The sequence below is a fragment of the Notamacropus eugenii genome, chromosome 1 (assembly GCF_028372415.1).
Source record: "Notamacropus eugenii isolate mMacEug1 chromosome 1, mMacEug1.pri_v2, whole genome shotgun sequence".
Lineage (NCBI taxonomy): Eukaryota > Metazoa > Chordata > Mammalia > Diprotodontia > Macropodidae > Notamacropus > Notamacropus eugenii.
In genome coordinates this window covers 338,890,715-338,951,662 of record NC_092872.1, presented here as the reverse complement: position 1 = coordinate 338,951,662, position 60,948 = coordinate 338,890,715, and the positions used below count along the sequence as shown (strand labels likewise).

The 60,948-nt window shown below is 40.1% G+C and overlaps 1 protein-coding gene and 1 pseudogene across 2 annotated transcripts; one reads left to right on the top strand and one right to left on the bottom strand.

Annotated features, from left to right (window-relative positions):
• Nucleotides 1-6,966: 6,966 nt before the first annotated feature.
• On the bottom strand, nucleotides 6,967-19,945 carry TIFAB (TIFA inhibitor). Of its 2 annotated transcripts, none has more exons than XM_072629889.1 (2): nucleotides 19,775-19,945; nucleotides 6,967-8,106 (listed from the first exon to the last, which is right to left on the bottom strand). In XM_072629889.1, exon 2 carries the CDS (start codon nucleotides 8,070-8,072, stop codon nucleotides 7,575-7,577), a length of 498 nt encoding a protein of 165 aa, XP_072485990.1. In that variant the 5' UTR covers nucleotides 8,073-8,106; nucleotides 19,775-19,945; the 3' UTR covers nucleotides 6,967-7,574. The 2 variants fall into 2 exon arrangements, with proteins under 2 accessions (XP_072485990.1, XP_072485991.1); XM_072629890.1 differs by lacking the exon at nucleotides 19,775-19,945 and adding an exon at nucleotides 16,968-18,582.
• A 1,861-nt stretch (nucleotides 19,946-21,806) lies between these two features.
• LOC140517522 (elongation factor 1-gamma-like) lies at nucleotides 21,807-27,078 on the top strand (annotated as a pseudogene).
• The last annotated feature ends 33,870 nt before the right edge of the window (nucleotides 27,079-60,948 follow it).

The following is a 60,948-nucleotide window of genomic DNA, read 5'->3' as shown; positions in this document are numbered from 1 at the left end:
GGCCTAATACATTTTCCCATACATCTTTCACCAACCATTTCTCATTCAACGTTCCCTCCAAGAGAACTGTGAACTACCTTTAACTAGTATCTCAAATGATGACTTTCTAATCCCTGACCCTTTTGTCCAGAAGGTCTCTTTCCTTCTACAACTTTCTATCCCTACTTTTTCCTATTGTTATTAACTAAGTCTATTTCCTCCTACTAAATGAAATACATTTGCTGTCTCTTCTTGAGATTTGTGCACTGCAATAGGTTGTTTCCATGTTTCTTTTGGTATGTTATTTTCATCCTCCATGCTTCAACATGAGAGAATGGAACTTCCTGCTTAGCCATGCTGCAATGTTCAGGTTTTGGGGTTGTTGTGTTTTTTTTTCAAGTGGTCTGCCAGAAATAGAAGGATTTGAATGGATTGACTCAGAGGTATTTGGGGAGGATTCCAGATTTTCCAAAAATTGCTTCAGAATACTGTGTGCCTTTGGGGTGCTAAATTACAAAGTTCCTTAAGAAGGAAAGAAAAGTTGGTGCATCTGTGAGAACTGGGCTATGTCCATTCATCCTGATCTACATCTTGCCACTGGACCCAGATGGCTCCAGAGGAAAGAGTGAATACGATGATTTTGCACAGCCCTGCCTCATTTAAATTCAATTCACTTACAAATCACTGCGTTATCTTCCTGACGTCTTGGTCTTCTTCTAAGGACAAACACCAAACTGTGAGTCATTCTGTAAATATGAGGCTTTACAGATCCGATGAGGTGGGACCCAGTTATCTGAACTTCCAGTGGGTTGATTCCAATAGGATTCATGTGTTCACTTTAGGTGACTAAGAGAACTTTGAATGGCATATTATTGGGGACTTTCACTCATCTAGAGGAAAAGTGAAGTGTGCAGTTGTGAAGAACACTGAACTAAGGAGCCAGTAAATTGACTTCATTTACAAAGTCTATCTTGTTAATTGAAGAGCAAAAGTTCTATTTTTCCTATAGTGTAGAGATTTTTGGGGGGCCCAAACTGTGAGCTCAAATGACATTAAAACATACCAAGTATCTGCCCTATGTAAGCCCGCTTTTGAGCATGCCTAGATAAATCTGGCTTTAGACACTTACTAGTAGTTGTGTGACCTTGGGCAAATCACTTAACCCTATTTGTCTCACTTTCCTCATCTATAAAATGAGCTGGAGAAGGAAATGGCGAACCACTCTATTATCTTTGCCAAGAAAGCCCCAGGCTTTCTTGGGGTCAGGAAGAGTCAAACACAACTGAAACAGCTGAACAACAACTACAAAAGTTTGCTTAAGAGAGCAATATATCCCTACCATGTGGGTGAAGGTAGCCTCTGGAATTGGCCCTCTGTATCTTTAAAAAGAGTGCCTGTTTCCCCAGTGAATTGAACTAGTGACAGGGGACGGATCTCCTTCCTCGGCTCACCTCTTTTACCCTGGCTCTGAGAAATAAGCCTGGGGTTGCTTCTATTCTGTTTGTCCTTAGTTTCAGGTGCCGGAGGTGATCCTCACCAGACCTGGAGTAGGAGCTATGGAAACCTAGGAGCCAGGATTACAGGATGGGGTGTGCCTGCATTTCAGCCTAGGTTGAGGGTGGGGGGTTTGGACGTGGACCCAGAACTGTGCTCAATGGGAACTGGGCTCAGCTAGGAACCTAATCCCCCTTCCCTTCCCAGAGACTGAAGGGGGATTACTCTTCCCACATGTTGAGGGGAGTGGGTTTGTATATTTGTGATATGCCTTCTGAAGATATATCCGGAAGATGCATTCTTCTGTAAAAAACTGCACTGTCTGTTACATTTATACAATCCCATAAGGTTGTTTGTGTGGGCATTATGATCCTCGTTTTACAGAGGAAGAAACTGGGGTGCAAACATGGAGTGACTTGCCCCAGGTGCTGAGTTGGAAACTTTTGATTCCAAGGCTTGGTTCTTTCCATGAATTGCCCCCATTTTTATACTTTCTTCTGCCTATATAAACAAAGCAGTTTTGAAGCTAAGTGTGAAGAGACAACTGGGATTGTTGGGGAGAATTCATCCATCTCTAGAGCCCTAAAAGAGAGAAGAGATGAAGGAGGAAAGACTGCTCTTCTTTTTTCTGTCTTGCCCTTCATCCCTTTTTCTGATTGTTTATTTTATCCCAAAGTGTACAGAATGCCTTGCTAACAGTTCCATCTGGCTAGGGTATATTTATATGTGGATTCTGGGATATAGAATCCACGAAAAATGTTAATGGCACAAGCCTATCTCTTCAAACCAAGGTAATCGTCAATCTTTTATTTCTATGTAGGAGAGGAAACCACATAGGCTATAAATAATCAAGGTCTTTAGGACATGGAAAGTACCATGCATAGACACAAAGGGTGGTGAATGACAGCTACCTCTCTTTTTTTTTTTTAATTTTATTTTTTATTTATGGAATAAAACAAACATTTCCAAAATAAAAAAGATGATTGCCCATGAAATTGCAAATCTTCTATGCACAATTCGCTATTCCTTTCAAATACACAACAAAATTATCTTAAAACTTTCATTGGACAGTTTCTTTACCTGGATGAGAGAGTAGGGGTCCTGGAAGGGTAAAGTGTGGTTTGTTTGCTTTTGAGAGGTTGTTTTGCACATGAAAGCAGATTCCTGGGCTGGCAAATAAAAAAAATAAAAATTGGATCCAGCAATCAACTTTTTAAAAATACCATCTTATTTTCAGGTTGTATCAACAAGCTGTGGCTTTCCGTGTGTAACTAGTGGCTCTTTAATATATTACGGAGGATGTTGAGTGGTTTCTATTACTGAATTTAGAATTTGCATATAAAGTGGGACGCGGAGTGGGGTAGTGGCTAGAGAACTATGCTGGAAGCCAGGAGGACCAGTGTTTGAGACCTTTCTTTAATACACAGTGGATGTGCAAGAAGCAACCTCTCAGGGCTCAAGCTTACCCTATAGCAAAGACTAGTAGTTGCAGAGAAAGTGCCGACCTGCATTGCTAGACAGTTTTCTCATCTGGAAATTCTATGTACGGGTCTAGTCCCCATTCCTGTGCCTATAAAAGAGGTAAGTCCCAACTAGAGAGCATCATATATTCAAACTTATAAAGGCTTTTTCTTATCTCCCTGAGATGGTATTATCACCCACAGGTGCCGTTGATGTACAAACTTTTTACAGTAAGCAAAGGATTCCTTTAGCCTAGGACTCCAGCTAAAGTTTGCTGTCTTTAAATGTCAGGCTCATAAACTGACCCTTTCATTAAGGTTTTTATGTTTCACATTCCATGTTTAGTAGTTCTTCCATTCCTCCAAGTCTTTTTCATTGTAGGATGGAGATAACTCCTATGTTCTTAAAGACCATGTCAGTGGATGGCAAGTTCTCCAAAGTTCTACCAAGCTGGAAACTCTTCAGGATGGGTCCTACATTGAATTGGATGCTTGTTATTCGAGATCCAACCTAGCTAAGCTTAGAAAGGCTCAACGAAAAGAAGGCTGGCCACAATATGATAAATTGTGGCCATAGCAACTGATAAAATTGTCTACTGAGGTGTGGAAGGGACTGTGATCTGTGTGCTATTACATCATGCTATTACCTATACTTAGGAAAATATGACTGTTTTGACATATTAAAACCCAGATCGTTAGGTAAGTGGAAACCCAGGGAAACAATAACTTTTTGACCATTATCAGTCTGAAATATTTATATATATGTGTCAGATAATACACCACTGTTATACCACAAATAGGGAGGCAGAACAATTGCCTTGAGAGAAAGGAGGAGTATGTTGTGGTTCAGATGACCCCATTTGAGGTTTTCTTGGCAAAAATACTGGAATGATTTGCCATTTCCTTATCCAGTTCATTTTACAGATAAGGAAACTGAGGCAAATAAGGTTTAAATAGCTTGCTCAGCTAATGTCTGCAGTCAGATTTGAACTCAAGTAGATGACTCTTCCTGATTTCAAGTCCAATACTTCATCCACTATGCCAACTAGCTATATCTATTACCAAAACCTCTAGTAAGGATATCAGCTTCTGGTTTCCTCTGAGGCTGCCTGTAAGCAATTGATAAAAGTAAAGAGAGAGCCCAGGACTCCATTTGTGACCACATAGATGAGATGAAGACCAAAGGAGCCAGAGGAGACCCCTATGTAGACCAACAATGTGACTCTGGGAAGTCTGGTCACCTGAGTATCTTTCCATGTGGGTATTTTAATGTAAATTTTATGTGAAATTGGGAAACTTTGTATTGGGCTATGCCAATATTTGCCTGAGATCACTGGTCAAAGAACACCAAGAGGGAATGACTGTCCTCTTCTTTTGAATCTGGGAGTGTCAAAGGTCACAGTCCCCTAGCAGTCAGAGGTCAAAGATCATGGTTAGGAAACCAGTCCCTAGCTGAGGGGGTAAAGAGGTCAGGTGAAAGATGCTTGGCATAGAGAAACATGGAACTCCCATTTTTAGACAATATAGACTATAGTGCCAAATGCCACTCATTCTACCAGGCACATGCACAGATTCATAAGGACTGGCTAGAGCCCTGACTGTTACCTTCTGAGTATCTTGGACCATTTGGAGATGCCTTTGTACCAACTCTGTGCCTTGTTACCCTTTTGGTATGTCTTCTCCATATTACTTGCCATCATGGGCATCCTATCATGAAGCCCCTATGGGTACAACATCAAACAATGTGACCACCTTTAGTCTAGATAGTAATTCTTGCTAATGGCACTGGCCTCCTTGCTTTTCCTCACAGAAGACAGTCCATCTGCTGACTCCAAGAATTTGCACTGGGTATTGCCCATGCCTGGAATTCTACCCCTCCTCAACTTTGGAAGTCTCCTGGCTTCCCTGGGTTCCTTTAATTCCCAACTAAAATCCTGTTTTCTACACAAAGCCTTTCCTTTTCCCCCTTAATGCTAATACCTCCCCTCTACTTATTACCTACGTTTTATCTTGTGTCTAGTTTGCTTGTACATGGCTGTTTGCATGTTGGCTCCCCTGTTGGACTCCTCCTTGAAGGTGGGAAATATCATTTGTCTTTCTCTGTATCCCTAGCACTTAGCATAAAGTGTGGTACATAGTAGGCAATCAAATGGGCAGCTAGGTGGCACAGTATAGGCCTGGCATCAGAAAGACCTGAGTTCAAATCTGGCTCTCAGATACTTACTAGCTGTGTGACCCTGTCCAGGTCACTTAACCCTGTTTGCCTCAGTTTCCTCATTTGTAAAATGAGCTGGAGAAGAAAATAGCCAACCACTCCAGTATCTTTGCCAAGATATTGGCAACAACAAAGGAATAAATTCTTATTGATTGACTGACTGGTGTAGGGACTTTTGGGGAAGGGGTACTCTGGTTATTGACATGACACCATTTAGAGATAAGAATTGTATACTGAAGAAATGGAACCTACCCTTTCAGCATTCCCACCTTTCATGACAAATTTTGATCACATTTTTATCACATCTTAAAATTTACTAGGTACTTCCTTCACAAAATACTCCTGTGAGATAAGTAATACAATTGTTATTCATATTTGACAGATCGAGAAGTTAAATGCATTGTCTATGGTCGCTAGGTTATTAAGCATTAGGGCTCCCAATACCACCCAGGCCTGCTGCCTCTGCACAGCACTTACTGTTATTTTATTCTGTTTCTACCCCAGTGAGACATTTAGCACATTAATTATGAACGGTGAATCAAGAAGGAATGGTGGTGGGAGAGAAATTATTCAGCTTATTTCTAATGACTCATCAGTTATTTTGTCTTTCATGCCTGAATCATGCCTCCTACAGCTGTGCTCCCTTAACTACCACTCAGAAAGCCAAAGACCTGACCTGATACTTCTACGCGTGGAGACAGAACCACTTAGGTGGGAAGAGGCAATGACTGGAAAGCTCCAAATGCCTGGATAATGACACGGAAGATGATGGAATAGGCCACCTCAAGGGAGAGTGTGATTCCCCTCCCTGGAAATCTTCAGGTTAAGGCATTGTGATGCTTCTCAGATATTGTGTACAATCTCCCGTCTCCTAACTCCATATTTTTGCATGGGCCTGGAATGTACTCCTTCCTCATGTCTGCCTTGCTTCCTTTGAATCCCAGGCACTACCTCCATTATGAAGCTTCCAGTGATCCCATTCTTCCTCCCTATTGGTGCCTTCCATACATCCAAATGACTTTGTATTCATTTTGCATACACCTTATGTTGTGTTTTCCGTAGTAGAATGTAAGGTCTTGAAGGGTGGGGCCTGTTTTGTTTTTGCCTTTGAATCTTCAGGTCCTAGTCAATAGTAAATAGCCAATAAACATTTATTAAGCACTTAGTACTATGGGCCAGCACCATGTTAAATACTGGGGATGCAAAAAAAAAAAAAAAAAGGCAAAAACTATTCTTCAGGGAGCTCCCAATGTAAAGTAAACTGCTTTTCACAGAGGTGCTTAATAAATACTTATCAAATAAATGGTGGAGAAAGAGGTGGAGCTAGGTGGCTTCTGAAGTCCTTGTCCATTTTGATTAATTGATTCTCTTACTAATTGAGATCACTCACTGTTTAACGTAACCTTATTCAGGTAATTTAGCTCCTCAGGGCCTTAGTTTCTTCATATGTAAAATGAGGGAATCTAGCTCCAGAATTTTGATCCTTTGATTTCTCTTTGACTTTTCAAAGGAAGAAATATAGATGTGAAAGTTGCGTATTATTGAAGCTAAGAGGGAAAATATTTAGCCCAACACCCTCATTTAATAGACGAAGGAACTGAAGGGTCACATCCAAGGTCTGAGGGAGTTGGCTGCAATAACAAATAGAGGCCAGGTCTCCTGATTCCTAGTCCAGGGCTCTGTCTACCACACCAAGATCCAGCCTCTTCCATTACCCTTAATGCCTTTTTGATTTCATTTCCATCCTTTCTCTAGATGATAACACAGGGGTACATTTGATACAGTTGAAGAACAGAAAATTCTATTAAATATGCCTACTTAATGAAATACATATATTTTTATTAAATACAGACTTTCATAAGCCTTAAGTGTATTTGAGGATTTAAAAACCATAGGTAACTTCATATCACCACAAACATAATTGCTACATATGTTGGTACATTCCTTCAGTAACTTAAATCTACCACACTGGAGACAGAACACAAAATTAACAACATAAAATAACCCACATTTAAGCAAAAGGGTGATATAGGGAGGAAAAAAATCAAATACCATATATGAAGACATGCTTACACATAGTTTCCCTCATCTTGGAGGCCCCATAGGGCCTTTAAAAATATATGAGGTTATACAGTTACCTTCCAAAGATGTAACCATTTAAGACATTTTATTCCTGCGAGAATTAGCTCATTATTGAGCTGGGCCAACAGGCTGGGCCATGTAAGACTTTAGGGAACTTGTATTAATAACTTCAGTTCTTGTAATCAGCAAGGGAGTTCTTTTCACCCACTGGGCTAGTGAAACTTTCTGTCCTGAAACTCCCTTGTGGGCTATATTTCTATTTTTCCTCCTTTGCCCTTCTCTGCTAGGGGAAAGGTTGTCCTGAGATACTAAAGATTCAAGTCAAAACCCCCAAATGCTGGAACTTAATTCAACTCCCTGGTCTCTTGTGAAGGCTCTGGGTCCTCTTCAATGGCTTCAAACTCATCTATCTCTTCTGCCCTTGCCCTGTAAATCAGAGGTGAGCAGCTGAAATGGATACAACAGGCAAACTTTTCTTTAGAAACACCACCCTCAACATGAATAACCATCTGGACTCCAGAAAATATGACTTTGCTATCTGCTGTCAATGGGACTTGCTCCAGGTATTTCAACGTCACTCCGTTCACCCACACTCTGCTGCTTCTGCTCAGGATCTTCAGATAGAATGTCAGACAGACATTTCCCTTCTCCAGATATGGCTCCAGGGATAAATGGTATCGAGAGACGCCAGGAAGCCTGAATTTGAGATGAGCATTCCGGCCTCTCCCGAAGACTAGATGGGTAGTGTCATGCTCCAGGTGATGAGGGATGTCTTCAAAGATTCCTTTGTCTTGGTTAGGGTGATAGAGGGCTATTTGAAGGACAGTCATTGGTCTCTCCATATATGTATAGAGAAGGTGATACCCTGGAATAAGCCTGTGAAAGGACATAGGAATATGGATTTGAATAAGTGAATTGATGTATTCTTGTCCCCTAAAAGTACTTCCACGTGTGTACGCATGTGTGTATGTATTAGGAATAAATACATAGGCCTATGCACTTCAAATGTTCTTGAATACATTCTCCTGGTGATGCAGTTTTGAGGGGTTCAGGACCCCTCAGAGATTGGGATACAGGACTGGGTTGTCTGGAAAGAATTCACAGACTTAAGTATTCTTTAAGTCAAGTTGGCAAATGTTTATTTTTACTCTATTCAGCAGACAAGAGTTCTTAAGGACCCTGCGATCTTAGGATAAACTGTAGTAAAATATGTGCCCGGTATGCTAATTAGGTGATGCAAGACAGGATTAGGCAGTGGTTAAGGAGGAGTCAGTGCTTAAAGGAATATGTACTCTTTGTATCTACTTCAAAGGAGTTTTACCTAGAGTTCACCAGGAAAAGCTCAAGGAGGGTCACAGGGAACTGTGATTTTTAGTTCTGCTATGTCACTAAAGTAACTAGTGGTCAGAGCCAACTGAGGATTACCCAGTCTGCCACCAATCAATGTCTTGTTTGACAAGATGGATGTAGGGAATATACATATATCTTAAGTCCAGGATACGCATAATGAGGAGTCCAGGATACATGTAATCAGGTAGGCATTGGTATAGATAATCCAGTGGTACTGAATATCTTTATGAGCCAGTACAAAACCAGTTCAAACTAATAATTCCTACAGGTGTAGTTTGTTATTGTACCAAGGAGAGAAAAAATTGTTTAGATGGGACCCACTCATGAGTAAATTGCTAGGTATAATGTTCTTGGACTGGGGAGAAGCTGCCACAGATAGCATTTTGAGGCCAGGGAAAAAAATGGTCTTAGAATTGGAGTCTGAGCACAGGCACCCAAGCACCCCATTACCACTTCAGGTGTCATCAAGCAAAATTCAACTGAACTATTTCATTGTCCACAAATAATGTAACCCTGTTTAATTCAATTCAACAAATAATTATTAGATTCCCACTATGTGCCAGGCACTGATTCTGAGAGAACAATAACAAATTTGATTCAGTGCCTGTACTCACTGAGTTTGTATTCTACTAGTGGGAATGCAATGTCTACTGGTAGTAAAGGTAAATATAAGGAGGTAAATCAATGGCAAAGATGGTCAGAAAAGGCCTCCTGAAGGACTTGACAACTGCTTTGAATAAAGCCTGGGATTCTCTAAGATGAAGGTCAGTGTTTGAACAGCAGTTAGCACATAGGATCATAGGATTTAGAGTTAGTAATGAGGTTAGAGGTCAAGAGGTCATCTAGTTCAACTCCTTCATTTTACAAATGTGGAAACTGAGGCCCAGAAAGGGCCAGGAAGTGAAACCAGGTTCTCAAACTTCAAATCTTTCAGTTAGAACAAAAGCTTTCACACTGGCCTTGGGGTGCCATAGAAAGGCAATGGACCCTTCTGCTCCAGTCCCTGTTTTGTTATTAACATACTTGGTGACTTTGGGCAAATCACTGAACTCCTGTGGTCTTAATGATCCTTGCTGCCCAACTTCATAAGGAGGTTGAGATGGAATGATTTGCTCAATGCCAAGAAAGCTGAAAGAGAGGAACCTACATGTTAGGTGCTGGTATATTTTGCTTTTTAGACCTAGTTAGTTTTCAGATTTCTTGTTCTGTGCTACCTATTGGCAACAAGTGGCACAATACATACAGTGCTGGACCCATGGTCAGGAAGACCTGAGTTCAAGTTTGACCTTAGACACTCACTAGCCTTGTGACCCTGGACAAGTCACTTTACCTCTACTTGCCTCATTTTCTCAACTAAAAATAGAGTTAATAATAGCATCTATGTCTCAGGTCATGAAGATCAAATGAGATAATATTTGCAAAGCTCTTAGCAAAGTGCCTGGCACATAGTAGTTATTTACCAAATAAATACTTATTCTCTTTTCTTCTTGGTCTTGGAGAAACCTTCTTGGATCTCTCATTGTCACAGGCTGAAGACTTTCCAGTCCATAGGGTGATGGTGAAGAGAGTGAGGAGTCTTATTGTGTTCTTGGTTTGCAACAACATTGTCATCCGAAGGTTTTAAATTACAGTAACTTTCACTGAGAATGATTCGATTCTCAGAACAACATCTATTTTAGGATATATTTGAGGTCTTCAATAATGACATGATCTTAATATTAGAAGAGACTTTAGAGGTCATCTAACTTCCTCTTGTCCATCTTCACTGAGAGGAAACTTAGTCCCTCCCAGGTAGCCCGTCCCAGTTAGGATAGCTCTGGGAAATTTGTCTTTAGAATGACCTGAAATCTGCCTTTGAAATGTCTACTTGTTGCTCATAGTTCTGTCCTCTGAGGCAAGGTGAAACAAGGCTAATTCCTTTTTAATATTACATCCCTTCACACACTTGAAGACAGAGATTATACCCCACTAAGATTCCTCTTCTCTAGGTTAAACATTCCTAGTTGCTTTGATTGTGTTCTATGATTTCCAATATTCTGATTACCCTCCTTTGGAGATACTCAAGTTTGTTCATGCCCTTCCTAACATGTGGTACCCAAGAAATGAACTGCAGATGTGGTCTGGCCAAGGTAAAGGACAAGAAAAATATCATCTCCTTTGGCTCAACATCACACGAGCTTTCCAGGCTGTCAGATCACTAGGTTGATAGTTTGCTAGTATCCTCAGTCTACTTCCACAAGAGCTATTATCTAGCCATGCCTCCTCTAACTCTGTATCTGTGTTATTGATGAGACATTTATCTCTACATCTTATTAAATCCATGACTTTAACCTGTTGAGATTTTTTGGATATAGACTTTGTCATCCAGTATGTCTCCCTTCCAACTTTGTTTCACCCACAAATTTGATGGTTGTGCTAGCTTCAATCAAGTGATTGATAAAACTATAGATAAGGTTGGAAAGTGCCTTGGAAAGCAATCATTTCTCTAAGTCATAGAACATAAGTAGCTTATGTTCAAATAACAGAATTAGACTGGAATCATGGTCTCTAGGTCTCTCCCAAGTTTAGGGCAATCTTTACTGACCAATTGTCCCTTGGGAAAAGTGGCTGCCATTGCTATTCAGTGCCCTTTGACCCCTCTGAGTCTTCCTTGACCTCTAGATTTCCAAAGTTGTAAAGAAGAAGGTCTCCCTCAAGACATAAGATTCCCCTGATCCTTAGACCTGGCTACTTCTTTTTCTGATTCACAGTTCCTTTTCTTTTTCCTGCCCACTGGCTTACCAAGTACCTCTCTGTGACAAGCCCAGGATGCAGCCTCCATCAGGCATATTCCTTCAGATCATCCTGGAAATGGATGGATGGGTGTGGGAATTTCATGACTTCCACTGATACCTGCCCTGGGCACTGTTTTCAGAAAGGACACATGGACAGAAAGTGGAAGAGTTTTGTTTCAAATCATGCCTCAGATATCCCCTACCTCTGTGATCCTGAGCAAGTCACCTTTCCTTCTGGACCTCACTTTGCTCACTAGTAAAATGAAGGGTTGGAATAGATGATCCCAAAGGATCCTTCCAGCTCTATTTTCCTTAGCTAAACCAACCATACCATCTTTCTCAAGATCAGACATCAAAGTTTAGGGTCTAATCTCTAAAGATAGAAGGCACATTAGGAATCATCTTATCCAGCTTCCTTATCTTATAGACAAGGGAAAAAAAGAGATGAAGTGATTGACCCAGATCTCGTGATCCCAAATCTAATTTCTTGATTTCTTATAGAGTCATTAACTTCCATCTGCTCCATTCTAATTTTAAAGGAATTATTTTCTTCAGTGAGCTTTTGGACCTCCTTTTCCATTTGGCCAATTCTGCTTTTTAAGGCATTCTTCTCCTCATTGAATTTTTAGACCTCTTTTGCCATTTGGCATTTTTAAAGTGTTATTTTCTTCTGTATTTTGGGGGTCTCCTTTAGCAAGCTGTTGATTTGTTTTTTGTGATTTTCTTGTATCAGTCACATTTCTCTTACCAATTTTTCTTCTACTTCCCTTACTTGATTTTCAAAATCCTTTTTGAGCTCTTTCATAGTCTGCGACCAATTCATTTTTTTCTTGGAGGCTTTTGATGTAGCTTTGACTTTGTTGTCTTCTTCTAGTTGTATGTTTTGATCTTCTTTGCCACCAAAGTAACATTTTATAGTCTGAGTGTTTTTATGCTGTTTGTTCATTTTCTCAGTCAAATACTTGATTTTTAAACTCTGTTAAGGTAGGACTCTGCTTCCAATGAGGGTATACTTCAGGTTTTGTGTATCTGTTTCCAGAGATACTTCAAGGGGTATGTAAATTTTCAGTTTTTCCATGGTGGAATGACCAAAGGAGATGTGTTTACTGGTCTCCTGACCTGTGCTCTGGTCTGTGAGTGACCACAAACACTCTTTCTGCCTTAAAACTATGAGGAAGATTCCCTCTCCACTGCAGCCACAACCTCTGTCACACCAGGGCTCCTCCTCACTCCAGGAGTGAGGACCACCTAGGACTGCAGCCCATATCCAAGTAGGGCAAAAGCAAGAGAACCCTGCCTCAGTGCCAGCAAAGAGATCCTTGCAATTCCCATCTGATTAGCTGCTTAATCTCTACCATCTGTAAACTGAGAGTTCTGGAAGCAACAACTGCTGCTGCTATTGCCTGCTGCTGCCACCCTGGGGCTGGAGATGGTGCACACTCCTTTCTTACCCAGGTCCAGATAGACCTTTCCCACTGGCTTTCTTAGTTGTCTTTGATGTTTGTGGGTTAAGAAGTCTGGAAACTACCGCAGCTTCCTGTGATTCCTTCCCCTGAGGCTTGCTCCAGACCTGTCTGTGCCGGCAAGGCCCATGCTAGACTGTACTCCTCTCCCAGCCTGGTGTAATAGGCCTTTCCTGTCAACCTTCCAGGTTGTCTTAGGCTGGAAATTTGTTTTGCTCTGCCATTTTGTGGGTTCTGCAGTTCTAGAATTTGTTTAGTCATTTTTTACAGGTATTTTGAGGGGTTTGGAGAGAGAGCTGAAATAAGTCCCTGCTTTTACTCCACCATCTTGGCCCTACCCCTTTCTGATCCCAAATCTAGAACTCTTATTTGAGAACCTTGTTGCTGCAGGTAGGAGATACCAGATGTTGTTAGATATTTCCATGTTCATCCATATTCATGTCAGAGGCTTCATAAACATAGAAGAATAAACACCTGAGTTTGCTCAGAGAAACTTATAAGATGAGGAGCCCTACAAATGGCGGACTTGGTTTTCCCCATGTTCCTGATTTAGTTATAAGCCCAAAGTTCTCCTTCAGATCTCTCTTTCAGTAGCTGTGGCTAAATCTACTAGAGGGAGGAGGAGGCTGGCCACAATTGGTTGTTGTTATTCAGTTGTGTCTGACTCTTTGTAATACCATTTGGGGTTTTCTTGGCAAAGAAATTGGAAAGGCTTGCCATTTCTGTTTCCAGTTCATTTTACAGATGAAGAAAGTTTGCAAAGTCTTCCCCAATACCCACAGCCTGAAGGGATCCATTTACATTTAAATTTCCATATCATTTTGTCTATTCTTCTCACATCCTGCTTTATTATTATTATCATTATTTGCATATATATATATTATATTGTATCATATTATATATTATAGTGCATTATATTATTTGCATCATTGTGTTGTATTGCATTTTTATTTTAATAATACAATACATTAGTGTATTATATTGTTATAGTACATCACTAATATGTTAATTGCATATTTGCATTATTTGCACCTTCTCTCCTCCAGTATAAGGTAAACTCCTTAAAGACAGATCTTTGTATCCCCTGGGCTCTGCACATGGGAGGCCAATAAACGTTTACAGAATAAATTAGTGAACTAATTACTGAAGAGGCAATCTTGCATAGTGGAAAGAGTACTGGATTTACAATCAGGAGATGAGGGTACCAATTCCAGCACTGCAACTTGTTGGCTATGTGTCACTAAACATTTCAGGGTCTTAGTTTTCTTGACCAGTAGAGGCTGCAAGATGGCTCCGTGAATAAAACACCAGGCCCGAAATCAGGGAGACTTCAGTTCAAATCTTGCCTTAAACACTTACTAGCTGTGTGATCCTGATTAAGTAATGTTTGCTTCAGTTTCTTCAATTGCAAAATAAGGATGATAATAGGGTTGTTGTGAGCATCAAGTGAGATATTTGTAGTAGCACAATGCTTGGCCCTTGTTTCCCATGACTAATGGGAAAATAAGTTTAAATGTGAATGTTTATGTAGAGTCTATATCATATTGCACACTTTCTGGAGGGGGGTTAGGAGAAGGGGGGGGAGGAGGAGGGGGAAGGGGAGAAAACTTAAAAGTCAAAAGCTTGTGGAACTGAATATTGTAAACTAAAAATAAATAAATGTAAAAAAACCAGACAAGCCCATAAATAAAGAAAGAAAGACAGAAAGACAGACAGACAGAAAGAAAGAAAGAAAGAAGAAGAAAGAAAGAAAGAAAGAAAGAAAGAAAGAAAGAAAGAAAGAAAGGAAGAAAGGAAGGAAGGAAGGAAGGAAGGAAGAAAGAAAGAAAGAAAGAAAGAAAGAAGAAAGAAAGAAAGAAGAAAGAAAGAAAGAAAGAAAGAAAGAAAGAAAGGAAGAAAGGAAGAAAAGAAGAAAGGAAGGAAGAAAGGAAGGAAGGAAGGAAGGAAGGAAGGAAGGAAGGAAGGAAGGAAGGAAGGAAGGAAGGAAGGAAGGAAGGAAGAAAGAAAGACCAAAAGAAAGAAAGATGTTTTCTTCCTTCCAATAAAATGAGGGGGTTGAACTATATGGTCTGTCTGTCTATGATTCTATAACTTCTCAGGTCCCTTAGAGTTGTGACATTTCAAGACCTCATGAATGAATGATTTTACCTGGAAACCACCAAAGGTTTCTTTTAGAGGTTCTTTTCAATGCCCTCCTAAAAAGACTTCCTGTTAAAGAACAATTCAAATACTCAGAGGCTAATTATTCTTAAATTAAAAAAAAAAAGATTCTCCAACACTTCCATGAGTTGACACTCCATAGATGGCCCTAAACTTGGCTTCTGCTTTCCTGCCATGGTGCTATCCTATGTAATAGGATCTTATCTCTAAAGCTAGAAGGGACATTAGGAATCATCCCATCCAAGTCTCTCATCTTACAGATAAGGAAAAAAAAGAGATGAAGTGCTCACTGTGTCCTTTTCATCCCAAATGTGATCAGTGTGTACTTCTCCCTAAACTCAAGTAAACTGAAGTTTACTTAAGTGACTGAATTTTCTCATAAAAATCTGGCTCAGCTCAACAAACATGTCTTAAGTACCTGGCATTAATAAGGCTGTGTTAGGTATAGTAGAAAGGAAAAAATGGCCAGTGTAGATTGATAGGCCTTATCTCATACCACTCAGATATACCATTCAGATATCTTCCCCCACTATCTTACATAAAGAGGTGGCCTTTTGCTTTGCTAAGACAGGTAACCTCTAGGTAGCTGGGTGGTGCAGTGGAGAGTGCTGGACCTAGAGTCAGGAGAACCTGACTTCAAATCCAGCCTCACTTAGCATCTATGTGATCTTGGGAAAGTCACTTTATTTGCTTCAGTTTCCTCAACTATAAAATGGAGATACATGGGGTTGTTGAGAGGATAAAGTGAATTAATATTGGTAAAGTGTTTGCAAACCTTAAAGCAATGTATAAATACTATCATTATTGACTAACCTCTCTCTATATATCCTTAATCTTATTCTATATTGAATTCTTCATTACTCTTCAGTACGCTCTCATTACTCTTCAGTCTCTTCCTGTATACAGCCCATATCTCTCCCATCCTTACAAAAACTTCACTTAATCTGAATATTCCTGCTAGTTATTGTCTAATATTCTCCTTTCATGGCTAAACTCCTTGAGGAAGCTGTCTACATTAAATTCCTCTCCTTTTCCTCTTTTGAAATCTCTTCAGTCTCTCTGACCTCATCATTCAACTGAAGCTGCCACCCTTTCCAAAGCCCCCAATCATCTCGTAATCTCCAAACCTAATTATCTTTTCTCAGTCCTTTTCATTCTTGACCTCCCTGCATCCTTTGACAATCACCATCTTCTCTTATCTCTAGGTTTTTGTGATTCAGCTCTTTGCTAATGTTCTTCCTACCTGTCTGTCTGCTCCTTTCTAGATTCCTTTGCTCGATCTTCAACCAGTTCATGTCCTTTAATCACGGGTGTCCCCAAAGTCTCTTTTCTAGGAACTTCTTTTCTTCTCCCTCTATTTTATTTCACTTTGTGCTATCACCAGCTCCCATTGATTCTATTATCTCTATATTGAGATTCTCAGACCTTCTTATTCTGTCCTAACTTCTCTTTTAATCTCTAGTTTCACATCTCTGTCTATTGGACCTATCAAACCTAATGTCCTGTAGACATCTCAAACTCAATATGTCCCAAACTGAACACAATATTTCCTCCCTAAAACCTTCCCCTCTGTCTAGGATTTCTAGTACTATTGATGGTACCACCATTTTCCTGGTCACCCAGGCTCAAAATCTCAGAGTTATCTTCAACTACTCATTTTCACCCCCATACCTACTCTGATGCCAAGTGCCATAATTTTAACTTACACCATATCTCTTATACACAGCCCCTTCTCTCCTGCAACACAGTCACCACCCTAATACAAGTTGTCAGGATTTTGTGCCTGGACTATTCCAGTTACCTTCTGGAAAGTCCTTCCTGCCTCAAGTCTCTCCCTACTCCAGTCTGCGAAAGTGATCTTCCTAAAACATAGGTCTGACAATTTTATACTTCTACTCAGTAAACCTCAAAAGTTTCCTGTTACTTCCAGAATCAGGCATACAATACACTGTCTGGCTTTTAAGATGTTTACCACCTGGCCCCTTCCTACCTTTCCAGTCTTCTTAGACTTGACTCGTCTCCCACATACTCTATCAATCCAGTAACAGTGTCTTCCTTGTTGTTTCTTGAACATGACAGCTCTATCTCCTGATTGTTTCACTGCTTGTGCTTGATGACTGGAATGCTCTTCCTCTTAAACCACTGCCTGGAAATCTCTCCCTCTTCAGCTGTTTCCTGGAAAGCTCTCCCTCCTAAACTACACCAACAGGCTTTCCTGGCTTCCTTCAAGTCTTAGTGCAAACCCTACCTTCTTCAAGAAGCATTTCCCTGTCCCCATCAATGCTGCTGCCTTGCTTCTGAAATTACCTCCAATTGTTTCTATTTGCCTATTTTCTCTCCCCATTAGAATGTGAGCTACTTGAAGGGAGATGGGCAGGGACTGTATACACACACACACACACACACACACACACACACACACACACACACACACACACACAAAGCCTTTGTATCCTTAGTGCTTACCACAGTGCCTGCCTAGCCCATAGCAAGTACTGAATAAATGTTTGTTGACATAACTATATCCAGCAAGCTACCAAAAAGGTTTTCAATGCTGTTTTTCAATGCTACTGGCTGAAGAGCTTTCTAAAATCTAAGTCTACTTTTCCTACTTTAGTTGATGAAGTCTGCTGGTCTGAACGGACCTTTGGTCATGCTTCAGAAGGCCCCTGAAGACCATCAATTATTATCAGAGGCATACAGGTAGTGATCTCTGTTCTTATGTTCCTATGTAGAAAATATATCTATAGGAAAAGAGTTGGAAAGGATCTTACAGATAATTTGGTACAGCTCCTTCGCTTAGCAAATGAAGAAGCAGGAGATTCAGAAGTTCAGTGACTTGTGTAAGGATACACAGGAAATAAGTCATGGAGATTGGATCTGAATGCAGCTCCTCTAATTCAAATCTAATGTTCCTAAATATACTGATCCTCAAATTTCTTTGTTAAAACAAACACTCTCTAATATCAGTTTTGCCTCCTTGCACTTTGACCTGATCTCTTCAAAGAGCAGTATATGAAGAAAACTGATTACCTGAGCATAATTATGATAAACCTAGGAAGATTTGGGGATGGGAGGGGACCGCATGCAGCCTTCTAGGTCCTTGGGTGAGACCTTTTGATGACTCCAAGTTTTACAGAACAAATCCTTCTTAAGGATTTGTTCTGTGAAGTTTGGATTCAGTCAAAGGGCCATACTTGAGGACCTAAAGGGCTACATGTGGCCTTGAGGCTGCAATGCAAGTTCCTCACCCTTGCTCTATACTGATAAGTTCTGGATATCATATTCAGAAATGGGCAAATAAGAAGATGAAAGGCTTTTAGTTTAAGCTATACGAAGACTGGTTGAAGGAAGTGGATTTGTTTAGCCTAGAGAAGAAAAGGCTTGGGGGACACATAATAGCTGTTTTAAAATACTTCAAAAGTCACTGGATAGATTTAATTCTTCCTGTCCTCAAAGAGCAAAAGTAGAAGTAATAGGTAGAAGATGCCCAGAGTCAAATTCAGTCTTGGCATAAGGAAAAGACCTCCTAAAAGTCAGAGTTTTCCCAAAGTAGATTGTGCTGCCTGGATAGGGAGCATGTTTCTCCTCCCTAAAGGTCTTCAAGCAAAGGCCAGATTACTGGACTTTATTAAAATGATTAATTTATTAAAATTGAAGATTCCTAACTATACTTGTTAGGTATATATTCAGAGTGAAAGGTACTAGTAGCTGGGTGGGAGGGAGATCAGGAAAGATTTTTTGAAGAAGGTGGGATTGGAGCTGAGTCTTGAAGGAAGTCAGAGATACTTGAAGGCAGAGTTGAGAGTAGCCAGAGACAAGAGATGTTAGTATCATGTGCAAGGAATAGCAGGTGGGCCAAAGTGTAAGAAGGCTGGAAAGGTAGGAAGGAGTCAGATCCTGAAGAGATTTAAATGCTAAACAAGGATTTCATAGTTGATGCTAGAAGCAACAGGGAGTTTACTGATAGGAAAATGACATGATCAGACTTACACTTTAGTAAAATCACTTTGACCACTCAAGGTAGAAATTGGACAGGAGCAAATCTGTTTAAACCTGTAGCCTTGTCTTCATTAATTAGTGGATATGGTACAAATACGGTACAAAATAAAGATTTCCTTTTTAAAATATTTGGAATGATAATAACAACCCCTTACACATGTCAAGTGTTTTACAATTTTTAAAGGTTTTCTTATCCATGCTTCATTTTGCCTTTGCAATATCTCTGTGAGGCAAGCCATATTAAGTTATTGCTAGTATGACATGAGTGAGTTATTAATGAGACATAGCTAGACTTGTTACCACCCAGGTCAGTCACCCCTGCACAATCCATCTACAACCCATAGATGTTCTTCCTAAACTGTAGTTACCAGAATTGAGCACAATACCCCAGATGTGACCAGACCAAAGAAGAAGACAAGAGCCCTCTTACCTTCCTACCTCCTGGGCATTTTGCCTGTCAATGCAACCCCCACCCCCACCCCCCACTTTTTTTGGCAGCCAAAACATCCTATTGCTTCATATTTAGCCTGCAGCTCAATCACACTCTCCCCCCCCCCCCCCCCCCCCCCGCCGCACACACACAGACATCAATTCTTTCTCAAGCAAATATTTAGCTATGTCTAATTAAGAAGAGAAAAAGACACTGTGTTGAGATCTTTGTTTCAGCAAATAACTTGAAGAAGCACACCTTTGAGTTAGAAACAAATCTTTCTGGTTTAGATGCTACCTATCTGGGAAGTGTTTTAGAGTATCTTTCCACAACCCAGCCCCAGGCCAGAGTGTTGATTAATTTACCTTACTGAGGAAGCTGCATCTGGGGCGTCAGAGTCCCTTACTGGAAGGAAGAGCTGTTCTGGTTACAGGTCTCTGTTTTGTGTGGCTCCTCTGGCCCAGGAGAGTCTCTCACTCAATGTTCTCTTCTAGTTTCTCTTTACCAAAGAGAAATAAAACTGTCTACCTCATCCCTTGCAGAAGTGCAACTGTATTGTTGGTGAAGTTGAGAAATTCCTGCAGTGACATCACAAAAGGATATAAAATCTGCTGCTTCTGCCAGTCCCTGGATTTAAAGAGTTAGCAATGCCATGAAGGAAGTTCCTTTCTGTGACTAGCTTGAATCCTATTTTGACTGTGTCATTGCTGAAGGCCCTGAGAATTGGGGAAAGAATTTTGCAAAAGGGATCCAAGTTGTAAAGTAAATGAAAGGCTTATTTTGTAGCTTCCTTCTCCACTATCCTCCTCCTGGACAGCATCCCAGGGTTGGGGAACCTGCAGCTTCAAGGCCACATGTGGCCCTCTAGGTCCTCAGGTGTGGCCCTTTGACTGAATCCAAACTTCACTGTGAAGTTAAAGGGCCATACTTGAGGACCTAGAGGGCCACTTGTGGCCACAGGACCACAGGTCCCCCACCCTTGTGCCTAGGATCTGGCCTTATTCCTCTCCTCCCCTCCAACATCTACCCATTCTGAGCCCTGTTCCCTCAACTAATTCCAACAACTAATATAAACTAATGTAAAAATCAGTCAATGCCCTTCTTGGGTAATGTATATTTTGATAATGGTCTCTGGAGTAATAATAATAAAAGTTAACATTTATATAGCACTTACAATGTGCCAGGCATTGTGTTAAGTGCTTTACAATCATTATTTCATTTGACCCTCACAACAATCTTGGGAGGCAGATTAGGCACAACCCATTTCGTAGATGAGGAAACTGAGGCAAACAGCAGTTAAGTGACTGCCCCAAGAAAACACAACAATTAAGAGTCTGAGGTCAAATTTGAATTCAGATCTTGTGGAATCCAGGTCCAGCATTCAATCATACCGCACCACCAAACTGACCCTCTGGGAACAATATCCTTAAAGGAATGAATCTATCCATCGATTTCAGGCCTGTGGCAAACATGGGAAAGAGATTTGGGATCAGTTTTTCAATGTCCATAAGTCTCATGATCCATATCCAAGTTTTTTGATATCTGTAAATCCCATGATCCATATTCCTTACTTTAAAGTTTAGCTCAAGCCTCAGTACCTAAGTGAAGCTTTTCCTGACCATTCCAGCCCCTGGTGATCTTCCTCTCCTCCGAACTCCTTTGAGGCAGCATGGCCTACAGATAGGCCTGTCCTTGGTCAGTCATGAAAACTAGTCATGTATACCCTGAAGGATCAGACACAGATGGAAACTGAGACTGGAGCTTCTCTCCAGAAGCTTGCTGGAGGGGCTCTTTTGTTTGCCCTGTGTGTGAGGTCCCTGAGTTGAGGACCTGAGCCAATCTCTTACTATTTTAACCCTAGACTCTGAACTTCCCCAGGAGCAAGGTCCCAGGACTATTCCTGCTCTTTCTTCTCTCAGAGTAAGAACACCTTCAAAGAGAAGGACCATGTTCCCTTCTCTGCCTCTCCCACAGCCTAGTCAAACACAGGGCTGGGCCCACAGTAATCATTCAAGAAAGACTTGTTGGTTTGAATCAGCTGAGCATCAGCCAAGATCCTCCTGCCTCTTGACAACAGATCTGGAGAAATATTTGACTTCTTTCCTAATCAGAGCACATTCCTCAGCTTCAGCAGAACTGCCCTGCCTTCCTCATCCCACCTGACTGCCTCTAAGGCATACTCAGGGACTGTTGATTTTGGGAGCAAGTTAGATCTGACAACCTTGGAGCACAGTGAAGATAGGCTCAGGAAACTTGCTCTTGATGGCTCGAGGGTAAGGATGGGTCTATAGCTTCTTATTTCTTTAATTGCCTAAGCCCCAGTTTGTTCTGGGTCCGAGGTCCCATCTAGGTCTCAGACCCTACTTTGATGAGAGTCACAAAACTCAGAAAGTCCAGATGGAACCCTCGAAAGGTGAGGCTTATATTTTAAACTATGCAACAGGACAGTGAGGCAGAGATATTTTGCTCAGACTCATCTCACCAGGCCTACATGACCTGTGCCTAGCATTGAGGAATTCATCCACTTTCAGACAGGCATGACTTTCTCTTCTCACCTGGCTCCACCCCCTCCTCCCCTCCCCATCCAGTCATATTTTTGCTTCTAAATGATGTAGATAGTTCTGTTCTGAGGTCCTCTGACTTACCAGAAGTTCTATTGAGTCACTTACCCTTTGGAAGTGGCCAAGGGCAAGACACTAGGACCCCATTTTGTTTTGAAAATGATCTGGTCTACAAACAAAAGGTATTCTTAAGAACTCAGCAAAGGCTTCTGTTGATCCAGCTCTCAGGATGTTGGCCTCCTTCAATCCAAACTCTAGCCAAGACTTTGAGAACAGTTTGGTTCTTTAGACACATACATGGTTTGAAAGATGAATGAGGAAGTTTCTTTCAACTATGGGTCATCCAGGTGCATTTTTAGAGAACCTGGACCAGGAAAGCCAAGACTGCTAAGATCAGTTCTTTCAAGCCTTAAGGTCCTGTGGTGCTCAGTGCATTGATGGATAGGGTAAAGAAGGCCATAAGATGACCTGTCAATTAATATGCATATATATATATATATATATATATATATATATATATATACACACACACACACACACACACACACACACACACACACACACACACACACACACACACATATATGTATATAATATTTATTATTTAGCACTACTATGTACCAGGCACTTTGCTAAGTGCTGGGGATGCAAAAAGAGGCAAAAGACCTTTCCCATCCTCAAGGAGCTTATAATCTGAAGGGGAAACAATATACAAACAAATATCTACAATGAAGCTATATACAGAATAAATAGAAATTAATTAAAAGAGGAAAAGCACTGGAATTAAGAGGAATTAGGAAAGACTTATTTGCAAATAAGTGGAGCCCAGAAGTCATTCCTAAATTGAGTGTCCAATGACCTGGTTTACAAAAGCAACTGAGAAAGAAGTTATACTCACATTGTCATTTAGGTGAGCCCTGCTCAGCAGGCCCCTGGGACCCCTGAGGATAGCTGCTGTTGGCAAGGCTCTGTTTTTAAGCGGGATGAAACAAGTCTTATCACTGTGATTGGCATGTGTGCTCTCAGGCACGCTACAGAATGAGCAGTCCCTGTGCGCAGAGCCAAGTCTGGAACTGGGGAAAGGTTAAGTAAAAGGCTGTAGAAAGGAAATCTTGAGGGACTTAAAAACTAATAATAATAGCGATAACTAACATAATTAAAGACTTACTACATGCCAGGCACTGCACTGAGTGCTTTACAATTATTATCTCACAACAATCCTGGGGGAATAGGTGGAATTACAACCACCATTTTACAGATGTGAAAACTGAGGCAAACGGAGCTTAAGTGACTTTCCAGCATCACCAAGCTGGTAAGTGTCCGAGCTGCATTTGAATTCAAATTCTCCCTGACTCCAGGCCTGGGCAGTGGTGTCCACTCTGCCACTTAGCTAACCTCTATTGACAGTGGAATCATAGACTATCAGAGGTAAAAGGAACTTAAGTGTTGTTCTAGTTCAACAGCTTTTATTGTACAGATGAAGGTCCCAAGCAAAAATGTGACTTTCACTACATGGCAGTCAGGACTTGAATGTAGAACTTGATTCCCAGTCCACAGATCCTTGCACTGGGACATTCTGAGGAAGGAGAAGATGAGCCAGATACAGTACAAAGAACACTGTCCTTGAAGTCCAGAGACCTGAGATTTAGGCCTTCTTCTACCAGCTGTTGGACATTAGTTAAGTCACTTAACTTGTCTGTGCCTCAGTTTTTCCTCATGTGAAATGGGGTGTATGGGAGGGGGGATAGGAAGAAAAGGGAAAGGTTGGACTAATTCTGGTCTCTGAAGTCCCTTCGAACAATTTGACCCAAGCTTATCTATAAAAAGTTGAGAACTTTGTTGAGTACTTAGATTAACATCTTCATGTAGCAAGTATGGACATGCTCATTAACATCTCCCTGAGATGACTAAGGACCTTGCCTTGATGGGGCCTGGGCACTTAGAGACCCATTCTATAAGTCCAACATTAAATCTTAGCCCTAGTGATGATTTGCCTGGATCAGACTATTGTTTCTTGGCTAATATCTTAGTATTAGGCCTATAAAACAGGTCAGAAAATCATGCCAAGGCCAGAGAAGTAGAGCAGAGATAGGAGAGGACATTGGATAAAGACTATGTGGAGACCAAGTGTCAGAGACATGCAACCCCAGAAGAAGATGGCAGATTACATGATTCAAGAGAGGTCAGCAACTGAGGCCAAGAGGAGTCAGTAGCAACAGTCCCCTATAGTTTCTTCCTATAGTATACTTCCAGGTGTCTGGCTGACACTGTAAACTTACTAATTGTGTGACCTTGGATAAGACATAGAATTTATCTGTGCCTCAGTTTCCTCATTTGTAAAATGGGGTGGTTGGCTTTGATGGCTCCTGAGGTCCAGCTGAGCACTAGATCTATGATCATCCCCAATGCTACTTTCTCCTAGCTCTCCTCCTATGGGTCTGACCACTCCTCATGTTCCTTTGCTTGATTTTCATGGAGTTCAGACCTGCTGACAGTGGATACCTCCCCTGGCTTTGTTCTGGGTCTTATTCTCTTCTTCTACGTTATTTCATTTAGTGCTATTATCAACTCCCACGGATTCAGTTGTCATTTCTATGCTGATGATTTTCAGATCTATTTATTCAGCCCTAACCTCCAGTCACACATCTCTCTCACTGCCTATTTGGACATTTTTTTTATTTATCTATTCATTCATTTTTTTATTTGTTTAGTTTTTTATTTACTTGTAACATTCATTTTCTTTCTACATTTTGAGTTCCAAAGTTTCTCCCTTCCTCTATTCCCTCCCCCATTAAGAAGTCATGCAATACATGTTAGCCACGTTGAAAAAAAAAGCAAGGAAAATTAAAAAGTGAAAAAAATATGCTTCTATCTCCAGAGGTGGAGAGAATTTTTTATTATGGGTTCTTTGGAATTGTTTTGGATCATTCTGTTATTCACCTTGAACTCAATACTCTGCAGACATCTGAAACTCAACATGTCCAAAACTGAATTCCTTATCTTTTCCCTAAAACCCTGCCCTCTTTCTAACTTCTCTATTATTGAAGGCACCACTATCCTCTTAGTTCCCCAGGCTCAAAATCTTAGTATGATTTTCTACTTTTCACTCTCATCTCTCATATACAATTTGTTGCCAAGACCTGTAGTTTCTACCTCCACACCCTTTTTCTCCTCTAATTTTGGAACAAGGCTTTATAACCTTATGTCTAGATTACTGCAACAGCCTTCTGGTTGGTCTCCCTGCCTCAAGTCTTTCTCTTCCCCAATGAATCCTTTAATTAGCTGTCAAATTCATTTTCTTAAAGTGTAGGTCTGACCATAACCTCTCCCCCCAATTCAATAAACTCCAGTGGCTCCCTATCATCTCTAGGATGGAATATAAAATCCTCTCTTTCATAACCTGGCCATCTCCTGCCTTTCCAAGTTTCCTTATGCCTTACTCAGCACCCCTTCTCCCCAACTCCCAAGCAACACTGGCTTTTTTGCTGTTTCTTGATGAGACAGTCCATCTCTCAACTCCATGTCTTTTCACTGACTGTCCTCCATGTCTGGAGTTCTCTCCTTCATCATTTTTACCACATGGCTTTTCCAGCTTTTCTCAAGCCCTAGCTAAAGTCTGACCTTCTGCAAAAAGCCTTTAGTTCCCCTTACTGCTACAGCCTTTCCTTTGCTGATTATTTCCAATGTATCCCATATCTCTATCTAGCTATTCTGTTTGTATGTTGCTGTTTGCATATTATCTGTCCCATTAGACTTGAGCAACTTGAGATCAGGGACTGGTTTTTGTTTGATTTTGTCATTCTTTATATAATTAGCACTTAGCACAGTGCTTAGTATATAGTAAGGGCTTAATAAATGCTTGCCACCTTGCTCTGAGGAATCACCACAGCAGCTGGGGTCCTGTCCACATACCCTGAAAACCGGCCCTCATTGCTGCCCAGTACAGTGGGGCCCAGATCCGCGTTCGGTCCACACCTCTCTACTTCCACTTTGGTCAGACCAACTGTACCCCGAATTCCTCCAAAAATTTCCTGCGGGCAAGGTTCTAGCATTTGAGGGTGACGATGGGTTGTGTGTGTTTGAAAGAAGAGCTTCTGTACACTACATGAGCAGCGATGACTGTCGAGGATCTGCTACAGGTGCCCAGGTGATCCAGAGGGTGAGCTCTGCTCACAGTGACATGGTTCCTCCAGCCAGTCAGTACCTGGGTGCTGCCCACTCTGGGCATCATGCAGCACGACAAACACGCCCAGGAGGAGATGAGGCGGGTTTTGGGGCTGCTCCACGCAGAGCCAGACTTTCCTGGTGGGGGAGCGTGTGACTCTGGCTGATATCACAGGTGTGTGCACCCTCCTGTGTCCACAGGCAGGTCCTAGAGCCATCTTTCCAGAGGACCTTTCCCCACACCAGTGCTGGTTCCTCACCTGCATCCAGCAGCCCCAGTTCCAGGCGGTATTGGGAGAGGGGAAGCTGTGCGAGAAGGCGGCGCAGTTGGATGCTAAAAAGTTTGGAAAGACAGCCTGAGAAGAGGCCCCAAGAAAAGAGAAGGGACCGTGAAAAGATTAACAGAAGGCCCAGGCCACATGGGAGGAGGAGAAGAGGGCGGCCAGCCCCTGGCCGGAGAAGGAGATGGGCCAGAGGGACCCAGCTGTGGCTGCAGAGCCCGAGGCCAAGGATGCCTTTGCCCACCTGCCCAAGAGTACGTTGTGTTGGATGATTTTAAGCCAAAGTACTCTAAGGAGGTCATGCTGACGGTGGTCCTGCCATGCTTCTGGGAGCACTTTGACCATGACGGATACCCAGCACTTCCCTCCAGACCCTCATGGGCTGCTACCTCCTCCCTGGCATGTCCCAGCACCTGGACAGGCTTGCCAGTGTCAACAATAGCAGCCATTTCTGGAGTCTGGGTTTTCCGGGACCAGAAACTCGCCTTCTGGCTAAGTCCAGACTGGCAGGTAGATGATGCGTCCTATATGTGACATAAGCTGGATCCTGGCAGTGAGGAGGCCCGGACCATGGTCCGAGAGTGCTTCTCCTGAGAGGGGGCCTTCCAGCACGTGGGCAAACCCTTCCATCAGGGCAAGATCTTCCAGTGGACATCCTTCTAGCTACCACTCCTCCTCTGTAGGGAGGGGACACTCATTAAACAAAACTGAACACAGACTGACACCAGCTGAGACTTAATCACTCTTCCTTCACCAGGGGTAACTGAGTCAACAAGTAGCCAGGCACATAGTACCAGGCCCCATCAAGGAGGTTCAGTGATTTTACTGAGATGTTGCTGGGCATGTCAGTATAGTGGAGAAGAAAGAAGGCTGACTCTGGAGTAAGAGGACCAGGGTTCAAGTCCTTTTTCTGTGTGACCTTGGCCAAGTTGCTTCATCTTCCTAGGTTGTGGTTTCCTCACTGTAAAATTAGAGAATTGGACTAGACAGCCTCTGAGGTCCTTCTAACTCTAGCTCCATGATCCTATGTCCATTTTGCCCACAGAGTATGTAGTCAAAAACCCAAACAAAGGCCTCATCTTTTGGCTTTATATCTTTTGTTGGTTCCCTCTACAGGCAAACAAACTCTTTATGAAAGGAAGGGTAAAGGGTTGTTATTGAAGTAAAAACCTATCCAGGTACCTTTGGCTCATCTATGAGCAGTTTTGCACAAGGGAACAAAGGGTCTGTGCCCTTTCAGCACTTACTCAAATTTTTTCTCCAAAGAAGGAAGGAGAACTGAAAGAGGGAAAAGAAAATTTTGAAATGACAATGAGAGGCACGCTATTTTGTCACAAAGTTTTGATGGTGGTAGAACAGCTGAGCAGCTCTGGGAAGTGGGTTCACTGTGAAACTGTTGGTGAAATTATGAATTGGTCCAAACATTCTAAAAAAAAACAATTTGGAATCTTAAGAGAAAATTCACCAAACTTTTACTACTTTTTTTTTGATGCAGAAAGCATGAACTCCAAAGAAATCAAAGGGAAAAGGAAACAACCCACACGCACAAAAAATGTTGATAGCTGTACTTTTTGTAGATACAAAAAACTGAAAACAAAGTGAGTGCCTATTTATTGGGGCAGGACAACAAATTGTGGTACATAGATCTAAAGAAATATAATTGTACTATAAAAATGACAATATGAGGAATTCAGAGAAACATAGGAGGCTGGTATAGACTGATACAGAGTGAAATGAACAGACAGATTCAGGAAAAACAATTTTAACAAAATCATTATAATTATATAAGTGAAAAGAACTCTGAAACAGACTTGAGTGTTGTGTTATTATAATGCACAATCTTGAACCCAGAGAAGACATGAGGAAATATAGTTATCTGCTTTCTTGGGAGAAGAGGAAAACTACAGGTATAAAACTCTGCATACACTGTCAGACACAGTCACTGCGTTAGCTGGGTTTTTTTTTTTGTTTTGTTACATGGTTACTGGGTGGACTGGGGATGGAGTCAAGGGATATTTAAAAAATTAAATTAAAAATATTTATATTTAAACATATTTTAAAATATTTATTTTTATTTAAATATTATCAATGAAATATTTACCCCTTCAAAAAAAAGTTATGCAAGATTGATGATTGATTTGTGGAAATGGAATTGTTAATTTGTTGTTCCAGTTCTTGAGTTAAATTTGCTCTATCACAGATGGGTGACTTCTTACAACTACAATATCTGCGCAAACAACTATCAGAGAATTACTTTTTTCCAATATTCGGTCTAATTGCTGTTTGCTTATGATCTTGTTTGACTTCCATTTGGATGACTGACGTCTTTTTAAAAATTATATCCTTGTTGAATCTCACTAATGTCGTGGCCATTTTCCTATGCTTAGAAGACAGGAAAAGCTCATTCAGACTCAACTGATATGGAATCAGTGGTGTCTAGGAAAAGACTCAAGCAGTAATTCATTATGCTTTGACTGGGTCTAATGGATGAATTGAAAGATTGGTGGGCTGGAGAGGGAGAGGCTGGAGTCAGGGAGTCCAGTGGTGCTTGAAGCATGAGACACCACCATACCAAAGACAAAGAAGAGTCTCTCCTAGTATTAACTGAGATGCTCAAATGCAAATATATATTTTTTCCCCATATTAGTCAAAATCTTATTGTGGAAAAAAAAAAGTTGCTTAACTTATCCTCAATCTCTCCCTAACTCCACACCAGCTCCATCCTTCTAGCCTCCAAACCCTTGATTCATGTCAAAGTTTGGTGGCAGTAGAGAAAAAGTACTGGACTTATAGATTGAGAATTTGGATTCAAATGTGGGGGTCTGCCTTTCTAGACAGTTTTGAATCTGTGATGTGGTCCCATACTTTCCCCCACCCTGCAACTTGGACACTCTGCTCTAGTCAGTACAGACTCCTTACTGTTCTCAAACACAGCTAGAAGCATGCTGGTACCATCAGGAAAAGAAAAGATTAGGAAGAGGCAAGGGTTGGGGAAAAGGTAATGGGGAAAGATGTTGTTTTTTCAGATGCCTTTGATTTCGTTGTGCCAGTGGGGTGAGACAGCCATGGAGGCAGAGTATTAAGAGAGTAGGAGAGGGGGAGACAGCTGGGCATTTATGGGAGATAGCGATGTGGTCTCCATTGACCTGGCCCTCAGACTTTTAATAGTGGCTTCATGGCATGTAGCATGTGGCATGTGACTAACTTCATGGCATATGAATACTTGCTCCTCATTAACCAGAGACAGCCCTCCTCTTGGAATTTTGAAGGGCATATAAATGACTCTTCCTTCCCCTGCCATGGAATATCCTGGAAACTAGGTTATCAGAGCTGGAGACGATCTTAGAAATTATCAAATCCTTTTAATTATAGACCAGGCCCAAAGAAGGAAAATTTCTACTCCAAAGTAATAATTAACAAGATGGTAGCTGAGGCTGGGAGTCAGTTCCAGTATCAACAGAGGTCCCAACCCAAGTCCTTCTCATTCCAAAGCCAGTTTTCTTTTATCGCAGTATGAAATACATCACATTATCAAAGTAATTTTAGACATGCCACACCTAGGAAGCTGCAGCTGTTAGGACCACAGCAGCAGAGTCAGACAGAAGAAACCATCTGTGGAGGCTGTGTCACTTACCATACAGCCATCTGTCTGTAAGAAATGCCATGATGAATTTGGACAACTCCAGGGTATTCTCTGCTGTGGGAAAGGGGAAGTTTTAGAGGTGCCAGGCTACAGGACCTAGTGCCATTCTCTCTACCTCCTTATAGTAATTATTTCTCTTTTATCCAGGAACCCTGAGGGTCTTCCCCTCCCAGTCTGATTTTTCTGTTTTATTAAAGGGGCCATCCCTTGAGTAAAGAAGCCTTAAAGAAACCTATTCATTGATGTATCTCACTCAAAGTAAGAATGTGATAAGACCTTAGCCTGAAAGGGCCAGGGTCTCACACTGCATCCTGGGCCATCTCCAGCCATCCTGATGAATATCAGGCCACTAGACCCAGATGGCTCTGGAGAAGAAAGTGAGACTGGTGACCTTGAACAGCCCTCCCTCACCCAAATCAAAGTCAGCTGTAAGTCATCATCTTGATGTCATGGTCCTCTTTGAGAATGAAGGACAAACACAACAACCTTTTTACCTCTTCTCTAAGAATCTTGGGGGTGGTGGGTAGGGATTCAATGGCAATTCAACAAAAATTTATTATTATTTTTTGGAGGGGGGAAGGTAAGGCAATTGTGGTTAAGCAACTTGCCCAAGGTCACATAGCTAGTAAGTGTCAAGTGTCTGAGGATGGATTTGAATTCAGGTCCTCCTGACTCTAGGGCTGGTGCTCTATTCACTGCACTAGCTAGCTGCACACGACAAACATTTATTACATGTTTATTTTTGTAAGGTGCATCTGAGGGGAGTAGATCTGACCAATGAGCTCAGTCTCTACCAGTGTGCACAGAGTACCATGGATGCAATTCCCAAAGTGGAAAAGTCTGAGGAGTCTGCTTCTGGGAGAGACCCGATGACATATAATTCAAATGCGTTAAAGAGATTTTGGAGCATGCACAGACAATTCTCTAACTAGTACCAATTGATTTGCCAGTTATGTGGTAGAGAGTAACATCTTTGATTGTCTGTGTTTTTTGTCCTTTGTTGCCTAAGAAGACCATGCCATCAGAGAAATGGTGACATGACTTGCACTTGACTTTGTTTTGAGTGAGGGAGGGCTGTGCAGGTCACCAGCCTCACTTCTCCTCTAGAGCCATCTGAATCCAGTGACCAGATATTCATCAGGATGACTGGAGCTGACCTAGGATGAGGCAATTGGGATTAAGTGACTTACCCAAGGTCACACAGCTAGTGAATGTCAAGTGTCTGAGGTGAGATTTGAACTCAGGTCCTCCTGACTCCTGCACTGGTGATCTATCTACTACCCCACCTAACTGCGCAACATCTTTGATTAGCTGCAGTTGAATATCCAAAACTGGGTGGGATGGAGTGGGGGGAGGAGGAATGCCTTCAAAAAAGCATTGGTTGGACGTGGTCTCTTTCTTTGAATAGAGGCCTCAATTGTTCCCTGATTGCATTCTTTCTTTTTAGGGGAAGGAAGTTGGAAGTTGTAGCCTTGTAAGTTTCAGAAGGTCAGGAGAGCAAACTATTTGGGAGTCCCAGAGTCCAGAACTTAAGTCTGTCTAGTTCAGGTTTTTATAATTGGCCCAGCTTTAAAGTCCTGAGAATAAAAGTTACCATCTGGGCCCAGTCCAGTGGTAGCTGAGATGAAAATTCATCTAGCAACTAGGCCCCACTTGGACATCTCCTTGGTGGAACCAACGCTCTGTAGAAACTGCTAAATCTGAACTCATCCTCCCAGAGAACAAGGTGGCATAGAGGAGAGTGTGCTTCTGAGCTGTTGGGGGAAAAGAGTTGTACTTCTTTTCTTACTATATCTTCAAAGTATATATCCTTTTGTAAAACCTAATTGATTTTAATTGGTTAAATGGAATAGTCAATGATGACTAAAAGTGATTGGGATAGGAGAAGGGGAAGACACACTCAGGAATAGCTTGTCTATAACAACCAAGACAATCCAACCCCTCAAGGCTACCCCAAGGATTGTGAGGGGTGATGTAAATGGCCTTGCATTGAGAGAGTGAGGAAAGAGAGAGAAACAGAGACAAGCAGAGATGGGGAGAGAGGGAGAAGGGGAATGAGAAGGAGAGAGAAAGGGAGAGAGAAAGAAGGAGGGAGGAAGGAAGGGAGGGAGGGAGACAGACAGAGAGAGAGAGAGAGAGAGAGAGAGAGAGAGAGAGAGAGAGAGAGAACTCAATAACATACAATGTGCATAATACAATAGCAAGGGCTGAGCTAGGAAAGTTAAAGTTCCTATAAGTTGTGACCCTCATAAAACTTTTTCTTATTAGAGGATATGATACAATAATAACTATAATATGGAATCATATGTAAAAAAGTATACAAGGGGCAGCCAGCTTTGAAGCCAGGAATGCATGGGTTGCATTCTTTTTCCCATGTAGCCTGTGATCCCCAGTGGTATGATCTAACTTCTCGTGCTTGAGCAATGCTCTAAACTCATAAATTGCCAAGAAAGTGATGACCTACTCATCAGGGAGTTTCCTCATCTAGGAATTCCCTTTTTTCCAATGAAATCCCAGGTCCACTTCCTACTCTTATCTGTCACTGTATGAAAGATGGGAACACATTCTTCTGTAAGATTCAAGAGGAAAGGTCATTATTAATTAGGAAGGGGAGCTCAGTAGAGGCCTTTGAGTGAGGCTTAAAAGGACTGACAAGGTTTCAAGCATTGAGGACTTAAGAGGACATTTTTGGACCAATTAGAAAGGGTAGGAAAATGAGGAAGACATATGGGGAAGGGGAACAGACTAAATGAACCAAACTTCATAGAGCTTGTAGTCCAGGGATGAAATAAACTCACAGGATAATACATTTAAAGTTGGAAGAGCTCTTGGAAGTCCCTTCATTTTACAGATGAGGAAACTGAAAGCCAGAGAGGGGAAGTGACTGACTTGAAGCCACATAGGTAGTAAGTGTCAAGCCAAGAATCTGAAACATACCTACGTGTGTGTGTGATAAAACCTAGGCATGTCCTTGGATCTCAGCTTTCTTATCTATAAAATGAGGTGGAGAGGAGTAGACTAAGTGGCCTCTAAGGGCTCCGTCAGCCCTAGAGTTCTGATCTACTGATTAAAAATAATAAAAGGGCAGAGCTGTCTCTGTGGGGAGAGGCTTAACCTACCCTTCCATCCCTGCCCACCACGCTGGACAGGCCATCCTGTGTCAGTCACTCTAGTGTCCACCAGGTGGCAGCATCACAAAATCCAAGAATTCTACAATCCCATTTATATTAGCGGAATTGTTGCTTTTACACAAGGAAAGCCCAGGAAAAGAATGCCCTGCCAGGGGAAAAAAAAAAGCAAAATATGTCTCTTGTCTTAATAAGGGAGGAATGAGGAATTATTTCTGAGCTTCTTTAACACAAGAATTGCTTTCCCTGTCTCCCTGACCCACCATCCCCCAATCCCAGCCTGGCAAGTGATGTCAGAAAGCTAACAGAGCTGCCTCTTCAAAGGTCATTTACGTCACTATGGGCACTTTCCTATTCACAGAGAATTTTCATGCTCTTAGGAGCTAGAACTCAGTGGTCAATAAGCTCCAGTGGTTCCCTTGTTATTGTCAGTCATTTCAGTCCTGTCTGATTCCTCGCCACCCCATTGGGGGTTTTCTTGGCAGAGATACTGGAATGGTTTGTCATTTCCTTCTCCAGCTCACTTTATAAATGAGGAAACTGAGGTAAACAAGGTTAAGTAACTTGCCCAGGGTCACACAGCTAGGAAGTGTCTGAGGCCAGATTTGAACTCAGGAAGATGAGCCTTCCTGACTCCAGGCCTGGCATGCTATGGACTGCACCACCTGTGAAAGGAGGATATATCTATGCAAATTGCAGCAGAATGCTGCTGATTGGCTGTGTGTTACGAGGGGGTTTTAAAAATTATAAAAACCAAATCAGAAAGCTAAAATTACTGTTGGTGAGCGGTCTTCCTTAGTGTGCTAATAAATTTTTTCTTTTCAGTTTGGCTACTCAAATTATTTGATCCCTAGTCTACCTAGATATACTTAATGGATGAGATTCTTCCTGGGTTCTCCAGGAACCCAGCTAAGAAATTGTCCTACAGCACCAAGGGGGCTCAGAAAACATGTGTTGAATTATTATATCCAGGTTTGCCATAGAGACAGGAGGGTAGGTGATGGATCTGTCCAGGGGCAGGCCCATGAGGCAGCAGCAAATCATAGAGCAGGTTCCCTTGGCCTAGAATTGGCAGCTTTGCACCCTCCCGCCTTCTCTCCATGCTTCTGCTCTCCAGTGTCTCTGTGTTTACTTTTCTGCCACAATTTATGGCATGGCCAGCAGTTGTTGGGTTTTGCTGCAGAGGTGATGACACAAAATTGGCAGCCTGGACATGCTAGTGAAGCCCCACAGTGCTCTGGCTCTCCCCTACCCACTCAGTCCACTGAGGCCTATCCTCTTTGAGGGGATCCAGGAGGGGAAGAGCTTCCATTCACTGGGGGAATTTCTATTTCATAGAGATTATTCCCAGCTCCCTGGGTCCATAAACTATACTCACTTTTTTTTCCCTCTGCAATTTTATTATTCAATTCTTGGAAAATGTGTTTCTCCAGGTCTGCTTCCTGTACAGGATAATATCTTCTCTACATGGGAGGTTGGATCACAAGCTGGTTATAAATTTGGGTATGCTCCTGACGGCTGTGCCTTGGGAGCAATGAATCATGGGAAACTGGAGTGGAAGTTTAGGCTGCTCCTGTTCACTATAAAAAAGACAGGTGAATTTGGAGCTGTTGTTTTCCCAAGAAACTCAAGAGCCTCTGTGCTCCTACCAGAGACCAAACTCTACCTAGGAGCCTCGGGTCTGACTGATGTACTTTTTAGGAGTCAGACTTCTGTGGATCGAGTCCTGGACTTAGAGGCACGAAAACTAGGGTTCACATCTTACCACTGACACTAGCTTGGTGACTAAGGTCATCATTTGGCTTTTCTGACCTTTGGTTTCTCCATCTATGAAATGAGAATAATAATACCTGTGGTACCTACCATACAGGTTTGTTGTCAGGATTAAGTGGGATAATTATGTGAAGCACTTTATAAACATCAAAATGCTCTATAAATATTAGCTGTTCACCAATCAATCAGCATTTGTTAAGGATGAACTATGCTGGGCATTGGTGATACACAACAATCCCTACCCTCAAGTTTATATTCTACTGGGGGAAACAACCTGGATAGATATAAGTAGATATGAAATACATACAAAGGAAATACAAAGAAAGTTGGGGGGAGGGAGACATCAGGAGAGAAGATTGTGCTTGAGCTGAGCATTCAATGAGGTAAGAACAAGAGAATGGAGGTCTTTGGGGAGACTGATCATAAAGAGCTGACATAAAGAAAAGATGATTCAGTAATTATAAATGTTAAAAAGTGAAATGGCAAAACAAAGGCAGCAGATCCAAGAAGATAATATTGTTCCCAGGGTCAACAAGAGAAAGAGGGTTTTCTTTATAGGGAAGCAAATTGGGCATACTCCTGACTCTAGATCTTTGCTGAGGCTTTCTTTAGGGTCACTGAGCTAGGAAGGCCCTTGGAAATCATCTAGTCCAGAATCCTCATTTTAGAATTAGGGTAATTGAGCCCCAGGGAAGGAAAGAGACTTGAGCAGCAAGTTTTTGGCATTTAGCTAGCTAGACAGAATCTACAGATGATTCCTTCTTTCTCTTTATCCTCTCTCCACATTGCCAGAGTACCACTGCTGTTACCCTATCCATTCTTAGATATAACCTGTGGGTTCAATTGACTTATGGAAGCAATTTGGAACTATAAAACAGTACATATGCTTTGATCTAGCAATATTACTACTAGGTTTGTATCCCAAGGAGATTAAAAGAAAGAAGGAAAAAGAACCTATTTGTACAAAAATATTTATAGTAGTGTGTGTGTGTGTGTGTGTGTGTGTGTGTGTGTGTGTGGTGGCATAGAATTAGAAATTGAGGAAATGTCCATCATTTGGGGAACAAGTTGTGGTATATGATTGTGATGGAATACTACTGTATTTAGTAAGAAAAAAATGAAGAGCAGAATCCTTTCAGAAAAAACCTGAGAAGATGTACATAAATTGATACAAAGTGAAATGAACAGAACCAGGAGAACATTGTACACAGAACAGCAATATTGTATGATGATCTACTTAGGAATTCTCAGCAACATAATGATCCAAAACAATTCCAAAGAATTTATGATGAAAAATGCTATCCAGCTCCAGAGAAAGAACTGATAGAGTCTCAATGCAGATTAAAGTACACTATTCACTTTTTAAAAATTTTTGTGGGGTTTTGGTCTGTGCCTTGTTTCACAATATGACTTACATGGAGATATGTTTTGCATGACTGTGCATGTATAATCTATATCAAATTGCTTGCCTTCCCAATTTGGGGGGGAAGCAGAGAAGGCAAGGAAGAGACATTGGAACTCAAAGTTTTAAAAAATGATTGTTAAAATTGTTTTTACATGTAATTGGGAAAAATATTATTCAAAAAATAATCAGTACATTGAAAGTCAGTCACAGAACACAAGACTGATGACTTGGGCTCTACCACTAACTTCTATACCATGACCCCCATTTTCCTCTGTACAATGAAAAGATTGGATGTTGATTGTTGATCCCAATGTAAGAAAACTTTTGTGTCTTACCCGGTGAAATTTATAAGTAATTACAATAGTAGAGATGTATGGTTGTATTATTCATCCTGGAGATATTTAAAATTTCACATCTACTGCAATGATTTATGGAACAGCCCTACTCAGAGGCAGATGGTTGCCTTAAATGACCTATCCAGGTCTTTTCTGCCTTATAACCCAAGGACTATATAAGACAATCAAATGTTGCCTTTTTAATCTTCTTGGCTTTATAGCCAAACCCAACTTGATTACTATTGTAAATTCCTAACATCTATTTGTCACTTTTACTTAGCTGCAAATCCTATAATGCCCAGGATTCCTGACCAACCATGGAAAAGATGGGATTTGCTGTGTGGAGAGAGCCAAGAGACGGGGCTGGGAGTTTTCAAAGGCCACATTCCTTGGTATATTTAGAGGACAGTATGGTAGACCAAAATAAAGCAAAAGACATTAAGTCCAACACTTAACAGAGCTTTCTGACCCCTTGGCCTCTCAAAACTGAAGAGTTAATCATTCAACCAGTTTTGGGGAATGGGACAGAAGGAGGCAGAAACAGGATATCCACTCTGCCAATCCTGTACTATGTGGCTCCTACCCTATCACAATTGGCTCAGTGACTAAGGACTCAGGTGCCAAGAGCCCCAACCAGGCAAGGAGATGGTAGAATAGGGGGAATCAGGAATGCCAACATACATGTAGGCCTCACTGCAAAAAGATTGAATAAACAAAAAAAACCCCACCATTGTTATCAAATGGATAAATTAAAGCAGTGGTTCCCAAACTTTCTTGAGCATAAGGACCAGTTTAATGTCAGTTTTGGGATCCTTGCACATGATAGTATTTATACTATCAGTAATTAAGAAAATACATAATGAAAAAAATAGCTATTCAAAGTGTACGTAAGAATTTGTGAATCCTTATAATAACAATGTTCCCCCTCAACCCTATCCTAATTAGGAACTGCTAAATTACAGTATCTAATTAATGTCTCATTTGCTGTGCCATCTTGGGCATATCACTTCCCTTCTGGGACCTTCAGTTTCCCTAACAATAATATATGAGCAATGGTTTCTAAGATCCCTTCTAGCTATGAAATGCTCATCAAATATGACTCTAGGAAACATCTTGGTATTGAGAAGTAAATACTTTAGAAGGGAGAAGTCTGGAATTAAACCAGAAGACCTGGGTTCAAGTCCTGGTTTTGACATTTAGCCACTCTGAGCCTCATTTTCCTTCTTAATAAAATAGAGAACTTGCATTACCTACCTTGTAGGGTTATTGTGGTGAAAGCCTTTGGAAACTTTAAAGTGCTAAAGAAATTCCAGATGTTAATGTTGGCATGATTGATGACATTATTATCATGTTTATTGTTCATTTTAATGACGCTTGACTATTATCATTATTGTGAGGGAGGTGCCAATGCATAACTATATTTTTTGGTATAATGATAAAGCACTGGGTATTCATAGGACTCCAGTTCAAATGTCAACCAGCTGTTTTCTTCTTGTGTCACCTTTGTCCAGTCACTTCACCATGATGGGTTTCAGTTTTTTCATTTGTCAAATGAGAGGTTTAGACAAGGTAACCTAACTCAAGGGACAGAATTAGGCTCATAGAATAATGCAACAGGTTGAATAGCAAGGTGTCTTTTTGAATTTAGAATCCCTAAGGGGTTATTGCTCTTTATAAAATTAACTGAAAGACTCCTGCAATGACTGCTGAAAGTGGCAGATGGTTTCCTCCTGGCCCAGGCCCTGGGCAGTGTTTGCCTCATCTTTTTCATAGGCTAATAGGTGATGTCACCTATGGGAATTGATGATTAAAAGCAGGATCCAACAGGATCTATGCCCTACTCAGATTTACCAGCTAATGGGATAAGAATAAGATGAGTTATTCTGGTCCACTTAACTGTGCCACACTCGGCACAGGACAAAGTCTGGATACTTAGGTTTGGACCACAATCCCACTGACAGATTGTTCTTATCCAGAGGCATTATCCTAGTAGTAGACCCAGCTTGTCCTTGGCCTCTGCCTCCTTTTCCACTCCTTATCCAGTGAAGCAAGGAAATTTTGGTCAGGGAAAATAAGAGATTTGTGATCTAGGCCTAGCTCTGAGAAAGTCCAGAGCAAAGGTGTCAAACATGTGGCCCATAGCAGTCCTGAGTGCCACCTAAGCCAGATAGACATGGAGTTCCTATTTGATTTCAGTGGGTTAATGTGTTAATTTAAAAGGAATAAAAATATATGTGGTTTTCTAATGTGTGTCAATATGTGACCTGAAGGAATTGTTATGTATGGTTTAGTAGTCCCAATTTCTATTAGTAACTGGTATCACTGGTCCAGAGGCTATCCAGAATGATGAAATGAAGATCTAGTGAATGCTTAACCTGGAGAAGAGGAGATTGAGGAGAAGCTGAACAGTGGCCTTCAACTATTTGGAAAAGGTGTTAAATGGAAGAAAGACTGAATTTTCTCTGGCCTCATAGGGTGGAACCAAGAGTTCTGAGGGAAAGTTGCAGAAACTTTGATTTAACTTCCTAACATTTAGGGGGTAATGGGCTCCCTCTTATCGAAGGGTTTCTAGCAGAGTATGGATGAACATGTGTGAAGGATACACTAGTCAGGGGTGAGGAACCTGTGCCCTTGAGGTCACATGTGGCCCTATAGGTCTTCAAGTGCAGCCCTTTGAATTCAAACTTCACAGAATAAATCCCCTTAATAAAAAGATTTGTTCTGTAAAACTTGTACTCAGTCAAAAGGCTGCACCCAAGGACCTAAAGCTACATGTGCTAAAGATGCCTGTTTTACAACCTCTGGTTCCAGGACATCAGGGCAGTTTTCCTTGATAATTTCTTGAAAAACATCTTTTTTGATTATGGTTTTCAGGTAGTCCAGTGTTTCTGATATTGTCTCTCCTGGATCTATTTTTCAGGTTGGTTGTTTTTCTAATGAGGTGTTTTACATTTTCTTTTGAATTCTTGATATCTCACAGAGTCATTACCTTCCACTTGCCCAATTCTAACTTTTAAGGAATTGTTTTCCTCAGTTGGTGTTTGTCCTTCCTTTTCCATTTGACCAATTATACTTTTAAGAGTTGTTTTCTTTCATGGATTTTTGTATCTCCTTTTCCATTTGGCCAATTATACTTTTTAGGCAGTTGTTTTTTTTTTCAAGCTGTTGCCTCTTTTTTTCATAATTCATAAAAGAAACTCTGATTTCTTTTTCCAGTTTTTATTTTACCTCTCATATGATTTTTAAGCTCCTTTTTGAGCTCCTCCATGAATTTTTTCTGGGCTTGAGACCACTTCCCATTTTTCTTTGGTGTTTTGCCCATAGGTGTTTTGACACTGTTTTCCTCTTCTGAGCTTGTGTGTTGATCTTCTCTGTCACCATACTAATTTTCTATGGTCAGATTATTTTTTGTTGTTGTTTTTTGGTCTTTTTTTAGGCCTTTTTCCTTTCTTTTAAATTTGAGCTCTGCTCCCAAGGTGGAGGGGACTCCAGGTTTCTTACGCCAGGGCTACAGGCCCTGGCTGTTTACCTTGTGTTCCACTGATGTTGCCCTGAGGCCCACAAGGGGCTGTCATGTCTGGTGCCATGATGAAGGACTGTGGTTGGGCTTGCTGCTGGATTACTGGGATGCTTCCTGTCCTGGACTGCATTTCCTCTTTGTCTCAGTGACAGAAATCTTTCTTGGTGATTTTCCAAGTTTCTTGGGTTAAAAGATTGTTTCACCCCCACTTTTTCCTGGTTCTGCTGATCCAAGATTTGTTTTGGGATGCTATTTTACATTTGTTTGGAGGTGAATATGGGAGAGTCTCTGCCATCTTGGCTCCCAGAAGTCTTTCCTCAATGAATCATTTTATTAATCACACATCAGATGATTAGTAAAAGGGGTCAGCAGAACTCTTGAATACCAAAAAATGAACAAGCAATCTTTAAAAAAAAAGAAAATCAAACTATCAATAGATCTCTGAAAATTTCTCTAAATCATTAATAACTAGAGAAATGCAAATTAAAGAAGCTCTGAAGTTCCATTCATAGCTGTGAGATTGGCAAAGCTGACAAAAAAAGAGAATGACAAGTATTAGAGGTGTTGTGGGAAAACAGATTCATTAACGCACTATTGGTTGGATCTGGTCCAATCATTCTGGATAGCAATTTGGAATTATGCTTCCAAACTCACTAAACTGTTCATATCTTTTGATCTAACAATACCATTGCTAAGCCTATACCCTGAAGAGATCAAAGAAAGAGCAAAAGAACCCAAATGAACAAAAACATTTATGGCAGCTCTTTTGTAGTAGCAAAGCCTGAAAACTAAAGGGATGCCCATTAATTGGGTAATGGCTGAATAAATTATGGTATATAAGTGTGGTGGAATACTATTGTGCCATAAACGGTGTTGAAAGAAATAGTTTGAGAGCAACCTTGGAAGACTTGCATGGAGTGATACAGAGTGAAGTGAGCAGAATTAGAAGAGCAATTAGTATGATAATAATGCTAATAAAAACAACTTTGAAAGCCACGAGAATTCTAATCAATGCATGACTCCAGAGGATGAGTGATGAAATACATTACCCACTTCCTGACAGGGAAGTGATGGATGTAGAATGAGACATATGTTTTTGAATAGTGTCAGTGTGGAAACATGTTTTCCTTGACTATGAACATTTACTCTAAGGGTTTTGTTTTTTCTAGTTTTCTCAATGGGGTTTTTGGGGGAAAGGGAGAAAAATTTTTAACTGAGAAAAACTTAATTTAAAAAAAAGAAAAGAGCATATGATCTCATAAGCAGAACTCATGAATTATTCCAGGCAATATAGTGCTCCAAAACCAAATGACCAGAGGGATTGGAGGAGAGAGGAAATTCTAATTTGCTCACAACTGAAAACTCTTTGCCCAGAAGACAAATTCCAGCCCACTCCTCAAAGTTGATTCATTTCCCTGTTAGAATCAAATTTTCTCTTTATTGTCACCAGAAGCAGGAGCATAGTCTGAGTCTTTCCTTCATCAGTAGCCCCCCCTTCATTCACTCCAGACAGTCTTGCTTGGATCCAAAGTGCCCTAAGGCAGAGATGCATGAAACAACTGGGTGTCCAGAGCCTCTCGCACATCTGGAATAGATGTCACTGTACACATAGCAGGAGAACTTTCACTTTGGTCATGAAGGCTGCTAAATCACCGGGCTCCCTGTGCCAGAAACAACAACTGGGCTGGTGTGTGTGTGTGTGCGCGCGCCCGCGCCCCAAAGGAGGTTTCAAACAGTATTAATCACAATGGGTATTACAATCTGGATTGATTTTGGTGAAACCAAGGAAAATCTATCTAATAGTTTCTGTAGCTGTTTTACAATGTTAAATTGTCTGCTGTTAATTCTTTCTTAATGTTTTCCAATCTAAATTGGGGTTTTCAAAACCAGTCTGTGAACTCCTTGAGAAGAAGGACTGGGTTTTTTTTTCTTGCTTTTTAGTTGTTTTTTGGTCTTTCTTTGTATTTCCAGCACTTAGCACAATTCCAAGAATATAGTGGATGCTTAATAAATACTTCTTGACTGACTGAGCTAACTTGAGAAGAAATTGTCCAAATTCCAGAGTAGATGACAGTGCTCAAATACCTCAAGAAGGAATAGAATAGAATAATTGGACCTTTCTAGAATAATAACCTTAGCATTTGGTAATCACACTTATATTTTTGGGGGCTGCTCCAAAGTCCACTACATCACCTACAGTAAATCCCTTTCCCCCTTTTGTGCTTAGTCTAAAGTGAACTATTAACTGGGAGTGCATTTTAGTGTTTATGTACAGATATACAGCAAATTTCATAGATCAGATAAACATAAACCTTCTTTCTTTCAGATTCTCTTCTCTCCCATTGTTTCTGATTGCCAAGTTTGGTCCAATCTGGTGCAAAGTTTCCCTTTTTTGCAATAGGTTGTAACTGTGCTATACAGAGTAGACAGGCTCCAAAACACTCCCTGACCCCTCCTTTACTTCTTCCTAGGCACAGGAGAGGCAACAGGCACTAGAAGCCTCAAAACCATTCGTGATTCTAGACCATTTCTACTGCTAGTTAAAATTCATATTTTTGTAGTCAATAATGGCTAAAATATGGGTCCTATTGGAAACTAGATCCATATTCCTGCTTCTGGCTTGTCGCACTTAACTGTAGCCAGCACAGAAATAAATTCAAGAGGTGTCATGATACAGTTGGAAGAGTGCTAGATTTGGAGTCAGAAGACTTGGGTTCAACTTCTATTTCTGCACTTACTACCTGAGTGACCTTGGGCAAATCTCTTAACCTCTGTGGGACTCAGGTTCCAACTGAAAGAACTTTAGAGGTTATCTAGTTCAGGGGTCTTAAACCTCTGAAACATAGACCCTTTGGATCTGTAGCTGTATTTCAGGAGGTTCATAGACTGAGAACATTTAATATTTTCAAAACTATTTCAATATAATTGCTTTCCTTTGTAATCATATGTATTTTATTTTGTGCATTTAAAACAGTATTCTAAGATAGGCTTCAGCCACTGCCAAATGGGGCAATGCCGCAAAAATGATTAAGAATCCCTCCTTATATTTTAACCATTCATTTTACAGAGAAAGGAAGCAATCTGTCTAAAGTCATACAGGTAAAGCTGGTGTTGTAAATGTTGTGAAAGATTGATGGATGGATCAATGAATATACTGCCTCTCTTCTAGACTATAGTAATAACCTCCTAAGTAGTCTCCTTGCCTCAAGTCTTTCCCCTTGCCAATTATTCCATATGGCTGCCAAAGTGATTTTTCCTAAAGTTTGACTATGTTACTCCACTTCTCAGTAAAATCCCATGGCTCCCTATTACAGCTAGGGTCAAATACAAACTCTTTGGAGAATTCAAAGCCCTTCACAACCTTGCTCCAGCCTTACTGTACACTACTGTCCTTCAAACGCTTATACAGTCCATCCTCATTGGCATTCTGGACGCTTCTCCCATGATACATTGCACCTCCCATTTCAGTATTTGCCCACCATCCCCTATATTTGACATTCACTCTCATCTTACTGCCCCCTTTTAGAAGCCCTTGTTTTTTTTAGAGCTCAGTTCAAATGTCACTTCCTATAAGAAGTCTTTTCTGATCTGTTAGGTATTAATGCTTCTCCCCTAAATTACCACACATTCATTTTTAAGATATTTTATATACATATATGTACACATTATTTCCTCCAACAGAATGTGAAACTTTTTAGGAGAGAGACTGTTTCCCTTCTGTCTTGATACTCCCTGTGCCTAGCATAGATCCTGCACTATGGTAGATGCTTAATAAAATACTTGTTGATTAACAGATTGATTCTATATCTCCCATAATACTGATCCCAGAGTTGTTGAGCACAAAGGAGACCTTGATAAATATTTGTTCATTAATTAATTGAAAAGTAAGGGCTAATCTTAACTCAATGGAACATTCGTAAGACTATGTAATGGAAAATTATGATCATCTCTTCACTAAGAACAAAAAAAAGAGGAAATTTTAAAAGGACACATTTGAATACACTAGAAAGAGAACTTCTTGATGGTACAGAGAAAAGGAGAACTATAAGTGGTGGCAGACAGCTTTAAAAATAGATTCAATGCAGATCTCCTCTCTGCCTGCCTGACTTATTTTATTACATTCCCCTCAACAGTTGAACTAAGCTGAGCTACTAGCTGCTCCCTGAACTCCTTCCACCCTCTCCCACCTCCTCACCATTAGAGAAACAGATAGATAGATATATAGATAGATAGATAGATAGATAGATAGATAGATAGATAGATGGATGGATAGATAGATAGACAGATGGAAGGTAGAGAGAGATGGAAATAGAGATAGATGGATAAAATAGAGAGATAGATATAGAGAGGAGAGATAGAACTAGAGATGGATAGCGATGGATAAAAATAGAGACAGCTAGATAGATAGATAAGTGCTTACTAGGAACCAGGAACTGTGTTAAGCACTGGGAATACAAATATGAGAAGTACAACAGGGACAGACAAGACATAAATGGAAAGAGGAAGATAAGGAGGAGGAAGATGGGGAGAAGAAGAAGAATAGGAAGAGGAAGAAGAAAAGAGGGGATAAGGGTGCTGGTAAAGAGGAAGAGAGGTCAAGAGAGTGAGTTGAGTGAGGAGTAAAGTGAGCATGGCTGGGGATCCTCAGGAAATGGCAGCTCTAGCCAGGGACTCATCACTCAGGAGAGCAACCCAACCTCCTGTCTGGAATACACCAAGTCTGTTGAAATTTTTCCCTTTCTTGGGTGCCTCCTCTTCAATATTTATGGTCTTACATGATTCACTCAGCTATAGGAGGATACAGTTTTGCTAGAAACTCTCACTCCTCTCTGTTAAGCCTTTCTCTATGTACGTATTATATTCTACCTTGCATTATAATTATTTATCTAACTATAGGACAGTGGAAAGAGCAAAGTAGCAGAAGAAATGGGATGACCTGGGTTTTACTTGCACCTCTGCCACTGTGTGATTTGGGGCAAGTCATTTCAATTTAGGCACTTAGTTACATCACCTTTAAAACAAGGGTGTTGGACTCAATGATGTCTCAGGTCCCATACAGTGAAGAAAGCACAAATTGACTCGAGTCAGGAACTGGATTCAAATTGTACCTCTAATACTACCGAAGACCTTGGGCTTTAACTTTCCCCATCTGTTAAATGAGTGGGTTGGATTAGGTGGTCTCAAGGGTCCCTTTATTGTCTAGTTTTATGATCCTAACAGGCACATAATGTTTATTTGAATATGTTTGGGACAGGTTGGGGGTGGTACTGTTTGAGGGCAAGAGGATAGACTAGGGACTTTTCTAGCCCAGCCCAAGCTTCTGGACTCATTCTCAGTGTTCTGGTCCAGAGTGAAAGTGTTACATGTCTGGCAGCCTCAGCTCTTTAGCAAGCCCCTCCCTTGCTCTGTGATATATTATACAAGTCTGTTCTCACAACCACAAAGATTTCACATCCATTGTACTCGGCATTTTTCACATGTGCTTTACAAATGTGCACAATCACTCTGAAGAAAATATATTGGGAAATATGTCTTTTCCATATGGACTCCAATATAATCTAAACAGTGTTTTCCTCCTTTCAGTCCCAGAGGGAGAATATATCATAACCATCAAAATGTGATGAGAGCATGAAAAATCACTGGCCTATATATCTCCCAAGTAGTTTTCCAGAATCTCCTTAGGACAATGTAACCTAACATAGAATAAATCATTAACTGTGTTTGGTAGAGTTGTTACTTGGAAACACAGAAGGAAGGATGCTTGGGTCAGTGGTCTCTTGCAAAGATAAGGAAAATTCCTCACTGTGGCTCTACTGTAACTGTCTGGAATGTCACTCTGGTCAGGTTATTAACTTCTGCCTGTTTGCAAAATGCAGACGTGGATGGAAGATGTATAGTATTGTTTGTTATAAATGGTCTTGTCTTTCAGACAGAAGTAAATATATGAGATTTTAGTGATTTCAATTTGATTGGATAACTGTGCACCCCGCTTCTCATTTGGACTATTGAGGCAGCTTTCAATTTTCTTTCTCTGCCTTTTAAGTTTCTTGGAGCTATAAGCCATTGTCTTTTTTTTTAAGTAAAACTGAAAGATCTACAACCCTGATAAGTCACATCAGTAAGTCTTTACTTACTGTGCTACCAAAATAGCACAAAGCAACGTTCCATTGTGTTTCATTGTAAAAATGTGCCCTTCTCAACTTTTCAGACAAATCAGACTCAATCTACAAGACATCAATAATAATTTTATTTCTATATGGCTTGCCCCTGCACAAAAACCCCTGTATTTCTCTCACTACTCTGAATTAACTTTATTTTTAGAATTAGCTTATATATTAACAAACAAGACAACCAATAAGTATTTTAAGCACAATAGATTTATTATAAACAGTTAAGTTAAATGAGACTTGGACTCAAGTCCAGAAGCAAGGAACAAACTCCTAATGTCAGTAGAAAAGCCCCTGCAGTGTCCCCAAAAGTGGGACTTTTTCCATATATCTAGTCTAGTGCCTGTCAACCCCTATTCATCTGCACAGGCCAGTTAGCTCACCACAATTCCTCTAGATCAGAGGTTCCCAAACTTATTTTGCTTACCTCCCTCTTTTAAAAAAAATTACTTAGTACTCTCAAAAACCTACTTTGTTTAACCTCTTAATGGGTTTTTTGAAATTTGCATAATTGTAAAATTTCTTTTAAAAATATTGCTCTTAATTGTAAATTTAGGAGGTTTTTTCCTGCATTGAAATTTTGATGATGCAATATTGTGACATGTAACTGTATAGTACTGTACTATAATTACATACACATATTCCTGCCAATGCATGCTGAACTTCCCAAAAATGCACAGCACACTCATCTGCCAACACTTGCTTGTTAAGACCTGTTAGCAGACTTGGTCACTAATAGGTTATAACTTGCATTTTATGTGTTTATTTGGAAAATAATATAATCTCTATGACATTAAGTCTGTTACACAACAGATAAAACACGTGGGAATGATTTTTCAAAATTTTCTTCTCTTCTCTTCATTTCTTTCCTTATGCTTCCACCACCCCCTCATTTTTATTCAATGCCCTTCAATTGCATTGGAGGCTACCACCACCCTCCTGGATCATTCCAGCACCCCCCAGGGGATGGTATCACCCACTTTGGGAACCTATGCTCTTGATCCTGCCTTAGATCAGAAAGTCTCAGGCATTTCTGGCTATTCATTCCACTGTTGCTGTCATTATCCCAGCCTAGTTGCTCTAAATCCTGGTTTTACTTGGGAGGCTCTCCATTTTCACAGAACACGAATTTCCTCTATCATTATAATTTTTTTACATCAGATACTCCTACTTAGTCCTTTCTGATCTGTACTTTGGACCCACAGTAGTCTGGGGAATGTAGTCTTTTCCTAACTACATAATCTTCACAAGAAAATAAAGTTAGTATCATAGACTCATAGGAAGTGATCCCAGAGGCCATCTAGCCCAACTCTCTCTTTTTACAAATGGCCCAGGGATTTTAAGTGTCTTTCCAAAAATTGTAGGAAACTGTTAAAGATGTAAAGACAAAAATGCTTCAGAATCTCATAATTCAAGGTAAATTAAAAAAAAAAAAAAACTACTTAAGCACAATAAACCTTTACTAGGTGTTTCCTTGTGCTAGGCCCCAGGGATATAAGGACAGATAAAACAAAATCCTTGATCTCAAGGATCTTACTCTGAATGAATTAAGGCATTTATTAAGTACTAACCTCTGTGCTAAGCCCTAGAAAGACAAGCACAAAATCAAGAGAGTTCCTGACCACAAAAAGCTTACATTGTAATGGAAGGGACAGGCAATATAGGGCAATGATTGTCATAGAGACAGTTATATCCTAGAAAAGAAAAAAAAGGGTGAATGAAGCAACAGTGCAATATACTTGCAGGGCCATTTCAGAGGCGATGATAGTGTTCATTTAATTTCAGTCCATAAACAACAGGTAGAACTTGAGTGGAAATAAGTACAAATAACTATAATACAAAAGAGAGTAAGAGCATGAATAGAAAGGGCTTCCTGGAGGAGATGCTTCTTGAACGGAAGGGGGGATTTCAGCAAATTTAAAGAGAGTTAAGAAGGATCTATTCCAGATATAAGGTAGGGCATAAAGATAAGCAAAGGGATAAGACATTATAAAATCATAGATTTAGACCTGGATATGAGCTTAGATCATCTAGTCCACCCTCTCATTATATTTTTTCTTTATTTTTAAAATGGTTTTTATTTTGTTATCCTCAATTTGACAGATATCAATATCACTCATCTCTCCCTTCCCTATCAAATTTTTACCCAAAATTTTTAAAAAGTCAACAACTTTCCTTTGTGTCAAATACCCACACACTGGCCACATCAAAAAATGTTTATCTCGTTTTGTAGCTGGTGTCCCACTTCTTTGTCAGGAGTTGTAAAGGGGAATGGAATAAGCATTTCTATAGCTCTTACTATGTGCTAAGCATTTTGTTAAGCACTTTACAAATATTTTATTTGATCTTCTGAACAACTTCAGATGTAGGTGCTGGTATTGTCCCCATTTTACAGTTGAGGGAAACTGAGGCAAACAGAAGTTATTGACTTGCCCAGAGACATACAGCTAGTGTCTGAAGACAGTTTTAAGCTCAGGTCTTCCTGACTCCAGGTCCAGAGCTCTGTCCACAGTGCCACCTAGCTGCCTCTGGGCAACATGCATTGGTCCTCTCTATAGCATCAACTGGACATTTCATTAATTGTATTAATCAATGTTCTTGAGTTATGTAAAGATGGTTTTCTTTCCAATGTTGTGATTATTGTACAAACTGTTCTTTTGCTTTTACTCACTTCATTCAAGTATTTCCATTTTTTTCTGAATCCATTCCTTTCACTGTTTCTAGTGGAGAAATAATATCTTATTACATTTATATAACAAAATTTGTTCAGCCATTTCCCATTTGCTCAACATTCCCCTTAATTTTTAGTACTTTGTTACAAACAAAAAGTCCTGCTATAAATAATTTATACACATGCCTTTAATTCACTTTGTCTTTGACCTCTTTGATATGGAAGTCATTCTTTGGGTATGTACAATTTCGTGACTTTTGAGGAATGGTTCCAAATTGCTTCCCAGAATGAGTGAACCCACACCACCACCAATAGTGCATTAATGTGTCTAACCTCCCATGATTTCCCCTTTTGGCAACTGTCGTTCTCCTTTTTTGGGTCATATTTCTTAATTTGATGGGTTCTGTTTTAATTTGCAGTTTTCTTATTAGTAGTGATATCTATATCACAACATATGTTCTAACATTTTTATATGCAGTTTTCTTTTGAGAATTTTCTGTTCATATGCTTTGACCGTTTATCTATGGGGGAATGACTTTTGTTTTTATATATTTCAATCAGTTCTTTATATATCTTGGATCAGACTTTTATTAGAAAAACTAGCTACAAAGATTGTTTTTTATCAAAGTTAAATGTTTCTCTTCACATTTTACACAAATCATTTTGTTTGTTTGAATGCTTTTCAATTTTATGTAATCAAAATTGGCCATTTTAGTTTCTGTGACCTTCTCTACCCCTTGTTTGTGTAAGAATCTTTCACCTATCTATATTTCAAAATGTAGTTTCTTTATTGCTTTGCTGATTTGTTTATGATATGATCTTTTATACCCCCGTCATATATCCATTTGGAGTTTTTTTTGTGGCTTATAGTGTAAAATGTTAATCTAAACTTAATTTTTGCTAGCCTGCTTTTTAGTTTTGCCAATAATTTTGTTCAAGAATGAATCCTTAAACACAGTGGCCAGGTTTGATTTTTTAACAAGGTCCAAATTGTTCTCTAGACTTTCTGGATCAGTTCACAACTCTACCAATGGTGTGTTAGTATCCCAGTATTTCCACAACCCTTCCAATATTTGCCATTTTTCTTTTCTGCCATGTCAGCTGATCTAATAGGTGTGAGGTTGTACCTCAGAGTTGTTTAAATTTGCACTTCTCTGTAGTCAATTAAGGTATTCTCTCTTAATGCAGACCAAGACCTTAATGCAGACACTGCTGATTCATATTGAAGTTGCACTTTACTAAAACTCCCAGGTCTTTTTCAGAACAACTTCTGTCTAACCATGTCATGTCTCTTCCATCTTACATTTCTGAAGTTATTCTTTTTTTGTACCTAAGTGTAAACATTTTGACTTATCTCCACTGAGTTTCATCTCATTTGATGTCATGCCCATGTCAGGATCCTTTTGAGCCCTACCTATCATCTGCTGTGTTAGTTTTCCCTTTCAGAATTGTGTTATTTGCAAATTTGATGACATACTATCTATGGCTTTTTAAAAAGTTATCAGTAAAAATGTTGAAGAGCTCAGGACCAAGCAAAAATCTCTGAAATACTCCATTGAAAACTTCCTTCCTCACTGGCATCAAACCATTAACAGTTGCTCATTTAGGTCTGCCATCTAATTTCATCGTTTTCTAATTCATAGCACTCTATCTTTTCCACAAGAACAGTATGATATGCTTTATTTTTTGCTAATTATCTTCACTAATATTTAGGAAAGGAGGAATTGTGGGAAGATTGTGGTACGTTAGGACCTAGAATAGCTCAGACCACTAGCAAACACCCCAATAAAACCTAAAAATAACTAGCAATATAAGGAGAAGAACCTGTAGATCCTTCTACCTAGGGTTTCAAGGACCATTAGAATCCTGCAGAAATTCTGAAATAAACAATCTAGGACAGGTCTAAAATAAGGTCAAAGGGGCCCCAGGACAACTGGAGAAGGGAAGTCTAGGTCTGACCTGAGTCCAATCATTCCTTGGATGGGAGAGAGTAGCCTGGACCCAGGGCTCTAGGCAAAGACCTGACTCTATTCTGAAACCCTGGGTAGTAATCACACCAGTCCCTCAGCCCAGAAGCAATGAGGAAGTTACCTCAGGTAAAAATAAACACAAATGGTAGCCTAGGAGCTATGTCAGAGGAGGGACCTAATCAGAGCTGAGCATCAGAGCCCCTTGAAGAAGGACTCTAATCTAGGCTGCCCAGCTCAGGACTGGCTATTCAGGAGTGTGACTCAAGTACAGTCTCTCCTTCTACCTCCAGCAGAGACAATGAGGCTGCTGAGATGCACAAAGCAAGGAAAATACCAAATAGCATAAGAACATTTCTTGGACTGAGAGATGTCCGGGGGATAAGCCCCTAGAAAGAGAGCAACTTCACAAAAAATTCAATTAAAACCTTGCAGGAAAAAAAAGTCCTGGTAAAAAATGGACTGCAAGAGTATATGGAAACATTTCCAAAGGACTCCTGATGCACAATGCCATCCATAACCAGAGAAAGAACTATAGAGTTGGAACACAGAATGAAGCAGACTATTTTCTATTTTGCTATGTTTTGACTTGTTTTTTCTCATGTTTTCTGCCATTTGTTTGAATTCTTCTATGCAACATGACTAATGTGAAAATGTGTTTAATAAGAATGTATTTGCAGAACTCATATAAGATTGCATACTGTCTTGGGAGGGAGGGGTGAAGGGGAGAAAATTTAAAATTTATGGAAGCGATTGTTTAAAACTGAAAACAAATAAATTAATTTTAATTTTAAAAAAGGCAGGTGGTATCAGAGAGTAAAAAAATAAGAGTATATAGAAGATATAAAGCAAGAGATATAAAGTGGAATAGCTATGAAGGAAAACATGGCAAAGAAAACATACTTAGAAGGGATGGTAGTAAACCTCATCCAAAAAATGAATGTCATGAAATTAAATTGGAACATATGCAAAATAATTACTCAATGAGACAAGAAATATTAAAGCAAAACCATAAAAACTGACCAAAAAATTCCTAAAAGAAAATACAAGAAATATAATATCAGAAACAACTGAGGTAGAAATCAGATCAAGGAGAGACAATGTAAGAATAATCAGATTATCTGAAAATCATAATCAAATTATTAAAAAACTAGGATACTACATTACAAAAAATTACAAAGAAAACTGGAAATGAGAACTCTTAGGACTCTTAGAACCAGAGGACAAAGGGAAAATAGAAAAATAAATACACTAATCATCTTATGAAAGAAACTGCAAAATGGGAACTCTCAGGATCATCATAGCCATAATCTGGAGCTTCCGAGTCAAAGAAAAAAGCCCTAAAAGAAAGAGTTCCTATGCTAAGGAACCACAGTAAGAATCACATCAGATTTGGCATTAGTCAACATGAAAGAGAGGAGAGCTAAAAATCCAGCATTCCAGAAGACCAAATATAGTAGCTTAAAACCAATATTAATCTATTTGGCAAAACTAAGTATAATCCTACAGGAAAAAGAAATGAACTTTAATGAAATTAACAATTTCCAAGCATTCTTGATAAAAAGGTTACAACAGAGTGGACATTCTGAAATGCAAATGAAGAAGCCAAGAGAAAAAAAGAAATATATACACATTTGTTTAATTGGAAGGGGATATGTGGAGATTAATTGTTTATGTGAAATAGGGAAATAAGAAGCATTTCTAGTACTAATATTTTAATGAATAGTAATGGTGAAAATCGACATACTTATTTCCTTTCTGTTCTCATTGGAAAGATTTTTAGTTTGTCTCCATTACAGATGATGTTTGGTCTTGTTTTTAGATAGATTCTACTTATCATTTTAAGAAAAGCTCCATTTATTCTTATGCTCTTAGGATTTTAAATAGGAACTCATGTTGTATTTCACCAAAAGCTTTTTTCTGCATGTATTGATATAATCATTTTATTTTTGTTGTTTTTGTTACTGATGTGGTTAATTATGTTTGTAGTTTTCCTCCCTTTGAACTAGTCTTGTATTCATGGTATAAATCCCAGCTGATCATAGTGTATGATCTTCGTGATATACTGTATTGACATAGTTTTCTTGCAAGTATCTTATTTAAAAATTTTGCATCACTATTCATTAGGGAAATTGGTCTATACTTTTTTTTTTCTTTCTGTTTTTGTTCTCCCTGGTTTGTGTTGCAAAAGGAATTTTGTAAGAATAATTGGCATGGTGTTTGTTGCCCAACAATTCCAGGAGAAATGCCAGGAGCAGAACAGAGGTCTGTACGTAGTATTTGTCAACCTGACCAAGACCTTTGATACTGTCATTTTTGGGGGTTTGTGGAAAATCATGGGGAAATTTGGTTGCCCAAAGTTCATCAGTATTGCATGCCAGTTTCATGGTGGCATGCTTGCATGAGTTCTGGATGAAGGACAATGCTCTCATGCTTTCCCAGTCACTAGCAGAGTAAAGCAGGGCTATGTGCTTGCTCCCATGCTTTTTAGCATGATGTTTTCAGCCATGTTGTTGGATGCCTTCAAGAAGAATGAAAATAGCATCAATGTCAGCTACTGAACTGAAGGTAGACTATTTAACTTGAAAAAGCAAAAAGCCAAAATTAAAGCTGAGGGAGCGTTGGTGTACAACTGTTTGTTCACAATTGATTGTGCACTCAATGCCACCTCTTAGGCTGAAATGCAGCATAGTATGGGTCAATTCTCTGCTGCTTGTGTGAATTTGATCTGATAATCAAAACCAAGAAAACATGTCCTCACCAGCCAGTACCACATCATCCATATGTGGAAACATTGGTCATAGTAAATGGAGAAACTTTGAATGCTGTGGATAAGTTCACAGTATGTGGCAGCATGCTTTCCAGGGATGTAATATAGATGATGAAGTTGCTGCACATATTGCCAGAGCTAGCCAAGAATTTGGGAGGCTCTGAAGGAGACTGTAGGAGAGAAGGTTAGCATACCAAGCTGAAGGTCTACAGAGCCATTGTGCTGACTTCGTTGTTGTATGCCTGTGAAACTTGGACAGTCTATAAGCTCCATGCTAGAAAATTGAATCACTTTCACTTGACTTATCTTAGGAAGATTCTGAAGATCACCCAGCAAGATAAGGTACCAGACACTGAGGTCCTCTTTCAAGCTGGCAAACGTTTAAACTCTATTATAGATAATGCAATTTCAATGGGCTGGCTACATAACCTGAATGCCAAACATAAAATTATCTAAAAGACCATTTACAGAGAATTTGCACAAGGCAAGCACTCACATGGAGGTCAGAAGAAATGGTTCAAGGAAGGATACTCTCAAGGTCTCTCTGAAGAACTTCAGTATTGATTGTGAGACATGGGATATGCTGGCATAGGACCACCCAGTGTGGCATGCCCTCATTAAAGAAGGCATTGTACTCCATGAGCAAAGTAGAATCTCAGTAGTACAAAGGAAATGTGAGCTGCACAAATCCAAAGACATATCCATCCCAAATGTTCTCATAGACTATTTGTACCTAACTTGTGGTAGAGCCTTCTGAACTCGTATTGGACTGATCAGCCATAGATGAATACACTACTTTGACCATAACATTGTGATGCCATTGGTCCTCTTTCAAAATGGAGGATGAGCAATAGCAAAGAGTCCCTGACTCAAGTGTGTAATCCTTCCAGTGAAACAGTGGGTCACTGAGCCTTACCATCTGACCTGCAACTTCACTCAAAAGATGCCCAGCCCTTACTATCTATGATATAGGTGAATCCTCTTATCTGTGCTGTCTTCCTCCATTAGAATCTAAGTTCCTTTGACCATGTTGTCTCTATTTGCATGCCCAGTACTTAGCATGGTATTTGGTACATAGTAAACCCTTAATAAATATTTTTTCTTTCCTTCCTTCCTTCCTTCCTTCCTTCCTTCCTTCCTTCCTTCCTTCCTTCCCTTTCTCTCTTTCTTTCTTTCTTTCCCCTCCTCCTTCCCTCTTCCCTCTTCCCTCCCTCTTTCTGTTTCTCTGTCTCTCCTTCTTGCTTTGACATTTAGCTCTGCTTACTCCAGGTACCAAAATTACTAATTAAAACTCTTAATTTAGGAGCTTGAACGAATTGGGAGATTGTCTCTACCTCTTGCCTTAATGTGGGGGTTATATATGTACAGTCTCCATTGAGTCTCCATATTCCCAGGTTAGTATTCCATTAGAACTCCATCCTATATAATTTATTTGGAAAAGTGGTAAAATCTCCTTGTCACAGGTATATGTGGTCCCATCAAATTTTCATTAAGGAAACTGATCTCTAGGTCTCTGGATATGTTGAGATTGAATCATTTCTAATCTTGTTGTACCATAGGTTCATAGCTTTATAAGACCCAGGAAAGGGAAAGAGGAAAAAAAAGACAGTATTATTAATGAGAATTGACCTGGCCACTTCCAGCAGACTAGTCACCTTGGTAGCAGGTAAACGGTAATTGTCTGTATCAGAGGTGTCAAACTCAAAGTCCACAAACTCCATATGACCTACAAAACTCTGGACTACGGCTTCAACAAGATTAAAATGAAATGGGGAAATGTTTAACAAAACAAATAAAAGTGGGATGCAACATAGATAATGTGAATTTGTAGTTTTCTAAGTTAATATGCAGCCTTTAAGACCATTTCTATTTGAGTTTGACATTGCTAGCTATCATTAGGGAAGTTTCTTGCTGGACTAGGGGGTCTCTATGGATGGCCAAGGCAGTTGTTCTCATTCTGGTGCTGTCCTGGGCAGGGAAGCCACCTGTGTCTTCATTTCATTTATAGTCAGTACCTCTGGTTATTGAATTCTTACATGTTGGCATCCAGCACATTCATAGGTCTTACTCCAAATCCAGGAGATTTGGGCCAACTCAGTAAGAGTTTCAGCTATGAAATAACAGATATGGAATCCAGAATCAGGATGATCTCAACCATTCAGTTTTTCAAAGATTATATAAATCAGCAGAACAGGAAAGGACCTTAAAACTCATTTAATCCTGACTTTTCATGTTATGGAGAAGCAAATAGGTCTAGGGTGAGACACACAATGTGTGAGATACATGGCAGAGCTAGGACTAGAAGTCCAGAAGCTAGTTCTCCCAACTCTCAACCCAGTGCTCTCTTCACTCCACTACATTATCTCACCTACTCTTTAGCAGTTTGGGATCCTATGGTATCCTATAGGACTGATCCCCAGCAAAACTGCAAGATCTCTGAAGTCTGGCTTTGTGGTCTCCAGATGGTTGTCCTTTCTGGATCCTTCTACTGGAGAGAGTAATGCTGAACCCCTTGGCATCAATATAGTAGTCATTTCTAGGCAGGCCACCTTACCACCCCCTATCACATTATTTACTACAGTGGAGAGGTGTTGGGCCAACACTTACCAGTGAGCACTGGAAACATGAAAATACAATTGAAAAAAGATTTAACAAAATATGTAAAAACAAAATAGACATGATGTTAATATATGATTTTCTAAGTCAACATGGCCTTGCAGAGATCCTTATGTACAGTTTAGTAGTCTCCAGTTTCTATTTGAAATTGGCAGTTGGTTACTGCTGCCTGCACTTGTGTACCATGCCAGTCTGGCATGGCATCCTACTCCCATTCCTTCACCCCCTCTATTGCTATGCCCCTTAACCCACCACCACCCCAGCTTCTACATTTCCAGTCTTATTTCATATCACTGTCCTTACTTTATTCTTGTCCTAGTGCAGGGGTGGGGAACCTGTGGTCTTGAGGCCACATGTGGTCCTCTTGGTCCTCAAGTGCAGCCCCTTGACTGAATCCAGACTTAACAGAATAAATCTCCCTAATAAAAGGATTTGCTTATAATTCCCGTATTTTTGTTTCTAATTATTATAACATAATTTTAAGTAATTGTTTATAATCCTCTTAATGAAAGGATTTGTTCTTTCATTTGATCAAGGGCCATCCTCCGAGTTTGAAAGACCTGGGTTCAAGTGCTCATCAGATACCTACACACAACCCTAGGTAAGCCACTGTGCCCAATCAGAGACCTAAACAAATAAACAATCAAACTAAGAAATGCCTATATCCTCTCCCCCTCCAGTAGCACAATTCTTAATGGGTTAAACAGGTGTCAAATTGGTCACCTTTCTGAATAGAAAGTGGAAAGTTTGTCTGGGAGTGAAACCTCACTGATTTTTTCCTGCTAGGGAGAGGAATACACTAAAGCAGCTGTGTGGCCCCTAGTAAATTTAATGCTTAGATCATGTTGTTTCCTGCCAATATCTGGGGTTCACCTCCATTTATATGCCTTCATTTATAATGTAATTATACACTTTTGTTTGTTTGAAATGCCTGGAGAATTGCTTCCCTTTGTGTGTTAAGTGGGGAATTTAGATAAGCTTTTCAGTTTTATTATATTCTGATAACATGAAACATAACAAAATAATAGCTCACCCATGTGCAAGCCGTATATGTGTATATAAAATTTCACTAGATTTTTAATTTCATTGGTATAAGAAATTCCCATCGAAGAGATTCCTCCTTCTTATTCAGATAGGCAAATGTTCTACAATTCGAAGTTTTAGAGAGCTGATTGAGAATACTAATTGGTTGATTGACTTCCCTGACTCATTTAGCCAGTAATGTGTCAAAGGCACAACCTGAAGTTAGGTTTGCCTCACTCTGCGATGTCTGGCTACCCATTCTCCATGCAACCTCTCCAACTAGATATCTATGTTTGTCCATACAAAACTCTATCTACATATGTTGATGTGTATCTACTTTGGAGTCTCTTTTATGTTAGAAAAGAAATCATTTTAAAATGGAAGAAGAAAAAGATTTGGGTACAGACAAAACTATTTTAAAAAATGCAGAGCAGAGTATCATAAGAGAAGATTCTTTTAGGTATTATTACAGTAGAGATGAATTTATCTTCTCTCCATCTTAGGAAAGGGTCCAACACACAAAGAACATATACACACAGGCTTCTGTGGAATTGTTCATCCCCTGTCAGAAGAATAAATTTGGGTTAGTACATCATGGAGGAATGATTAATCATTCTATAGCTTCTGATAAAGCAAGAGTTGGTAGAAACCCTGCTCTTGTGTGTCTGGGATCATACCAGCAGGTGGTGCTCTGTCCTTGCTTAGGGAGCTCCACTTATAAAATTGGGGTAGAGGATGATGCAACTGGTCCAATGTAAGGTTTAGGCTGCCTGGGAGAATCCACAGGGTTCAAACTAGGTTTGCTACATCTCCCAACTCCAGGTTTGAAGGAACCCTGTTGGTGTAGCATTGAGAAAGCTTCAGCCAGAACTCCTGCAATTTATAGAAGTGAGAGTAATATTCTGTCTTGGGACACTGGGAGAAAAGGGACCTTTGAAAAGGCAGTGTGGGCCTGACCTTAGAGTTACAAAGGACCGAGTTCAAGTGCTATCTCTGAAACATACTGGTTGTGTGACTCTGGTGCCCCCATCCAGCTTTCTAAGCCCGTGCTACATTTCTAGACAAGTAGAAATTTCTTCTCTACGCTGATGAAATTACAAATCCAGAGAAGAAAGGTAAATGTAACTAGAAAGGAACTTCTATATCATGGGAACTAATACTTTCCTTTTGACAGATGAGGAAACTGAGGCCCAAGAAAGCTTAGAAATCATATCTAGAAGAAACATCGGGTGAGATAGACCAACCCAACCTGAACGTACCCAACGCATGGTCATCCTGCCTTGACTTGTCGACTCCCAGAAAAGACAAACCCAATAAGGCAGCCCATGCTACTTTTAAATAGTTCTAATTATAAAGTTCTTCTCTACCCCAAGGTCAAATTTGCCTCACTGCAACATCTACCCTTTTGTTCATAGTTCTTCACTCTGGGGTCAAACAGAAAAAGTCTAATCTCTCTCAGAAGAGTCAGCTTTTCAAGCATTTGAAGACAACTATTAACTCTTCTCTAAGTTTTCTTTAGACTAATATCCTTAATTCTTTCAACCAGTTCTTGTATGGATCCTATTTCATGACCTTTGGCCATGCTGCTCACCTTTCTAGGAAAGTGTTCCAGTCTGTCCATGTTCTTCCTAAAATGAGTTACCCAGAATTCAACAGAATGAACTGATGTGGTCAGAGCACTTCCCTTATTCCTAGACACCAATGAAGCCCAACATCACAATGGCGTTTTTTCCTTGTCATATCATTTTAATTGAGCTTGCAATCCACTGGGACACCCAGATCATTTTTAGATGAATGGCTCTCTGACCATATCTCTCTCCCTCACAATCTTGTACTGGTGAAGTTGATTTTTTAAACCCAATTCTAAAACTTTACATTTATCACTATCAAATTTCATCTTTGTAGATTCAGCCAAGATTTTTGTGGATCCTCCTTGTCAACCAATGAATTTTCTCCTTCCCAGCTTTGTGTTATTTGCAAACCTGAAAACCATAGCACTCTTGCTTTCATCCAAGACATTGGTAAAATTATTAAGCAGTACACAGTATTAAATTCAGATGCCTAGGGCCCTCCACTAAGAGCTTGACTCAAAGTCGTTATTAAACCAATACTGTCTACTTTTTGGATCCAGCCATTCAGACATTTTTGAATCCATCTAATTCTGTCCATCTCCTTCCCTCTATTCCACAAGAATAGTGTGAGAGACTTTGGCAAATGCTTTGTTAAAGCTACATCACTAGCATTCTCCTGAGTTATTTGTCTGAAAGGGAACTGAGGTTACTCCAGTACGATCTGTTCTTGATAAACCATGCTGGTTTTTTATGTTTACTACTGTTTTTCTAAAGGGGTAACTAGGTGTTGCAGTGGATAGAGTGTCAGCCCTGGAGTCAGGAAGACTCATCTTCCTGAGTTCAGATCTGGACTCAGACACTTACTATCTGTGTGATTCTGGACAGGTCACCTAACCTTGTTTATTTCAGTTTCCTCATCTGTTGAAGTTGGGGCTGGAAGAGGGAAGTAGCAAACCCCTCCAGTATCTTTGCCAAGAAAACCCCAAATGGGATCATGAAGAGTCAGACTTGAAACATGCTACCACTTTTTTTTTTTTCTAACTATCCCTTTAATAAGATGTGATGGAAATTTTCCAGGAGTCAAAGGATCACAGGCTTATAATTCACAAACTCTGTTCTATTTCCTTTTTGGAAAATTGGAATAAGATTTGCTCTTTGCCATCATGGTACAGTAGAAAGAGCAAAGGCTCTTGAGTGAGAGGATCTGATTTCAAATCCAGACTCAATGCTCCTTTTAGCAGTCAACTTATCCAGGTCCTGATACCTTCCCTTCTAAGGCCACTCTCTATCTACTCTGTATTTTGTCCATGCATGTTATCTCCCCCAAAGGAATGTAAGCCACTAGAGGTTAGGGCATATTTGTGATTTTTCTTTAGATCCTCAACACTTAGCACAAGGTCTAGAAAATAGTAAGTACTTAATTTATTGATTGATGCTTATGACTCATATCACCTCATGCAAGTCACTTAAATCTCACCCCTCTCCCCCACCATCTAGTTCATATGTAAAATGAGAGAGTTAGACTTCCAGCTCCTCTGACTTTTTATTGTTGCTCTGGTTTTCCAAGATCTTTCAAAGGTCATTGGCATCTAGGCCGAGTGATTTGGACTCATCAAGGATAAGTGGAGGCTAGAAACCTACACGAAACAGATGACTGACCCTGGCTGCCCAGCCTCCCTTTCCTTTATTGTGTGTGTGTGTGTGTGTGTGTGTGTGTGTGTGTGTGTGTGTGTGTAACTTTTTCCCTTCCTCATGATGTGTTTTCCCTTGTCTCTCTTAAGTGCAGGGCTCTGTATCACAGACTTTTTCTTTTCTTTTTTCTTAAACTCTAGTCCAGCCCCAACATGAACGTATAAATAAATTTTGGCTTTTTTCTCTCTTACTATCTTCTGTCTTATCATGAATATAATAACAATAATGAATATTGATTTAGCACCTATCAGG

Coding starts and splice junctions, on each gene's coding strand:
- TIFAB (XM_072629889.1), bottom strand. CDS start 8,072: ATGGAGAGACCAATGACTGTCCTTCAAATAGCCCTCTATCACCCTAAC.